This window comes from Meles meles, chromosome 3 (assembly GCF_922984935.1).
Source record: "Meles meles chromosome 3, mMelMel3.1 paternal haplotype, whole genome shotgun sequence".
Classification (NCBI taxonomy): Eukaryota; Metazoa; Chordata; class Mammalia; order Carnivora; family Mustelidae; genus Meles; species Meles meles.
In genome coordinates, this window is record NC_060068.1 from 37,506,508 (window position 1) to 37,578,596 (window position 72,089).

The 72,089-nt window shown below is 45.8% G+C and overlaps 1 long non-coding RNA gene and 1 pseudogene across 1 annotated transcript; one reads left to right on the forward strand and one right to left on the reverse strand.

The window, feature by feature from the left end:
• Nucleotides 1-1,008: 1,008 nt before the first annotated feature.
• LOC123938726 lies at nt 1,009-40,892 on the reverse strand. Its single transcript, XR_006817765.1, has 3 exons — nt 40,782-40,892; nt 6,676-6,790; nt 1,009-1,240 (listed from the first exon to the last, which is right to left on the reverse strand). It is a non-coding gene; the product is annotated as an uncharacterized LOC123938726 (long non-coding RNA).
• Nucleotides 40,893-63,721: 22,829 nt separating this feature from the next.
• LOC123939212 lies at nt 63,722-64,423 on the forward strand (annotated as a pseudogene).
• The last annotated feature ends 7,666 nt before the right edge of the window (nt 64,424-72,089 follow it).

Here is a 72,089-nt window from a genome sequence, read left to right on the forward strand (position 1 = left end):
TCTACTTAGAAACTTGTCACATAGAAATGCATTTTTTTTTCTTTAAAGTCAATGAATTCCCTTCAATTCTGCCTTTCACTTGTGAAGTTCATCTAGAGCTTTCCACAGGTATGGACCTATGCATTTTATGTTGTATGTTAATTTAAATACTTTCAATGTGATATCTGTTGTCCAGTGCACTGGACATGCTTGGTCCTCAGAGCAGATCTGGAAGGGCCACATGCTTGTTTTCACTGCAGCCTTCGTTTGCCCTGGTGCAGGTAACTGAAGGGGCTGTTTCCAGCTCTCATTCTGTGTGGAATGTTTATTTAATTTTTTAAAAAGATTTTATTTATTTATTTGACAGACAGAGAGCACAAGTAGGCAGAGAGGCAGGCAGAGGGGGAGAGAGGGGGAAGCAGACTCCCTACTGAGCAGAGAGCCTGATGTGGGGCTCGATCCCAGGACCGTGGGATCATGACCTGAGCCGAAGGCAGAGGCTTTAACCCACTGAGCCACCCAGGCATCCCTGTTTATTTAATTTTAGTACTACTGAAAAAGAACCCTGGGGGTGCCTGGCTGGCTCTGTCTGCTACTCTTGATTTCAGGGTCGTGACTGTGAGTTCAAGTCCCACGCTAGGTGTAGAGAGAAGTTAAACAAAACTTAAAAAAGAAACAGAACTCTCTTAGAGGGGCTTTCCAAAGGCTAAGGATGTCATTTCTTCCCTACAACAATTCTACTTTTAGTTTTTGTGAAAATATTGAAGAACTACTGTCAGGTGCAAGGGCATTTTCCTTAACGGTCTTTTCTATATGTTAATAACTTTACATATATTTTCAAAAGATTTTATTTATTTATTTATTTATTTATTTGACAGCAAGAGAGAGAGGGAGAGAGGGAGATAGTGCACAAGCAGGGGCAGAGGGAGAGGGAGAAGCAGACTCCCTGCTGAGCAGGGAGCCCAATGCAGGACTCCATCCCAGGACCCCAGGATCATGACCTGAGCTGAAGGCAGACATTCAACCAACTGAGCCACCCAAGTGCCCCAACTTTACATATTTTTTTAAAATATAGGAAATGGAGCCACAAACAAAAAGCTCAAAGAACGTTCTTGAGTCATTTGTGTTTTCTTCTGAAGAAGGGACTTGACTTTTGGAGCATGCGTGATCCCAGAGACACTGAAGAGGATGGCGACCTGCTGGCATTCAGGGGACTCAGTGCTCAGGTCAGTTACAACCGTTTGCTCAGTTTCCCAGCAGTCTGAGGAAGATTAACAAGGAGGAGTATAATTGCTGGTTAAAACACATTTCCACAGACTTTCCAAGTCCTTTGCCTAACTAGCAGGAGAGAGGATGCATGTATCAAAAGGCATTTTGGAAAGCACATTCCAAATAGTTTTGCAGACACGTTCTTCTGTCCCTTGACTGCACTCCAACCACATACTGCTCCTTCCCCTAAATGAATGTTCCCTGAAGCGTTCTTATCTTCTACCTCGGCCAGTTTTTTTTTGTTTGTTTGTTTTGTTTCTTTCTTTTTAAAGTTGTGGGGTTAAAAACCTCGCCAGCTCATTCGTTCACTGAACAACTATTTATCAAGTACCAATTTTGTAAGAGAGATTCCAGGCTCTCCCAGAGCTTATGTGCTAGTGCAGGAAGACAGACCATCTCCGAGTCAGCAAGCAAATCAACAAGATCCTTTCAGCTGGTGATGAGGGTGATGAATGACCTCAAACGGAAGGAGGGCTGGAAAATGTGAGGGGTGGTCTCCAGAGAAAGTTGGTTGGGGCTGAGACATGAGCAGGAACCAGGGACAAGAGGGAGCCAAGCAGGCACAAGGGTTGGCAACCAAAGAAGGCCTCCATGGTCAGCCCAGGGGAGCGAGGGGGAGAGAGGCAGGGCAGACTAAGGTCAGAGAAGGAGATGGAGCAGGGTCAAGGAATTTGGATGGTATGCTGAAATGAGAAGTCGGTGGGTGACTCTAGAGGTTTACTCAAGGGAGGGAAATAATCTGACTTGTGGTTTCATAGCTCACCCTGCAGGCCGTGGGAAGAGTAGATCTGTTTCGGCCTTCTGAATGGGGCTGAGACAAATTCAGCCAGGAGATCTACCTGGGCCAGTGACAGGATTCCGAATTTCATTTCCCACCTGTTGCAAATCCAGATGAGTTTGTGATCTCTCCCCTTTGTTCTTCCTCAGCTTTAGACCCGTCCCCCAGAAAGAGCAGGGCCTTTTAGGTAATGATGCTTCCCTTCCCCAGAGGACATGACCATGGGGACCCAGCAGGTGGCCGGAAGTTTGGTTGGGGGGAAGCAGTCCACTGTCTCATGCTCTCTTGCAAACACGTTGGTTGATGTGTCCCGGAAAAATCATGCTGCAACTTTGCCCCAAACCAAGATTTTTTGACAAAAAATACCCCCAAAGATTAACCTAAAGTGACTGCAGTTTTCTCAGTAAGGAGAGACCTGTTCTACCAGGAGGATTCCCCCCAACACAGGCCTAAGGCATGGCCGAGTGCACGGGATGTTTAAGTGAATTATGATCGAAACACGTATTACTTGAGGTATGAATGGTGTTGGACCCTCAGTGATGGGGGAGTCTGTTCTCCAAGCCTTCGGTGTGAACATTAACAGCAACAGGGACAACGGCACTTAGCTTCTGCCACGTACTCAACTAAATCAGGTGATGGCAAACTTTTCTGGAAAGGACCAGCTGGCAAATGTTCTGGGCTCTGTGGGCCATGATCTCGGTTTTACCTGCTCAGTGTCTCTGTTAGAGTGAGAAAGGAGCCACAGATAACACGTACGGAATGAGTGTGGGTCTATTCCAATAAAGCTTAATTTCCCAAAACAGGCAGTGGGCTGTTGCTTATCCGTAGCTCCTGACTAAGGGGTTTATATCCATGAAGTTCTTTGATCCTCAGGATCTGCTGGTTGTTACTACTGCCCTTAATTTACAGATGAGGGGCCTGTGGCACAGAGAAGTCATGTAACCGGCCCGGAAGGCACAGCTCATACGTGGCGGAGCTGAGATTCACACCCCATAGCATGGCTCCAGAAGCTGACAGCCGAGTCAGTGTGAGCATGGCTGGGCCAGGACAAGCCCCAGACTCAGTCACCTCTAGACTTCCTTTGCAAATTTACGGGTGATGTGCTTTCTTTATCTATAAGATGCCTACCTCGCAGGATAACGAGCAGAATGAAATGTTGCAGAATGGAATGGACCAAACAGTACAATGTTTACATCGGCATAGTTCTTTGGGGGAGTTGTCAAGTCATGTCACATTTTTGTGTCCCTTTAGTGTAATATGTGAGCGATATGGGGGCGGGGAGAGGGGAGGGTGGTCTCTGAATTACTGGAGACACCTGTGTCTGGCGACGTGTGATCGTCTCAGCAATTCATAGAAGAATGATCAAATTAGCAGCCTGGGATTTCTGCTCCTGTTCTTTCCTCTACCCACCTCATGCAGTCATTAAAAGGATCAAACAGAAGAGAAAGACATACAGAGAACTGTGGAGAATAAGGAATTTTAAATCTGTAGTATGCAGCAGGCAAGCAGGGAGAAACTTGACGCTTCATTTTCTTTCTCTGAAAATAGGGACAAGTGTGTGCATTCTTGAACAGCTATGCTGGGAGCGCTCTTGGATTTTTTTTTTTTTTTTAAGATTTTATTTATTTATTTGACAGAGAGAGATCACAAGTAGGCAGAGAGAGAGAAGGAAGCAGGCTCCCTGCTGAGCAGAGAGCCCCATGAGGGGCTTGATCCCAGGACCCTGAGATCATGACCTGAGCCGAAGGCAGAGGCTTAACCCACTGAGCCACCCAGGTGCCCCTCTCTTGAATGTTTAAGAGATTAATCAAAATCCTTGGGAGTTCAAATGTAATCGTTATTTCGGAGAGCAAAGTTTTTATGGTCAAATCGACTCCATCTGTGTTAAGTGCTAAGTGCGGATGGAGAGAAAGACAAATCAAAGAGAAAGTTTGTTGGGTTACATTTTTGAGCCCCAAAGCTTACCTTTTTTTTTTTTTTTTAAATTTTGTGTTTATTTATTTGTGAGAGAGAGTGAGCACATGAGTTGGGGGAGGAGCAGAAGAAGAGAGAGAGACTTTCAAGCAGACTGTGTGCTGAGTGTAGAGCCGTCCCTGGGGCTCAATCTCACAATCCTGAGATCATGACCTGAACCAAAATCAAAAGTCAGAAGCTTACCCGACTGAGCCACCAAGGCTCATGTTCTGTATATCATTTCTAATACCATAAGACTCCCTTGCTAGATAGGTCTATTGAGGAAAAGCTAACATCTGCAGTGGAAATTGATCTTGCACAGGACTCCTGTATTTCCTTTTCGTAATTTTGTTTTAAGTTTTTATCTTGGGAAGAATTAGAGCATTACCAGCAGTTGCAAAATATCTATGCAGGGAGGTCCTGCATGCCTTTCTCCCAGCTTGCTCCAATGGCACCAACTTGCAGAGCTCGAGTTCAGCAACAAAACCAGGACACTGATGTTGGCAGAGGACAAAGAGCTTCACCAGGCATCACCAGTTATATGCTGGTGTGTGTGTGTGTGTGTGTGTGTGTGTGTGTGTGCAATTCTATGCAATTTTATCACCAGAATCAGAACACAGAACGGCTTCATCAACCCAAGCTTCCTTTGTGCTACCCTTTTATAGCTAAGACCTCTCTCCTTCACAGTTTTTTCAGCCAGTGATTTGTTCTCCATCTCTGTAATTTTGTTACACTTCAAGAGTGTTACATAAATATTGTCAGAGGGAATGTAACCTTTTGAGACTGGCTTCTTTCCTTCACAGAATTCCTGATGCATGTATCTGGAATTCATCCTTTTTATGGCTGAGTAGTGGTCCACGGTATGGACATAGCATGAATCGTTCAACCGTGCCCCAGGTAAGGACACTGGGGTCATTTCCAGCTTGGGACAATAGATGGTGAATAAAGCTACGATGAGTATGCGTGGGCAAATTTTTGTGTGAACGTTAATTTTCATTTTTTCTGGAATAAACACGCATAAGTACAGCTGCTAGATGATACCATTTTTAGGAAACTGACACAGTGTATTCCCAAGTGACTGTACTATTTCATTTTTATTTGTATTTAAAGTATAAGTTAAAGTGGGGCTCCTGGGGGGCTCAGTCAGTTGAGTGTCCGACTGTTGGTTTCAGCTCAGGTGGTGATCTCAGGGTCGTGACACCAAGCCCCACGTCAAGCTCCACGCACAGCAGGGAGTCTGCTTAAGTTTCTTTTTCTCCCCTTCCCTCTGCTCGTCCCAGCTCAAATAAATAAATGAATATTTTCTAAAAAGTAAAGTATATGCTAAACATAAAAACTCCTTTGTGGGGGCGCCTGGGTGGCTCAGTGGTTTAAGTCTCTGCCTTCGGCTCAGGTCATGATCTCAGGGTTCTGGGATCGAGCCCCGCATCGGGCTCTCTGCTCGGTGGGGAGCCTGTTTCTCTCTCTCTCTCTGCCTGCCTCTCTGCCTACTTGTGATCTCTCTCTCTGTCAAATAAATAAATAAAATATTAAAAAAAACTCCTTTGTGAGTTCAACATTAACTGTAATACCTATCATGCATATTTGAAGGTTTAACTCACTGATTTCTTTTGCTATCTGATAAAGTACAAAATTCATCATATATCAGATCCACTTTTAACTTAAAATTCACTCAGTGGTGGAGAAAAATGCAATCCTCTTCACGTCCCTACTATTGAATACACTTTATGGGATGCCTCTTTATTGACATCGTCTTATAAAAACACAACAATCACCACTGCATTCAAAAACCCATTTTTCTCCTCTTTTTCCAAGTGGAGAATATAAAGCAAAGTGAAACCACATTTTTTATTTCTCCCAACATCCTATAGTTTAAGAGCAGGAAAAAACCAAGTTCTTACTGGGTTGACTCAAAAGGTACACTTAAAAAAACTTGATTTTTTTCTCCTTTCTTTTCCTCGACCTCATGTAGGTAGACCAAAAGATCAAATCGCTGAAATTTCTTTTTCTAAAAAAATTTTTAAAAAAGTCAGAATGTGCCTAGACACAGGTGGCATTCTCTATAAAAGAGCAAACAGAAACAAGGCCAGGTAGAGCCACAGGATCTCGGGGGCTGCAGGAGAAAAGGGGGTGTCTGAGCTCAGCTGCAGAACTTAGGAGGCAACGGACAAGAACCCGTTCAGAACTCACCGTACGCCCGACACGGTGCCAGGTGGGGAGATGGGAGGACACAGGACACAGGCTGAGAAGAACAATGGTATCCAGCACCTCCTGTCCAGCTGGGTGCCATGTGGTTCCCCCCGAGGGACAGGACAGGGACTCGGGCCAGCATATGCTTAGTGACAATGGCCCACGTGTGCGTTGACCGCGGGCCAAACACTGGACAGAGAGCTTAGCATGTATTACATGTTCAATTGTCCCCACTGCCCTGTGAGGCACCTGCCATCATTCCCATTTGACAGATGAGGACACTGAGGCTTGGAGAGTTGGTTAAAATACATGTTCTTTGCCACAGCCTGATTTTCCTTGGTCACCGAAAATGTCTCTCATCTACGTTACCTTTCCTGTGCCAAGGGTGGAAGGCACAGGCCCCCTGCTGTAGGCCACCACAATCGCCCTTGGCCTGATGTGATTTTTGGCCAAAGCCTTCTTTGACCCAGACTTATTTCATCATAGCATCTGCACACTGAACTCACCTGAGCTCGGAGAAGAAGGGAGCAGAGCCTTTTCCATTCCAGAAAACATGATTACCTTCTCTTTCCATCTTTATTGGGACATCTTTATTGGGACTCCCCTTTTCAACATTTTACACTGGAAAAAAAAAGGGGGGGACAAACAAGGAATTGTTTTGGTTGAAGAAGAAGGTAGAGGAGGGGACGCCTGGATGGCTCAGTGGGTTAATCCTCTGCCTTCGGCTCAGGTCATGATCTCAGGGTCCTGGGATCGAGCCTTGCATCGGGATCCCTGCTTCTCCCTCTCCCTCCTCTCCTTCCCCGCTCATGCTCTCTCTCTCTCTCTCAAATAAATAAATAAAATTTTTTAAAAAGGAAGGTAGAGGAGGGCCCAAGGTCTTACCCATTCTCACAACTTTCCTCCCCTGGAGGCCTCTGAGAGGCTCATCTCTGAGAGGTTAACTGCTCAGGGCCTGGCTGACTCCTACCTAACTCATCTCTGAACCTAAAAGGCACAAAAGCAACACCCTGTTTTGGCCCCAACTGGATGGAAGCCCCAGGGAGACTCTGGAAGTGGCACCCAGGTGTGTGGCTGAGGGGAGCACTTTTTTTTTTTTTTTTTGACAGAGAGAGAGATCACAAGTAGGCAGAGAGGCAGGCGGGGGGTGGGGGGAGGAAGCAGGCTCCCTGCGGAGCAGAGAGCCCGATGCGGGGCTCGATCCCAGGACCCTGAGATCATGACCTGAGCCGAAGGCAGCGGCTTAATCCACTGAGCCACCCAGGCGCCCCGAGGGGAGCACTTTTTAACCTAAACCTCATGCGCTTGAATGTCCGGGCGCCCACACCGTCCCCCGGCACCTGCTCCACACCTGCTAGCTCACCCCAGCCTTCCGTAATTCCAGCACATATGTTAACAAGCAGGCATTTTCCAAGCAGCGGAAAGCTGAAGCTAAAGCCATTCATTTGCTCCTAAATTTAATAAAAAATATGAACATTCTTAAGGGCTGGGAGACAGAAGAAAACACAAGAAGAAAAAGACTGCCCAAAGTGGGGAACCAGGGTGCTTAAAAAAAGACAAAAAAAAAAAAACCCCAAAAAACAAAAAACCGCAACAACTCTGCTTTGTGGCATTGCTGAGATCCAGCCTTGAGGCTGGACTTTGTGGCCAGAATCCTTCCTTCCGATCTGAGCAGGTGAAATCCCACGGTAGCTCAAGGTAGGGCACCAGCGGGACAAATCGTTTGCTTGGACTCTTTTTTTTTTTTTTTTTAAGATTTTATTTATTTATTTGACAGAGATCACAAGTAGGCAGAGAGGCAGGCAGAGAGAGAGAGAGGAGGAAGCAGGCTCCCTGCTGAGCAGAGAGCCGGATGCAGGGCTCGATCCCAGGACCCTGGGACCATGACCTGAGCCGAAGGCAGAGGCTTTAACCCGCTGAGCCACCCAGGTGCCCCTTGCTTGGACTCTTGTACGGGACTTGAAACAGAAAACAGAATGCCTGTGTCCAGATTTAAGAGTTTCGTATGGGACATGAGGTCATTTTGCTGCTCTTTAAAACAAGCAAAGCAGGGGTGCCTAGGTGGCTCAGTGGGTTAAACCTCTGGCTTCGCCTCGGGTCGTGATCTCAGGGTCCTGGGATCCAGCCCCGCATGGGGCTCTCTGCTCAGCGGGGAGCCTGCTGCTCCCTCTCTCTCTCTGCCTGCCTCTCTGCCTACTTGTGATCTCTGTCTGTCAAATAAATAAATAAAATCTTTAAAAAATAAAAAAAAATTAAATAAAAAAATAAAATAAAACAAGCAAAGCTTTTAAAGGAGGTTTTATTGCTTTCCCCAATTTATTCTTTATTCTTTGGAGGCTTTCTTTCTCTGGCACCATGGGTTTTCTTTCGGGTTGTTAGATTAAAAGTCTATGATAAATATACTCAGCATTTAAAAAAAAAAAAACAAGCTCAATGTTCTACCTTTTCAAGAGAGAGAACTTTTACCCTTGCGTTTGGGATGTGAGTCTTTGATACTCTGCCAGGATTTGATTTCAAGCCATTCATCATTAGGGTGATATAAAAATGTCCATCCTCTGCTCCATGACCCACAGCTAGAGGCATTCACCGGAAAAACTAACAGTACCCATGATGTTTCACAGAGCCCACGGGCGGGTTTCAGGGTCAGAGATTTCCAAAAGAGGAAAATTTCCTAGAGAGTTTCTATGTAAAGATTCGGAGCCAGTGTTTCTCTTTTGACGGTTCTGAGAACGTGATGTCAGCCTGAGCCCAGAGGCCCACCTCCCCAAATCCTTTCAATTAACAGCATATATATTTTTAAAAATAAGTAATGCTTGGGGCACCTGGGTGGCTCAGTTGGTTGAGCAGCTGCCTTCGGGCTCAGGTCATGATCCTGGAGTCCCGGCATCGAGTCCCGCATCAGGCTCCCCGCTCAGCGAGGAGTCTGCTTCTCCCTCTGCACCACCCACTCATGCTCTCTCTCTCTGAAATAAATAAAATCTTAAAAAAAAAAAAGTACTACAGCAATGCTAGAAGACGAGAGCTGCCATTACATGGAGGACGTGTTGCAGATTCCCCGGAAGGCAGAAAGAAGACAGGATTGGACTGACAGAGGACAATGCTGGAGAAGGTTGGCGCAGAGGTGGGGAGCTATTCTGCCCGAGGCTCTCAGCTCAGAGATGGAAGGTTCCAGATGTGGGGCAGACACTTAACCGACTGAGCCTCCCCGGTCCCCCCAGGACTGACACTTTACATGTGCATGATTTTCAGTTAGGAAATTCCAATTATAATTTATTGCCTCCAGAAAAATACATGTACACATGTATAAAGAGTAAGAACAATATGTCCCCTAAGAGAGTGATTGATTTGTGAATAATTGTGTGGTATGTCCATAACAGTGTGTGTGTGGGGGGGAAGCCTGTACTGACTGTAAATATCATGTATGAGCATGTAGTATCATGATACTCTTTTTAAAAAGGCTTTAAGGGGCGCCTGGGTGGCTCAGTGGGTTTTCAGCTCAGGTCATGATCTCAGGGTCGTGGGATCGAGCCCCATGTCGGGCTCTTGGCTCAGTGGGGAGCCTGCTTCTCCCTCTTCCTCTGCCTCTCTGCCTGGTTGTGTGCCCTCTCTCTCTCTCTCTCTCTCAAATAAATACATAAACAAAATCTTTTTAAAAATGTACTAGAACGATGCCACTTACATTTAAAAAAATTTCAATGACTAGATTTCTAAATGTAGATCTGTAAATATGTATGTATGTATATAAATGGACATAAAGTTGTCTGAAAGGGTGTACATCAAACTAAGAGGTGTTGGCCACGATTGCCTTCTCCTCCGGATGTTTATAGAGTTTGAACATTGTTTTAAAGATTTTATTTATTTATTTGACAGACAGATCACAAGTAGGCAGAGAGGCAGGCAGAGAGAGAGAGAGGAGGAAGCAGGCTCCCTGCTGAGCAGAGAGCCCGATGCGGGACTCGATCCCAGGACCCCAGGATCACGAACCGAACCGAAGCCCAAGCTGAAGGCAGAGGCTTTAACCCACTGAGCCACCCAGACGCCCCTAGAGTTTGAATTTTTAAAACAGATTAGAATCTGGGGGTTCCTGGGTTAAAGCCTCTGCCTTCAGCTCGGGTCATGATCCCGGGGTCCTGGGATCGAGCCCCACATCTGGGATCAAGCCCCACATCGGGCTCTCTGCTCAGCAGGAGGCCTGCTTTCTTCTCTCTCTCTGCCTGCCTCTCTGCTTACTTTTGATGTCTGTCTGTCAAATAAATAAACAAATAAAATAAAAAACAGATTAGAATCTACTCATGTATTGTGCACACTTTTTTCCCACACTTTTTTAAAAATTAAAGTTTTTAATAATATGGAGTATCCTCAGAAAGTTAAAAATGAAACTACCCAACAATCCAGTAATTGCACTACTGGGTATTTGCCCCCAAAATATAAGAACACTGATTCAAAAGGATACATGTCACCGCCCCCCCCATGTTTATTGCAGGATTATCTACAATAGCCAAATTATGGAAGCAGCCCGTGTCTACTGACTGATGAATGGGTAAAGAAGAGACAGTACAGATCTACAATGGAATATTACTCAGCCATAAAAAAGAAAGAAAACTCACCATTTCAGTTTGCAAATTTCTGGAAGCATTATGATTACAAACACCATGGAGAGCAGTCTCCACCGCCTTCTTATAGCACAGGGAGGGCGGACACCCCACTCAACATTTGCTGGGCTGGGACCCCAGTTTTCTCCATGGTGTGCAGCTGGGATAGAATGGCAAAGTTATGTCAAAATTCTCTGCCTTACTAGGCTGTCCTTTTTCCCGTCCTTTGGCTACAGGGTATAGGCTTTGCCTGGACCTCTGTGTGTCTGTCCCTGCTGGCTTTTCCTGGCCAGATGGCATCTTCAGCGCCAAGGCAGGGATACAGGAGGGCAGAAAGAAAACCCAGGAAATCAAATGCCAAGTTGTTCTGGAGATCCCTGCTGCTCAGAGACTACCAACCTCCTCTCGCCATCCTTCAGAGTCTTTTATTTTTTATATACAATGTCTAGAGTTTTTGGTTGTATTTACTGGGAAGGATAGGGAAAAGCATGTCTGTTCCAGCTTCCTAGAAACGGAAGTCCACTTAGTCCTTTTAAAATGTTCTCTATTTGGGGGCGCCTGGGTGGCTCCCTCTGCTGGGCTCAGGTCATGATCCCAGGGTCCTGGGATAGAGTCCCATGTCGAATGCCCAGGGTCCTGGGATCAAATATATATATATATATATATATATATATATATATATATATACATACATACATATATATGTGTGTGTGTGTGTGTATACATATATACGTGTAAAATATATAAATATATTTTATATATATATAAATAAAATATAAAATATATAAATATATAAATAATATATAAATATACATATTTTATATATATATTATATATATAATAAATAATGAATATATATAAATAGAAATGTATTTATAGAAATATAAATATAAATAATAAAAATTATAATAATATAATATTATATTATATATTATACCCTGCTCAGCGGGGAGCCTGCTTCCCTCTCTGCCTCTGTCCCTCCCCCTGGCTTCTGCACATGCACGTGCTCTCTCTCTCTCTGACAAATAAATAAATAAATAATCTTTACTTAAAAAAAAAAAAAGAAACACAGGCCTGATGCATGGGTCAAATATACATTAGGACAAGGCTGGGCACAGGACGAGCACTCCTACCTTATCAGCTGGAGCGAGATCTCGGAAGAGCAAGGCTGAGCGGGGGTGGGGAGGAGATGGACAGACAGCTGGACAGCTGGATCTGAGGAAGGACGAGGGCAAAATAGTATGTAGGCAAAGTCAAGGTTGTTTTAGATTGAAAATGCCTGGCTGACAGCCTTCCGTTTCCAGCCCCGCACACACACACAGTGTGTCCTCTGTGATGCAATTTGGGAAGGTGCTGGAGGAAGGCGTTTCTCCCCTCGGAAGGCGGAGGGGGTGTGAGACTGTCTACTTCAGGAGCCTAGCAGGAATGCTCTTCTCCCCTCTGCGCTGCACGAAATCAGTCCCTCCGCATCACCACGTCCACGTTCGCTCTCAAATGTAGGCTGGCCCGGAGAGGTAGTGCTTCTCCCCAGGTCCACCACCCCTCTCAAAAGCTGACTTCATCAACATTGTTTTGTGTTTCTGTTTTTGTGCCTTCTTCATTGACTGGATCATTTCCACGCCTCCCTCCTTTAAATAAAGCCAGGTTAATCGGGCATACAGTTGGAAGCCAGGCTCAAAACAGGAGCAGTTGAATTCATTAGCTCTTGGAGGGATGAATTAGTTCAAGTCATTTTTGTTTTCCCCCAAGAAATGGTCCAACAGCGTGAAACCTGTTTCACAGCTACATTCCAATGCCTTCAATATTATGAGACAATACAGGCATTCACTCCTACGGAACTATTTATACCTTGCCATCCTAAAGCAAAGGATCTTCTGTTGCTGAACTCCCAGGGATGCCGATGGATTGAAATAATGAACAGGGAACTTCCTTTAGGAACAGAGTCTCTGTCGTGGAAAGACTTCATTTCTTAGAAATAGCCAGCTGGGACTAGGCCACGATACCCCATCTATCCCAAGGCCCGTGTTGTCGGGAAGGGACGACAGACATTCCCCATTAGGTACTTGCTTGCGCAATATTATACCTTGAAAGGGGGTGGAGCATTTATTACCAATTTTACCTGCATATGATTTTTCCCAAGTACGGGACATATCAGTGTTGTGGAGGAACACAGTACGAAGCTGAGGCTCTAGATTCATTCCTGAAAAATTATAAACACCGCTCTGAATTTATATGTCCTGAATTCATCTGTTATTATAAATAATAATTTATTATTAATAACCTGAATACTCACGGATCACATTACTGGACTGTGTTCTGTTTTTTCTTATCTTTTTATATGTTTTATTTATTTATGAGAGAGAGAGAGAGAGAGAGAACAAGCAGGCAGAGGGAGAGAGAGAAACAGACTCACTTCTGAGCCCGGAGCCTGATGTGGGGCTTGATCCCGGGATCCTGGGATCATGACCTGAGCCAAAACCAAGAGTCAGACACGCCAGGGACAGCATCACCCGGCCGCCCTCATCAGTAAAGGTTTTTAAGCAAGCACGTCTTGCACCATTTACTGGTGAATCAGAGAAACAAAGTTCGCCTTTGGCCATGATACTCGAGTGGAGGTCCGGCGCTGCTGTATGTTTACAGAAAACCTTCTATCTCTTTGTTCATGGTTAAGTATTGGCTTTGAGTAGCTATGGATCTCTCTGGCTGAACACTCTCTATCTTGCTGTCTTTTCCCAGGTAAGCCAATCCTCCTTCCTCCGGATTCATCCACCCTCTTCAGTGTCCATTTAATTTAAGGGGAGGAGATGTTATCTGGTTGTGGATGAGTGTTGTGTTAGATTTTCCACGTTTGGGCTTGAGTTTCTGCTTGCCTGGGTCATTTGTCAGACATGCCAGTGAGAGCTGCCCCAGGGACTGGTGAACACTTCACTGTGAGTCGTCCTCATGGACACTGATCACACATAATAAGTTCACCTCATCTATCAAGACTTCTGGGGGGCGCCTGGGTGGCTCAGTTGGTTGGGTGTCTGCCTTTAGTTCAGGTCATGATCTCAAGGTTCTGGGATCGGGTCCCCGTGTCAGGCTCCCTCCTCAGTGGGGAGTCTCCTTCTCCCTCTGCCATTCCCCCTGCTCATGCTCTCTTTCTCTCTCTCTCTCATGTAAATAAATAAAATCTAAAAAAAAAAAAAAAGACTTCTGATGTATGGGCCCAGGAATATTTGGTCCCTCACCAACATACCATACACAGTACAGTTCTTACTCTAACAGAGGACTAGTCAAATGCCCCAAGTAAGAAACATTACACTTTCTGGCTATGGAAAACTAGTTCAATTTCTCTACTTACCACCCAACAGCAACTGCCGAGAGATAATTCTCCCTAGGGTCTCTCAAAATGCTGCCTGCCTTGTGAAAAGAGGCACTGGCTGCCTTTGTTCTGAAATAGCTTCTCAAGGAGGTTTGTACGGAGAACAGCCTTCGAGAACAGAGATCCTGCCTCCCTCCGGAGCAAAGTACAGGTGTGTTTCCTGCACGGCGTAGAAAACATTGGGCTTTCTTACGCTCTGGGTTCCTCTCTTGAAAAGCAACTCGCTGCATATGGGGTCATGGGGTCTTCCTGGAATGGCCCTGTGGAGCTCGGGCCTCAAGGACCTGACGCAAGAAAATGCTGATACCCTGGCTACGGCTCCCAGTACTGAGGTTCCATGTCTCTGCCCCACGAGCGCGGTGTCCTTCGCCAAGATCGGCTGAATGACGGCAGGCTAACTCGTGAAGCCTGCAAGTGGTGTGAAATCTCACCAGTTCCTGACAAGAGCGATGCCACCATGACCACTTTGAATGTGGCTAACCGCCATCTGTCGAGGACCTCTCGGGAGCCAGTGAATCAGACTCGGTTCTAGAAATGCACCACCCGATGTCATCGGGTCCTCACCGGATTGTGGTCTGGGAGAGAATGCCGACAACGAGCATATTCTGACTTTTGTTCTAATATCCATCCCTTTCTGACCCAGCGGGGAAGTCCTCCCTCCCACTCACCTTAGGGGTAACCCGATCCCCTTTGCAGTGACCAGATCTGAACTTTATTCTAAAACTAACAAGGTCACGGGGTGCCTGGGTGGCTTGGTCAGTGAAGTGTCTGCCTTTAGCTCAGGCCATGATCCCAGGGTTCTGGGATCGAGTCCTGCATTGGGCTTCTTGCTCTGCAGGGAGCCTGCTTCTCCCTCTCCCTCTGCCTCTCCCCCGCTTCTGTTCTCTGAAAAATAAGTAAAAGAAGTAATAAAGCCATAGGGAAAGACAGGCTGTCCTCCTGTAAATGTTAACATATGTTGAATCGATTCCTACTTATTGTGATGGACATTAGATATAGCCAAAGCAGGGTCTAGAGTTCCACGGTTTGCCGTACATCACCCTGTTAGTGCTGGACCGGGGCGAGGTTCTGGGGGTCGGGGAGCTCTAGCAGCTGATGTTGGGAGGACTTAGCGGGTTCAGAGCAATAGTTACTCATAAACGGGTACCGAAGTATTTTACTACGCAAATAACGGGTACGGCTATCATCGGGTTGGCAGGTGTGATCCCTGGCAACCGACCCACCCATCTCATTGCAGTCGGAGAAGGACACTCATGCACAGAGGAGGGCCCAGGCAGAACCATCACAGAGGGATGTCGAGACAGCCAATGGACTGAGAGGACCCCGACAGCCGTCCTCCCTCGAGTCTCTTTTCCAATGAGTAGACTACAGATTCCCTGTTTACGGGAACCAGGCTGGGTTAGGCTCTCAGTTACCTGCAGCTGAAAGCACCCATCGAAGTATGAAGGAACAGGTCCAGGAACTCAGCACACAGAGACGGCCACACTAGAATGGAAGGTCAAGTCCCTCTGGCTTCACACCCCCCGCACCACGTGCTCCCAAACTTCAGGCGGATATGAAAACATTATTTGCAAAACCGTGGAGGCCATATTCAAATTTTAGTCACAGAGACTAAGAACTCCCGGAAAAATACAAAGAGGATGCTGTTACCTTCCTGTATCTCACTGAAAGTTCTCCCCACCCCTACTAGAAACATCTAGCTTAATAACAATGCTATCACAGAGAGGAAGATTTATTAGAATATATCTGATGTTCGGATTATTTTCTGAGCTGACTGGTGATGATTTTTTTCATCCGACAGCTGAAGTCAGACCAGATGACCAGAAACCGTTTCCAGGAAAGGCCTCTCACACTATCGCCGTCTTGAGAGCACCCAGGAGCAAGTTCTGGATTCGTCCCAGGAATATTTTGAACACTGTCATCAGCATGTCCCCATGGTCCTAACACCTCCGAGAGGACTGCACAGGGAGGATTTGCTTCTTTTTCATCTCACAGTCATGCCAAAGTCCAAAAAATTAACCACTCCTCCATTCTTCGCACAATCAGGAATCCATGTGAACAAAGGCTATACACGTGCGTCTAGTTTAATTGATGGCCCCTAACCATGTTTTCTGGTAACCAAATCTATATGCCTTGAAAAAAACCAAATTGTTCCTTTTTTGGTAGGTGACATCAAGTAAGAGTTTGGTTTCAAAATGAGGAAAGCCTTGGCTACTGACGTCTACCAATTTAGATTCGTTTTTTGTATGTGTTACCAGAAAATAAAAATGACTGGAAATCTGGCTGTGGTGTAATTAGAAATACAGCTCCAGAAAGTGTAATTAGAAATACAACCTTGGTAAATTCCTTCCTGGCTGAACATTTTACCACTTGGACAATGAAGCCCGTTCATAAATGCAGGTAACACACAGATATCTCTTGGGTATGCCTCAATATTTGAACTTATGGGGTTACAGCCCTTTAATTTTCAAAACAGTATGCTTGGAATGACCATCCCAGCCTTCCCCAGATATTTCCAAGGATTCTCAAAAGCTGACACATCCCCGGCCATCTCTGGTCCAGTTGTTTCCTTCTGCTGAATTTTTAATTTCTGCTTCAGTCTCATCTGGGACAGATAAAGACCCTTTCCAGGTTAACACTGCCTCATGCTGACCTTTATGAAACCCTCCGAGGCACCGCGAACAAAGGTAGGCATCTGAGTTTACTAACCGTCTCCACACTTTAGAATACAACAATGTCCACCACTACCTTCAACCTGAAAAATCACTGTTTCTGGAACCTAAGGCAAACAACTCAAACCCTTTGCAGGTGTGCCAGCTTCCCAGCCTTTCTGCCTGCATCAAGGTCCACCTTGCTCTCATTTGTGGGAGAGGACACCCTTTTATAAATATTCCACCCTACTTTAAGAATGTTCCACTCAGGGCACCTGGGTGGCTCACTTGGTTAAGCATTTGCCTTCAGCTCAGGTCATGATCTCAGGGTCCTGGGTTCAAGCCCCGTAGTGGGCTCCCTGCTCAGCGGGGAGCCTGCTTCTCCCTCTTCCTCTGCCTGCTGCTCCCCCTGCTTGTGCTCTCTCTCTGTCAAATAAATAAATAACAATCTTTAAAAATAAATAAATAAAAGAATGTTCCACTACCTACAGGAGTCGGTTTTCCTCTGGGACTTATTAGACACCCTCAGAACACACTTCCAAAGTCAACATTGTGGCAGAAGCAGGGAGCAAGTGGTTTGTACCTAGAGCGGAACAGTACAGGACGGCTGTTGGCATGATAAGTACAGTCTACGTGGAAGTTTCTGGGCCTCAACCTAAGGATGACTATAAAGTATAAGGAAGCTCTAGATGGTACCCGACAGTTGAGAGAGTTCTCAGAGGGGGAAAGACAAACATGAAAGCAGTTCAGACCTCACTGGAGAAGGTGTAGTTCAGCCCAGTTGATTGAAGAGAAGTTGACTGGTTTGCCCCAGCAGGAGCTGGGTTGGAGTCACTGGGTAAGCAGGAAGCAGAGTGAGGCTTCGATGGCAGCTCTCCAGACCGAAGGTGAGTTGGAGTCGGGAGGTCTGCAGAGGGAGTCAGGGTGCTGTTGTGGGAGGAGGCCCATGCCATGTTGAGAGGTAGAAGTTCACTACCTACATTTCTGTGCATCTGACTGCAACAATTTTCCCGTGGCCTGAAAAACTTCATTTAGCATTTCTTAATTCAGGTCCATGGGTAGCAGATTTTTCTCAGAATTATCAGGAAATTACAATTCCGCCTTCATCTTTGAAGAATATGCTCACCTGTATAGATTTCTACTTTGGCAACTGTTTCCTTGTAGTGCTTTAAAGATGCTATTACATTGTCTTCTGACTTCCAGCGTTATCTCTTGGGAACCAATTTGTCATTCTTCTTGATCTTCTGAGGATAGTGACTACTTTTCCAGATTCCTTTACTCCATTTTTCTTTCTTTCTTTCCCCTCCTTCTGTTTTCAAAGATTCCCACTTTGTCATTTTTAGCAGCATGACTACGATGGGCCCAACTGTGGTTTTCTTTGTAGGTATCTCCATCTGGGGATTGGAGAGTCTACTGAATTTGTGGCTGAATGTACTTTATCATTTTTGGAAAATTCTTAGCCAGTATCTCTTCAAACACCCCATGTCTTCTCTGCCTTGAGCTCATCTTGAACTCTCTTCAAACACCCCATGTCTTCTCTGCCTTGAACTCATCTCATGTTAGGCCTTTTTAAATTTTTATTTTTATTTTCAGCGTAACAGTATCCATTGTTTTTGCACCACACCCAGTGCTCCATGCAGTACGTGCCCTCCCTATTACCCACCACCTGGTTCCTCAACCTCCCCCCCGCCCCCTTCAAAACCCTCTGGTTGTTTTTCAGAGTCCATAGTCTCTCGTGGTTCATCTCCCCTTCCAGTTTCCCTCAACTCCCTTCTCCTCTCCATCTCCCCATGTCCTCCATGTTCTTTGTTATGCTCCACAAATAAGTGAGACCATATGATACTTGACTCTCTCTGCTTGACTTATTTCACTCAGCATAATCTCTTCCAGTCCCATCCATGTTGCTACAAAAGTTGGGAATTCTTCCTTTCTGATGGAAGCATAATACTCCATCGTGTATATGGACCACATCTTCCTTATCCATTCGTCCGCTGAAGGGCATCTTGGTTCTTTCCACAGTTTGGCGACTGTGGCCATTGCTGCAATAAACATTGGGGTACAGATGGCCCTTCTTTTCACTACATCTGTATCTTTGGGGTAAATACCCAGCAGTGCAATTGCAGGGTCATAGGGAAGCTCTATTTTTAATTTATTGAGGAATCTCCACACTGTTCTCCAAAGTGGCTGCACCAACTTGCATTCCCACCAACAGTGTAAGAGGGTTCCCCTTTCTCCACAACCTCTCCAACACACGTTGTTTCCTGTCTTGCTAATTTTGGCCATTCTAACTGGTGTGAAGTGGTATCTCAATGTGGTTTTAATTTGAATCTCCCTGATGGCTAGTGATGATGAACATTTTTTCATGTGTCTGATAGCCATTTGTATGTCTTCATTGGAGAAGTGTCTGTTCATATCTTCTGCCCATTTTTTGATATGATTATCTGTTTTGTGTGTGTTGAGTTTGAGAAGTTCTTTATAGATCCTGGATATCAACCTTTTGTCTGTACTGTCATTTGCAAATATCTTCTCCCATTCTGTGGGTTGCCTTTTTGTTTTGTTGACTGTTTCCTTTGCTGTGCAGAAGCTTTTGATCTTGATGAAGTCCCAAAAGTTCATTTTTGCTTTTGTTTCCTTTGCCTTTGGAGACATATCTTGAAAGAAGTTGCTGTGGCTGATATCGAAAATGTTACTGCCTATGTTCTCCTCTAGGATTCTGATGGATTCCTGTCTCACGTTAAGGTCTTTTATCCATTTCGAGTTTATCTTTGTGTACAGTATAAGAGAATGGTCGAGTTTCATTCTTCTACATATAGCTGTCCAGTTTTCCCAGCACCATTTATTGAAGAGACTGTCTTTTTTCCATTGTATATTTTTTCCTGTTTTGTCAAAGATTATTTGACCATAGAGTTGAGGGTCCATATCTAGGCTCTCCACTCTGTCATGTTAGGCCTTTTTACCATACTTCATCTGTACCTTCATCATGTCCCATATGTCCAGTCCATTTCCTTAAACATATTAATTACACTTACCACAGAGTTTGTGCCTCATAATTTCAATAACAGGGTCATCCATGTGTCTCTTTCTGTTGTCTGTTTTTTCTCCTTCTGGTCTTGTTTCTTGATACACTTGGAATGATTTCTTAAATCAAATGCTAGACATCGGGTCTAAAAATTGTGGAGGCTTTGGAAGACATCATTTTTCTCCGGAGAAGGATTTACAGTATTCTCCGTGGCAGGTAGTGGGTTAGACTTTAGGAAAACAGAAGCAAATAAAGCATGCAGAATCCCTGCCTTCACGGAGTTTACATCCAGTGCGGGCACTATATGACAGCAAATGAATAAATAATAATAAAGCACACAGTGATAATGGGATATCAAGTAAATAAAGTAAGGGGATAGAGGTTAAAAGGTGGTGCATTTAGAGAGAGTCATCAGAGGCAACATTTGAGCTAAGGCTGAATAAAGTGAGGGAGACAAACATGAAAATATTTAGGGAAAAAGTGGTCCAGGCAGAAGGAGAAACAAATAGAAAGACCTCAAGGCAGTGAGCTGTTAGACTTGGTATAGGAATGGCTACAATGGAGTGATGAGTGGGGACAGTGGCAGACGTGAGCAGGGGCTGTATACAAGGACCCCAGAGCCTACAGGAAGGACTTGGATTTCTGTGCGGGATGGATAGCCATGAATGGGAGGAAAGGGATGATGTAATTGGATTTCTATTTAAAAGGATCATTGTGCCTGACATGTTTGGAACATAGGGCAGCAGAGCAAGGAGTGGGGGGAGTTGCTAGGGAGAGAGTTAAGGGCCAGAAGCATAGGCAACTATGCCATTGCTGGTGGTGGGTTGGTTTGGAGAGGGAGTGGTTGATGTCAGGAAGAGCAGTTGAACTTGGGACATATTTTTTTTTTTTTAGATTTTTATTTATTTATTTGACAGACAGAGATCACAAGTAGGCAGAGAGGCAGGCAGAGAGAGAGAGGAGGAAGCAGGCTCCCTGCTGAGCAGAGAGCCCGATGTGAGGCTCGATCCCAGGACTCTGGGATCATGACCTGAGTCGAAGGCAGAGGCTTTAACCCACTGAGCCACCCAGGTGCCCCGGGACATATTTTTGAAGACAGAGGCCATAGATGCCAAGGATGGCTATGGTAGAGGGTTTGCAGAGGGGGGCACCCTGTCCCGTGCACAAGCCCACCCAAAATCAATATTCACTTGTGAACTCAGCTTTATAGTCTTTTTCTTAAAGAGAACCTTGCTCTCCACCAGTGTGTGAGATTCATTTCCATAACACCTGACCCTGTCCCTGGGGTCTGAGAGAAAAACAAAGTGAAAGGTGATGACTCCTAGGTTTGGGCCAGAGGGCAGGAAGGATGGGAGGGTCATTTGGGAGCCACAGGACCCTGGGAAAAGAAGAGTCTGGAGGCGATCTGGATTTCTATTCTGGACATACTCCTCCCACCGGTACTCAAGACCTCATCCAACTCACAGAAGTTCCTCTCCTAGAGCAACTTGGGTTTCTGTTGGCAAGAATTTTTGGGTGACAATGTCTTTTCCTGCTCTTACTCATTTTTATTCTTCTGTTTTGGAAACCTTACCCCCTCTTCAAGGTTTATTTCAAACAAAACTTCCAGAAGGGTTGACTTCTTCCTCATGTTGCAGGGATGGAAGCATGGAAGCCCACAATAGGCCATGGGCTTTTTTTTTTTTGTTTTTTTTCAATTAAATGTGAGTGTTTTAGAAGAGCAAGCATCCTCCTGTTTGTCTGCTCCTCCCTCCTGCCTTGATCACAGCCACACATCTGCATTAGCTGCTTTGGTCCTGTAGCCTTCTGAGTTTGTGACACATGACCGTCTCAAGTCACCTTGCTTGTGTCTCTTGCCGAGGAGTTACCCATGAGTACTTTATAAATATCTCCTAAACCAACGGAAGGCAAAAATGCTGCGTTTTCCACACAGATACACTTTTCAACCAACAGCGATTTCGCCAAGGCCTATTTTACATATTTTCATTGTATTCCGCGTTTCTTATTTTTTCCCCTCTTTTGTTCTTTGTCTCTGCTGTTACATTTTTTCCCCCTGATGGAAAATTTAAGGCTGGTGGGAAAGGAGGCAACCTGACTGCTGATTTTTATCTGACCTGATTTCAAACTCCTCTCTGAGTTTATTTTGTGATGGAGCAAACAGTTCCTACTCCTGCCACTGAGGCCAGAAGGTAAATTTTATCTTTTACGAGGCTGGGGCTATGTGAAATAGGTCAGTTTATTTTGCATTAGAAATGCAGAAGAACGAAATAAATATTCTGACCGTGAAGCCTTTGAAGCGTTTTTACGAATAAAATCCACTCCCAGGGCACCCGGCTGGCTCTGTCGGAGGAGCACGTGACTCTCGATCTCGGGGTCGTGGGCTTGAGCCCCACGTTTGGGTGTAGAGATTACTATAAAATCTCAAAAAAAAAAAAAAAAAAGGAAAAGAAAATCCGAAGTGCACCTCTTAGGTCAGCCCTTGAGGGGGGGACAAGAATGAAATCAATCCACCTTTTATCAGAATAATGTCTTTGAACCTATTTGCAGTTGACAAACACAGGCAGGTGGTCAAGTCCATGGACGGCTTTCACAGAGAAGGGCTTGGTGAAGCCGGATGACTCAGTGTTTGTCTGATTTAGCAGTTGGAACACATACCCATTGCCAGTTTGTTCTGTTCCCACTTAATTCCCAACTTCCCATGTCCTTTCTAATGAAAAATCAAGTCTGAAACACAGCTCACCAAACCACCTTCGGCGTGTCAAAATCTCCTAAGTCAGCCCTGATTGATGAAGTCCCTGGAATGCTGGCTATTTGCTAAGTTACCTCTGGGAATCAGTCGGTGGGGGGAGCGATGGGGGGAAATGAGCTGACAGGACAGACCCTTTCTTTTCACCATGTTCTAGAACCAGAGTGGGATTGTAACAGTGATTGCTTTGATTTTTCTTCCATCTCTTTTCAGAGATTTCTTTTCAGAAATTCTCTCTGAGGAAGTGTCTTGAGGTGTCCGGATGAAGAGCATTATGTAAACTCAAGGTGTCCAGCGCGTCTCTGGTCTGTGCCTTGGGGAGAAGGAAGGTTATTCTGTAGGCTCCACAGACAAGAGAAGAAGGACCTCCTAACCCTACCTATCCCGGCCACAGAGCTGACTGTGGGGGGATGGCTGCCCTTTCACATGGTCTCTGGGCTCTCTGCTGCTTGCAGCCATGGCCAAGTGCACACAAGGCACCATCTGCCCCTGCCCAGTAGCTCTGACACCTCCTGTAACTTAGTCAGAAGACTCATGGGTCTGTCTCTATGCTTCTCCAGAGTTCTCATTCCAGGCGCTGACGATAGATACATGGAGGGAATCTTTTCAGTTCCTCCATGGCCAAAACACAATATAGTGTCAGTGGCAAAGCCATTAGTCACATTTAACCTCGTGCAAAATGCAGGGAGCCTCTTCCTAGCTCCGAAGACCGCCATTTTGGGCAGGAAGATGGCAGCAGGTAGGGTCCTTCTCCATGCGATTCACCTGGCTTTCTTCCCTGAGGTGCGGAGAACCCGCCACAGCCACCAAGTCACGGGCACCCCCCCTCCCCAGGAGGCTGTTGTTGACGGGGAAAACACCTCCCCCTCTCAATGCAGACCTAATGAGCCCAATGATGGGGTCAGGGCTCGAGGGTGAAGCTGCCTATAACCATTTTTCTGCTCACACTGGGGTGGGATGCTTTCCAGCAGCAATACCCAACATTTCCAATGGGGAGCTATGAGCACTGAGGGAGGGGTTTTCTCTCCTTCTCACTCAGGAGGCTGCACTCAATTCTGCATTTCTTCCTTCCCGAAGTTAAAAAAACGATGTGTGTATACACACCGTATGTACATGCACACACATACATATCAAAGTATATACTCTATATTGGACGTCAGAGACACGATGTATATTAAACACAATGTGTCTTGTACAAATACACGTCTTCTGCATATAGAGACAAGGGCATCTGTGGGTGTATTGGGAAGATCTCAATTTGCATTCCTGTCCGTGGTCAGGCACAGGCTGGACCTTCTTTTCTTCAACGGACAATAGGGTACTTGAATCAAACAAGACACTGATGCGTCAGGATCCCGCTCAGCCCCTCGCAACTGTTAATTCTATTGGGAGAATTACTCCCTACCACCTTAAGACATGCATCACAGGCCATGCATGAACTCTGCTCTAGGCATTCATGGCAGTGCTTGCGATGGCTTATCTGGCCTCCACACGTCTAGAATGGTACGTGCCATTCTGACCACCCCCCATTACTGTCCTCTCCGGAAAGTCTGGACCCTGGAGAGGGATGAGCGGCTTTTTGCCTCGCTTAGATGGCAGAAGCAGACAGCAGGGTGGGAGAGACGCAACAGAAAGCATACGTCCCCTGTGCAGTGCGGGAGCTGTCTTCACACTTTCTTCCCTGAGCTCCCCCTACCCTCCCCCGCACCGTCCCCCCCACCCCCCACTTCCAACCAGGGCTGCGGGAAGACTCCGCTCAGACAGTAAGGCACCTGTAACATGTGAAAGTGCATTCTGGAAGCATTCCAATCAGGCTAAGAGTAACGTGTGTCCGATGCGCTGGCTCGCCGAGGGAGAGACTTAAGACCCATTTATACAATAATATAAGATGCCGATGTGTTAATATAAGACGCCGATGTGTTATTAATGCTTCAAGGGGGTGACGTTTTCTTCGTCTCACGCACCTGACGCTCTGCAGCCCCGCTCGGCAGTTGCGAGGACGGAACTCGCGTTCGCCCTAAGTAAGAAACTTGCTCCTTCAACCTGCATCATGCAGCTACTATGTGTCAAGCGCTATAGATTAAATAGCATCATATAAATAACAGCAGCTTAAAAAGAACTAGGATGGTCGAAAGCGCACTCGTTGTTCAACTCTCAAAGCGGTTTCTTGTCATGCACTCAGTGCGTGTGGTTCACTCTCTGAGCCAAATGGAATTCCTCTTGGCCTCCAGCATGGTGGGCGTGGGGTGTGGGGGATTGGTGATGGTCCATGAACCAAAAAGGATCCACATGACCCTAGACCCCTGAGGCTCCAGAAGAGCAAGACCCTTTTCTGGACAAGTATGGAAGAGCTCCAAATTTTTCATTTGTTCATTCACTCATCCATTTTTATTTTATTTTATTTTTAAGATTTTATTTATTTATTTGACAGACAGAGATCACAAGTAGGCAGAGAGGCAGCCAGAGAGAGAGAGGGAAGCAGGCTCCCCGCCGAGCAGAGAGCCCGATGTGGGGCTCGATCCCAGGACCCTGGGATCATGACCTGAGCTGAAGGCAGAGGCTTTAACCCACTGAGCCACCCAAGCACCCCATACTCATCCATTTTTAAAGATTTTATTTATTTATCTGAGAGAGAGCACGAATGGTGGGGAGGGGCAAAGATGGAGGGAGAAGCAGACTCCCCACCAAGCAGAAAGCCCGATGCGGGACTCGATCCCAGGACCCTGAGATCATGACCTGAGCTGAAGGCGGACGCTTAACCCACTGGGCCACCCAGGCGTCCCTGAACAGAATTTTTTTTTTTTTTTAAAGCTAGATCCAGAAACTTTGTGAAACCAGGAGAGGTCCTTCTGTCAGGTACTTGCTATCAAGACCGCAGGCAGCCCCAGGCAATAATGTCAACGTGATAAATAAGAAAAACCGTCTTTAAGAGTCCAAGGTCTTGGAGATCAGAGACAAATTACACTCCTCTGCCTCCCTGAAGGGGAGCCACAGGAAACGATTGCTTTGTGGGAAGGTAAACAGACTCTTCCTTGGGCAGACACTATGCTAAATCAAGTTGTGTTCAGACACTGTGAGTTTTAACTGCTAAAATCAAACTGAGGAATGATGTCCTGGCCCTTTACAGCATTCCTACGTCTCATGCAGCTCAGGGCAAGGCCCACAGCTCAGCAGTGCATTTACCTTTTTAATTTGCTTATTATTATTTTTGAAAACACTCGATTCCAAAGTTTTGTCAGGTAGGATCCTGCTTATCATTTTTCTTGGCTTGGTAGATTTTCACAAGTATTTAAAAAAAAACCAAATAAACAAACAAAAAAAACCCCAAAACTCCCCGGGCGAGAACTTTTCCCTGGGATTCTAAAAACTCTCAAAGAAGTCCCCAGTTGTGCTGCATTATTCCCCCCAAAGCAGAGGTGAGGACCCCAGGTAAAGGGGGCGAGGCAGGCTCTCCCATGAGAAGCTGACCCCTCCCTTTAGAAACTGTTCCACTGCATGTTCTGTGTCTGATTCCAGGGACAACTTATCTCGTCCCTATAAGGATGGACACTTTGCTTTTTAAAAACCAGACTGCTTGAATGTTTTCTGTTTTGTCTCTGGATGGGATCTATCCCCTCAAGGAGGAGTGCGGCAGACTGCATCTTCCAGAGAGGACCACAAAAATGTCTCTGGCACTGGCAACAGGATGTTGGGTCTCCCACTTCAAGGACTGGAGGTCACGCCTCCGTCCCCCCACCACCCTTGCGCTGGGGCAGGCCCTGTGACCGCTCTGACCCATGGCACACAGAACTGACTCTGTGTGGCTTCCAGTGGTGGTCCTTAAGTGCCCCATTCCTGCCTCTTCAAACCTAGCTGCCATCTATGCCCACTGTGAAGCCGGCGTGTTGTGAAAGCCACAGGGAGGGGCCTAGAGGTTGGGACATGATGAAGAAAGAGAGAGAGAGAGAGAGAGAGAAGACAAGGAGCCAGACGGGTCAGGGAAGGAACCATCCTGGTTCCAGAAGATTCCAGCCAGCAACTGTGGAACGGCAACTGCATGAGACACCTGTCAACCCCTGGAACCAGGATAATAATAAATTGCTGTCCTAAGCTACTAATATTTGGGGGTGGCTTGGTAGATGCGGCCATAGCTACCCAGAACAGTAGTTTCGGGGATCCCTTAAAGTGGAGTGGATGAGGTAGACGTTTAGAAAGAAAAGAATGGGGCGCCTGGGTGGCTCAGTGGGTTAAAGCCTCTGCCTTCGGCTCAGATCATGATCCCGGGGTCCTGGGATCGAGCCCCACATCGGGCTCTCTGCTCAGCAGGGAGCCTGCTTCCCCCCTCTCTCTCTGCCTCTCTCTCTGCCTACTTGTGATCTCTGTCTGTCAAATAAATTTAAAAAAATTTTTTTAAGAAAAAAGAAAGAGAGGGCGCCTGGGTGGCTCAGTGGGTTAAGCCGCTGCCTTCGGCTCAGGTCATGATCTCAGGGTCCTGGGATCGAGTCCCACATCAGGCTCTCTGCTTGGCGGGGAGCCTGCTTCCCTCTCTCTCTCTCTCTGCCTGCCTCTCTGCCTACTTGTGATCTCTCTCTCGCGCTGTCAAATAAATAAATAAATAAAATCTTTAAAAAAAAAAAGAAAGAGAAAAGAATGAATTTAGGATAATAATGACTCCTGGATTAGCTGGAGTTCTTTATAACAAGCCACAGAAAGCTAATTCCAGTGGAGTTAAGCAGATGAGTTTTTTGGAAGGAGGAACCATAGGAAGACCAACAAATGCTACATTCAGGAGGTACAGGAAGGAAGCACAAGGGAGCTATGGCTCGAAATCACGCTGGGAAGTTCACCATGGCAATGACAGAGATCCTGGCCCTTGGGTTTAGGGTCACTAGCTCCCATAGCAGTCTTGGCATGGGTTGCTCTGGGGGGCAGAGCGAGTGCACAGACCTCTGCCCTTGCTGCAAGGGGGTGGGTGGGCAAATGGGTATCTAGCCTTTCTAGACTCTGTATCAAGAGGTAATCTTTGTCCCCATGGAAGTCATAAGGGCATGGATGACACCTCCAAGGACAGAAGTTTAGGAGCTGGGAGATCAAGGTGAATGACAAGTGTCTACCACTGCTACCAAGACTCAAAACATACATATGGGGAGATACACATATGTATGCACATGTATAAATGTGTGAATGTGTGTATATGCATGTGTGTATACATATCCGTGTATATGTATGTGTCTACACGTGTGTATATTGTGCATGTGTGCACATGCTTATGGACATGTGTGTGTGTGCAGTTTTTTTGCATCATGCAATTTCTGCTTTACTACAATCTCCATCTTCCCGATCAGTCCAGCACTCTGCAAGATTCAGACTAAAATGAGCATTCACCCTTAAACCAGCAGGGCTTCTGTGAAAATATCAGTAGGAGTGTGTTTCTTAAAATCTACAAAAATTCATAGCCAGGGCATCAACAGAAATCATTATCTTAATAAAACCATGAGTATAGTAAAAAACAAACAAACAAAAAACACATTCCTAACAAAGAGATAGATGCTACAGTAAACCTGATATTTTTACTTAAAAAAATTAGGACGTGAATGCATCTTGACAGGAAGGGGTGTAAAAAGGCATGTCGGGCTGCTGAGTTAGGGTGACAACAGCAACACGCCCCAAGAGTAGGGGCAATCACGCGGTGAGCACTTTCTGAGAGCAGTGGGTTGAACTGAGCCAAAAATGTGACAGGCAACCCGTCATCACCGACAGTGCTGTGCTCCTTACACTTGCCGTATTGAAGCTCTGCAGACAGACGTGGTCAACTGCCGCTACCCCAGCGGGAAGAGTTAGTGGACTGGGGAAACTCATCAGGACCTCCATGTAATACTGCCATTATTCCAGGATTTAGCAATCAGATATGAGCTAAGTCATGCTTACAGAAGCACGCAGAATGTTCTGTATGCGTGTGTGCGTGTGCATGCACACCTGTGTGCTTGCGTGTGTGTGTGTCAGTTCAGATAACCTTTGCAAGCTAGCTGTTACTCTCATTCCAGAAGTGAGAACATGGAGGCTCACTGAAGAAGGACTCTGACCTAGTTCAGACAGATGTTAAGTGTTCGGCTGAGATTTGAACCTCGTACTGTTAGGTTTTCAGATCAATGCTCTTTACACCCTGTCTTGTCACTTAGGAGGAAAACAGCTTCCCCCTTTATTTTAGTGTATTTTAAATGCCAGTATAGTTAACCGACAGGTGTATGAGGTTCAGGTGTGGAGTACAGCGATTCAATATTTCTATATGTTACTTAGTGCTCATCATTGTAAGTATGCTCTTATCCCCATCGCCTATTTCACCTGTCCCCCCACCCACATCCCCTTCAGTAACCACCAGTTTTTTCTCTAGAGTTAAGAGTATTTCTTAGTTTGGCTATGTCTCTCTCTCTCTTTTTTCCCCTCTGCTCACTTTGCTTCTTAAATGCCGCATATGAGAGAGGTATGGCATTTGTCTTTCTCCGATTGGCTTATTTTGCTTAGCCTTATACCCTCTAGTTCCATCCATATTGTTGCAAATGGCAAGATTTCGTTCGTTCTTATGGCTGAAAGATATTCTATTGTATATACATGCAACCTCTTCTCTATCCATTCATCAACTGATGGGACACTTGGACTGTTCCAATAATTTAGTTATTGTAAATAATGCTGCTATAAGCATCGGGGTACATGTATCCCTTTGAATTAATGTTTTTGTTTTTTGAGGCAAATACCCAGAAGTGCAATTACTGGATCTTGTTAACTTTTGGAGGAACCTCCATACTGTTTTCCACAGTGGCTGCACTAGTTGCCTTCCCACCAACAATGCATGAGGATTCCTTTATTGCCATGTCCTCCTCAACACCTGTCCTTTGTTGTGTTGTTGATCTGAGCCATTTTGACAGGTGTGAGGTGATGTCTCACTGATGTTTTGATTTGCATTTCCCTGATGATGAGTGATGATGGGTGTCTTTTCATGTGACTGTTGGTCACCTGGAGTCTTTTTTGGAGAAATGTCTGTTCATGCCTTCTGCCCATTTTTAATTGGATTCAATGTTCTTTAGAGGTGTTGTTTCAGTTCTTTATATATTTTGAATACTAACCCTTCCTCAGATATGTCATTTGCAAATGTCTTCTCTCATTCGGTAGGCTGCCTATCAGTCTCCTTCACTGTGTAGAAGCTTTTTGTTTGGACATAGTCGCAATAGTTTATTTTTGCTTTTATTTCCGTTGCCTCAGGAGACATACCTAGGAAAATGTTGCTAAAGCTCATGTTAAGGAAATTACTACCTGTGCTCTCTTCTAGGATTTTTATAATTTCGAGTCTCAAATTTAGGTCTTTAATAATTTTTGAATTTATTTTTGTGTATGGTGCAAGAAAGTGGTCCAGTTTCATTCTTTTGCATGTAGCTGTTCAGCTTTCCCAGCATCATTTGTTGAAGATACTTTCTTTCACTGCATTTTCTTTCTTCCTCTGTCAAAGATTAATTGACCATATAACTGTGGGTTTATTTCTGGGTTTGCTATTATGTTCTGTTGATCTGTGTGTCTATTTTTGTACCAGTACCATACTGTTTTGATGACCATAGCTCTGTGATATAACTTCAAGTCCAGAATTGTGATGGTTTTGGTTTTCTTTTTCAAAAAGTGCCTTGTCTATTCAATGTCTTTCATGGTTCTATATACATTTAGGGATTTTTTTTGTTCTAATTCTGTGAAAACTGTTGTTGGTGTTTTGATCGGGATCACATTAAATCTGTAGAACAGCTTCCCCTTTTAGCATTACGACCTGAATCTCCAAGTTGGTAAGCAGTCATGACCCTCATGAGACTGGACTTGGATGGTCAATGGTGTCTTTCCAACTAAAGATTGTTCAAGTTGATTTTTCCCCAAAACGGAGACTTGGGTCCTTGCGCCCTCCAGCAACACAGCTTCAGCCTGTTCCAAGCTGCCTCCAGAAGTCCATGAAACTGGCAGGTGACTTTCCTTTTTTCTGTTCTCACCCAGGAGTTAGCAAGCAGGCAATTTAGAAGCACAACGATATTTTTCAAGGGAAGTTTCCTCTTTGAATAATATGACATTTTTCCTTGCAGAACGATTTCTCATTTCTCACAGAGATCAAAGGGAGAGAAAATGTTTCCAGTGTAACACAGATGTCTGCTAATTCCTTTGCCTGTTTCTAACTTTTGCATAAATTCAAAGTGCTGAGTAACTGAAAATGCCTGAGCTGGGGACCTGCCAAGGACTGGATTAAGTTCCATCCCTTAAGGCCAGAGGAGTTGGCCAAATGCCGCACAGCTGATAAAACTTCAAGGGTGCAGTTCATCTAATTGAGCATGAGAGGTGAAAAAGACACAAGCTGGCAACCGCCTTCCAAATCCTTCCAGAACAATCCTTCCAGAACATAGCCTCCTGGCCAGGCCTGTAATTCAAGAGTACTGTCAACCCATACTCCTGTGAATAGCTATATGAGCTGAGATGTTCATAGGAGAGGATGTGGGACCTTAGCACTGGATAAACCCCCACCACTTAGCAAATAGGAGGGACGAATCATTTAATGCGTTACTTCCACACTGCCCAAGCCTCTCAGGGGTTCCCAGAATTGATAGCACCTTCTTGACACTTAAAACTTGCTGGCTCTCAGAGCCCTGGTTCTCATCATGATCATCCCAAGGGCTTGTTAAAAGCAAGATCTTGGCCCCACCCCACAGCCTTGGGGGTAGATCCACAGACCTTTGATTCCCTGGATGGGGAACACCTGGAGAATTTGCATTTCTAAAAGTTCCCAGGTGCTACTTTGAAGACTACTGTCCTAGAGAAAGCCTGGGCCCCCCAGGAAGAATGCAGTCTCACCTTGTTCCAAATGGCAATGGTAAGATTATTATTTTTTTTAAAAGATTTTATTTATTTATTTGACAGACAGCGATCACAAGTAGGCAGAGAGAGAAGGGAAGCAGGCTCCCTGCTGAGCAGGGAGCCCAATGTGGGGCTCCATCCCAGGACCCTGAGATCATTACCTGAGCCGAAGGTAGAGGCTTCAACCCACCGAGCCACCAGGTGCCCAGGTTATTATTTTTTTAAACTTCTTAGAAATCAGTGGATTTTCAAAGAAATTATATTTTTCAAATGTCATCCATATTTCTTTGTATGTGAGCTGTCTCTGCGCTAAAGTTCGTTTGATTTTGGTTATTTCAACAGAGGGAGAAAGAACAAACTATTTTCAGAGACTCAGAAACACATTTTTTTCTGCTGAAGTGTGTGCTAATAGGCCTAACGTGTTTTCAATGGTGTGTGTGTATTTCACAGAGTAAATGTGTTATACCAGTGCACACTGTATGTTCACGTACATAAAACCATGAATACAAGCATCTCATAAGAATTCTAAAAAGGACTTTTGCTTTATCGATCCTTTTTTTCCTCAAGTATTTTATTTTTTTAAGATTTATTTATTAGAGAGAGATCCAGGGTGAACACATGAGCAGGGGGAGGGGCAGAAGGAGAGGAAAAGAATCTCAAGCAGACCTTTCCTGCTCAGGAGGGAGCCCGACATGGGGCTGGATCTCAGGATGCTGAGATCATGACCTGAGCCAAAATCAAGAGGCAGAAGCTTACTGCCCTTCAAGTATATTAAGGAAAGTATCAATGGCAGCTTATCATTTCACCCCTACAAACTTCAGCATACATCTTTAAAAACTATGGGAACTTTCTTACTGCGGTGCCAATATCATAACCAACAGAATTAAGGATAATTCCTTGGCATCATGCAGCCCATATACAAGATTTCCTAATTGCCTCAATCCCCGCCCAAAACACACACACACACACACACACACACACACACACATACACACACACACAGTTGTAATTAGGATCCAAATAAGGACCATATATTGCATTTGCTTATTATGTCCCTGAAGCAACTTGTTTGTTTAAGATTTTATTTATTTACTTGACAGAGAGAGACACAGTGAGAGAGGGAACAGAAGCTGGGGAGAGGGAGAGGGAGAAGCAGGTCTCCTGCTGAGCAGGGAGCCCAATGCAGGGCTCGATCCAAGGACCCTGGGATCATGACCTGAGCAGAAGGCAGACACTTGACGACTGAGCCACCCAGGCACTCCCTGAAGCATCTTTTAACATAGAGCAGAGGCTTCTCCCTCATCTTTTGCTTCTTGTCCTTCTTCTTTCTTCTTTTTACTTTTAAATCCCAGTGGAGTGTTGAAAAAAACAAAAACAAAAACAACAAAAAAAACAAGGTCCAGTATCTCAGAGAACAATCCAGTACCTGTTCCTGAAAGGATCATCTAACTTTGTTCCTCTATCTATGTATTTCCTATAAATTAGAAATCAGACTTTTAGTACTGATTCAACATAGGTTAAGATCTGAGGGCAAGAAGGGTGCCTGGGTGGCTTAGTTGTTACGCCTCTGCCTTCGGCTCAGGCCATGATCTCGGGGTCCTGGGATCGAGTCCTACATGGGGCTCCCTGCTCAGTGGGGAGTCTGCTTCTCCCTCTGTACTCCACCCCACTCATGCTCTCTCTCTCTCTCTCAAATAAAATTTTTCTAAAAAGCAGGGGGCAGATCAGGGAGATTCAAATTAAAACCACATTGAGATACCACCTCACACCAGTTAGAATGGCCAAAATTAGCAAGACAGGAAACAACATGTGTTGGAGAGGATGTGGAGAAAGGGGAACCCTCTTACACTGTTGGTGGGAATGCAAGTTGGTGCAGCCACTTTGGAGAACAGTGTGGAGATTCCTCAAGAAATTAAAAATAGAGCTTCCCTATGACCCTGCAATTGCACTACTGGGCATTTACCCCAAAGATACAGATGTAGTGCAGAGAAGGGCCATCTGTACCCCAACGTTTATAGCAGCAATGGCCACAGTTGCCAAACTGTGGAAAGAACCAAGATGCCCTTCAACGGACGAATGGATAAGGAAGATGTGGTCCATATACACGATGGAGTATTATGCCTCCATCAGAAAGGATGAATACCCAACTTTTGTAGCAACATGGACGGGACTGGAAGAGATTATGCTGAGTGAAATAAGTCAAACAGAGAGAGTCAGTATCATATGGTTTCACTTATTTGTGGAGCATAACAAAAAACATGGAGGACAAGGGGAGATGGAGAGGAGAAGGGAGTTGAGGGAAACTGGAAGGAGAGGTGAACCATAAGAGACTATGGACTCTGAAAAACAACCTGAGGGTCTTGAAGGGGTGGGGGGTGGGAGGTTGGGGGAACAAGGTGGTGGGTATTAGGAAGGGCACATGTTGCATGGAGCACTGGGTGTGGTGCAAAAACAATGAATACTGTTATGCTGAAAAGAAATTTAAAAAAATTTTTTTTAAATTAAAAAAAAAGCAGGGGGCGGGGGCAAGAACACCTGCCAGGTGATGCTACAGATCACCTAGGGTACCACCAGGAGACCCAAGTCCAACTGTTCTGCTCTAAGAAACACTGAGCTTCCTCATGTAGGGCCTGATGTGTTCAAGTAGGGCCATATAGATCCCTTCTCCATCGAACTTTTGTTCTGTGGTTTTCTCTACTGACGACCATTCAGACAGGGCTCCTGCCTCCCTGGGTAGATACCCAAGGGCTGAAATCAGAGTTTCTTTCAGGGCTGCTGCCTGGGACCCCCGTCCTCCCTGTCCTCACCCCTGCCTCGGCAGTAAGCAGTGGAGAGGAGCTGAGAGCAATAAGCTCAGGGCGGTGGGACCCCTCCCATTTGGAAGGCAACTTTCCAGGTCATTCTAACATCCCCACAGGCACTGCTCTAAATGTTCCAAGATGGTGGGCCGTGTCCACGGAGGGAGAATGTTTAAGCTTGGAATGTGATCTCACAGTGTTTACTAGAATAGTGGAAATTGGGAGAGGTCTCCATGGCTGTCCGTTGACAGCTTTGCATGCCCAGAAAGTATTTCTGTGCGGAGACTCCTAGGGCCACATTCTTGTACAATTAGGCACAGTATTTCACGTTTCTCGGGGAGTCCTTGGAGCACCGACACTTCCCTCTTCAAAGCACGTCCTCAACAAAAAACGCGCTAGTATTTCTGTTGGTACTTTTTTATTTTATGAAATTCCAGACTACTGTATGTCAATGTATCAATTTTATGTCTGGTGTCAATTCTCATTCTTTTTTAAAAAATATATATGTGATAGGTCCCCCAATAATGGGTCCGTGATCAAAGGAGCGAGACTGATACAAAGCGAAGGTCAACCAAAGCTTTATTTCGCACCAAGCATCGAGAATCAAATCGACCGGTCGGGGCCCTCTCTTACAAAGAGGCGACCCCTCCCTGCTTTACAGACTAACTTTTATAGAGCAAAGGCCATGTGGTTGGGCCTGGCCACACACAGGTGGCCAATGAGATTGCAACACACAGAGAAATCTGCATAGTCATGCTAAGTCACACATGGGTGGCCAATTGAATTTCAATTTACCCTAGTAGATATTTGAACTAGCCTATCTCCTTGGTCAGAATTGGTGCCCAAAAGGCGGGGCCCACTCTTCTTGGTAGCTAGGGAGACAGTATGCACGCCCCACTGATTGGATGGCTCCACCTGGCCTGACCCGCCCTTGTATCTGGGCTTTGCTACCTGGGACTGGTTTCCCAAACTTGCTTTTAAGTAAGTTCCTCTGGGAGGGGCAGGGTCAATCTAAGTTTACTGCATAAACAACAAAATGGCTCCCTCTGGCTAAGTAGGCCCTTACATATGGTTTCTCTAGAGGTTGCTCTGTGATGGGCCTGCAAAGATAATCCGACAAATCATCAAAGGTTTCTAGAAGTTCCCCACTTGCTCAGAGTGGGTTTTTGTTTTTTTTTTAATGGGTCACTGCACCTATTTCTGGAGGACAGAATTGGGTGTACAGAGAGATGGTCAGGCCAAATGCCGAATAGAGGAAATGCATCTTGGCCGTGACCTTCAGCCCTGCCCCCCTCCCTCCTTCACCTCCTCCTTCAACACGAAATGCTTCTTAGTTGCTTTTACTCTTGCTCTCCATTTTCTGCTCTTAACACCAAGGCAGAGGACTGGATCTTTTGTTGTTGTCTTTCCTTCCGTCCGCACCGCAGACACAGAAGCAACATAGTTCCCAGCAAGCCAACTGGGCACAAATATAGTGTCGTGCAGATGAGTGGTTGGCGGTTGCCTGATGATGTGTAGGTGGTTTGTCACAAAGGAAAGTACTATCCTGCAGAGCAGGAGTCCATCTGCAAGCAGGGGGAATGAGGAAGGAGAACCCTTGTCATTCTAGATGGATGGGACCATTCCGATGGTCTCTGGGTCCAAGGGCATTGTCTCCTCAATTTCTTTTTTCTTCTCTCTCTCTCCCTTTAATTTATTTATTTAAACTGAGGGCCAACGGACAGTGAAATTAGGTCATTTGCGACAACATGGATCGACCTGGAGGGTGTCACACTATGTGACATAAGTCAGACAGAGAGGGGCGCCTGGGAGGCTCGGTGGGTTAAAGCCTCTGCCTTCGGCTTGGGTCATGATCCCAGGGTCCTGGGATGGAGCTCCACATCCGGTTCACTGCTCAGTGGGGAGCCTGCTTCCTCCTCTCTCTCTGCCTGCCTCTCTGCCTGCTTGTGATCTCTGTCTGTCAAATAAATAAATAAAATCTTTAAAAAAAAAAAAGTCAGACAGAGAACAACAAATACTGCATGACGGTGCTTAGATGTGGAATCTAAAAACCTAACAAAATAAAACAGAACTCATAGACACAGAGACCAGACAGGTGGCTGCCAGAGAGGAGGGGCTGAGTGAAATGGGAGGGGGCAGTCACGAGGCACGTAAATAACTTCCATTCCATGTCCCCTCCTCCCCTCGCAAAGAGCCTGAACCTTCCAGTGCCGCGGACATGGCCTCAGCCTAGGATGGTAGGGAGAAAGAGGGTGGGGGCTCGTGTGAGAAGACCTTGCTTTCAGGATCTGGGACCCCCAGCCCCAGCCTCCTGCCTGTCGTTGAAGGGCTGACCTCCCACATGAACTGGACTGTTGTTCTACGGGCCTTGGGAGGATCAGGCTGGACCCAAACCATGCTGCAAGGCCTGCCTGTCCTCTTCATGCCTGGGCTAAGGGCCACCAAGTCCTTACAGATGTTTATTTCGCTGCTCTTTCTCTTCAGGAACAGCAGCCATCCCTTTACCCAAGACCAATGGGCCACTCTACCATTGGGGGAGATGGGAGCACATAAACCCAAGGCCTTAGAGAAGGAGGTGAGAGCCTGAGGTCAGGCTGCAGGCAGCGAGGTGTTTTCCTTCCCCCAGACCGTCATGCAGGTTGGTGGGTGCAAGGGGCCTGTGATCTGGAGAAGCTGAGAGCCTGGCTCCTTCCAAGGCCTCTGAGGCTCCAGTCCTCTTCTACTCACCTGGAACTCCTCCATTTCTTGTCCCTGTTTTGGATCTTTTCACCCTTCCTCGTTCCATGAAAGACACAGATCTCCTCCAAGGAGTACTGATGAATCCATCCTCCGTGAGGGATAAGGAGAGACCCTCTGCCTACTCAGTGAATTCCGTGGGACAGGAATGGGCCTTGGGCCCATCTGATCAGCCTGGAGCCCGGAGGACACAAAGGAGCTGGGTGGGCCTAAATCTGGAGTTGCAAGGGACACCGGACACAGCTCACAGCCTGAAGGCCAAGTGCACACTGAGCAGGGAGGACCGCTAATAACCATGCCAGGGCCTACCTCACCAGAGGAAATGGATTTGTTGCTATGGAGAAGGTGACCTGTCTTTTTAAAAAGGCTACGAATCGTTACAGGAACCTAACAAGAAATGTCAGGCTGTTTGCAGATGACCAAGCTTTCCTCTTCTGCCTTGAAACCTGAAGGAGATAAAAAGACCCCAGCTTCTCTATAGCTTATTCGTTATAAATCGTTACACACAACTTGCTCTCAAGCAGCAGCTACAAGATTCTCTGCGGGCACAGGACTCAAACACGTAGAAAGGGAGAACTCTGGGCGAGGATCACAGACACTGTCTCGTGTCTACATGGGTGGACTGCTTTACTAGGAAAATGTTTAATTTGGGGGCGCCTGGGTGGCTCAGTGGGTTAAGCGTCTGCCTTCGGCTCAGGTCATGATCTCAGGGTCTTGGGACCGAGCTCTGTGTTTGGTTCCCTGCTCAGTGGGGAGCCTGCTTCTCCCTCACTTTCTGCCTGCTGCACCCCCACTGGTGCTCTCTCACTGTCAAATAAATAAATAAAATCTTTTAAAAAATGGTTCGTTTTCTTTTAAAAAAAGAATATATATATATATATACACACACACATGCACACTGATATATATTGTCCCCTAAGGCAGTCCTAGGCTGCTTTAATATCCAGTTATGAGAAGAAATTTCCACTAGACTTTCTACTGCTCCCACCGTGGTTGCAGACATGGGGGCAGGGAGGGGCAGCACGGGTAATAGGCTGGAAACTTCTTGAAAGGATATTATATAGAAGAGAGGAAGGTTCATCTTGTGTTGTTCCAGAAGCCAAAACCAAGGAAGGGAAGTTTCAAAGTAGGTCATTTAGCCTTAGTATAAATAAATTCAAAAAAACTTTTTTTATTTCAGTAAAATGTACATGAAATTAAAGTTTACCGTGTTAACCTCTTTGAAGTGCATTAACCACATTCGAGTTCTTGCGCAAACATCACCTCCAACCCATCTCCAGAAACTTCTCATCTTCCTGAACAGTGACTTGGTACTAATTCCCACTCTCTTCCCCCCAAACCCCCGGCAACCACCACTCTGCCTTCTGTCTCTAAGAATCTGGTGGAATTATACAGTACGTGACCTTCTATGTCTGGCCTCCTTCACTGGGGAACGTCAAAGATTATGCTGCTTTGTGTCCATGGTGCAGTGTGAGAGAGAGAGAAAATGGGTGCAGGGTGGGGCAAGGGGAGGGGCAGGAGGGAGGGGCAGGGGGAGTGAGAGAATCTCAAGGAGACTCCATTCCCAGTGTGGAGCCCAACGCAGGGGCTCGATCCCACGACCCTGAGACGACGACCTGAGTGGTCCACAGAGCTACCCAGTGGACTCATCCTTGAGTCCCTGCTTTTATTTTTTTGCTTTCGGGCGTGAAAAATGTAATGAGCTATGCCAGATGGAGGAGCAGTCTGCCATTGAAGACTCTAAGTTCCCTTTTACCGTAGCCAAAAAAATTCTTCCAAATGCCTCACCTTCAGAGACCCCCTGCCCCCTCAAGAAGAGACAACCCCCCACCCCCGCCAATCTCTGAACAGTGTAGTTGACTGGTGAGTCCCAAACGGGACTCTGCATCAGAATCACACGGGAGCAACTAAAAATATCCGAGGGCTAGAAATCTGTGGGGTACCACATCCACCGAGCAGTTAAATCTAACATCCCGGACAATGAGACAAATGGACATGGTGTGTCTGCTAACGTGACACTCATCATCTATGCAGCGTTGCTGCCAGAAAGGTTCTGACTGTATCTAACCATGAAGAAACAGATGTCCCCGCTGAAGGCCATTCTGCAACACAGCGAAAATGTCAAGGTAACCGAAGAACAAGTTGGAAACTGTCCTGAGGAGGCTAAAGGGCTGTGAAAGCCAAAGGCATTGAGGGCTCTTGATAGGATCAGGGATGAAAAACAAAACAAGGGAGGGCACGTATGGCATGCTGCATAAACAATGAATTTTGGAACACTGAAAAAATAAAATAACATTAAAACAAAACAAAAACAATAACAACTATGAAGGACATCATATGGGACAACGGAAAGTGTGAAAATGGATGGTTAGATAATAGTCTTCTTAGCAATGGTAAAAACTCCTGAGGGCGACCATTATATGGTGGCAATGGAGGTAGATATCTCGGTTTTCAGGATAAAAATGTGGAAATATAAAAAGGTGAAGAGAAATTTATGTTTGTAAGTAACTGTCAATGGGCTCCAAGAAGAAAGTGTGTGTGTGTGTGTGTGTGTGTGTGTGTGCACGTGTGTGTGTATGTGTGCACGTGTGTACATAAATACATGGAAAGATAAAGTAAATGTGGGGAAAATGTTAAGAATGGTGAATGAACCTAGGGGAAGTATGCGTAGCAATTACTGAACTACTCATGAAATATTTATATGCAGTTGAACAATTTCAAATAAACAGGGGAAAAAGACAATAATCTAACCCTGAACCACCTGAGGCCCTCAGAATCGGAAGGGCCAGGGGCAGGGACCTGTATTTTTAGGGAGCCCCCCGCCTTGAGACGGTCAAGTGACCGGTGTAAGACCAATCTGCATGCCAACATTCATGAACCACAGAGCGAGATGTGTCCCTAGGAACCTTTCCACTGGAAACTCTGGGATTTTCTTGAGAGCAGTGTTTCCAAGCAGTGGGGAGAAGAAGGATCGTTGAATGTTCAACAGGCTAACCATGAGGACAAAAGGGAAACGATGCCTACCTTACTCTGAAGTAAGTAGCAGGTGAGTCAAATGTTTAGATATAAAAAATATAAATATAAAATATAAATATATATTTATAAATATATAAATATAAAAAAAGAAACAATGAGGTGCTGGCTCAATAGGAAGAGTGCAGGACTCTTGATCTCAGGGTCATGAGTTCAAGCCCCACATTGGGTGTGGAGATTATTTAAATAAATAAAAACTTAAAAAGGAAAAAAGAAACCATGAAAGCCCCTGAAGACAATATGAGATAATTTGAAAATTCAATCTTGGCATGAAGAAGATCTTTGTAAGGAAGACCCAAAACCTAGAAGCATAAACTATTAATAAATCTGCCTGTATAAAAGTAAAAAAAAAAAATTTGGCCATCTTCATGGCCAAAAATACTTCAAAGAACAACAAAGGACAAACTACAAATGGGAATTACTTTAACAAGACAGATGGCTGAGGCTAATTTACTCAATATATCAATAAGTTTACAAACCACAAAGAAATAGTCCTTACCAAAAACCCAACTGAAATATGGGTAAAGGACATGAAAAAGTTCACAGAAGAAGACACACTGAAATACAAATGCCTCGTAGACATACTAAAAACTCTGTCAACTGTTACCATAAATAAGAGAGCCGGACATTAAAATTAAACTGAGATATCATTTTTCACTTTCCAGATTTCTAGGCAGTGTTTCAAAAGGCTAATGCCAACCTATTTTGCAAAGGCTGTGGGCAACCGGGCAGGTCCATGCACCATTGGTGGAGTTCCAAAATGTGTAACCTCTTTAGAGGCTATCTTGGCAAAATCAATCAAAATATTAAATGCACATACCTTTCCACCCCGAAGCTTCACTTCCAGGAATCAACATTCATCCGTGTGTTCAAAGATGTGGGTGTAAGATATCAACAGCGACATTTTTTGAAGCAAGAGTCCAGAACTACCTAAGAGACCATCAACAGAACATTACGTAAATATTGGAATGTCTCCTTGATGGTCATTGATCTGTTGGAACATCTATACATTGCACCACTCCTAAAAGTTAGATGGTATGTGTCGCTATAGAATTTTCTGTAATGGGGGGAAAAAGCAAGATGAAGGGTGTGTTTATGTTAAAAAAGACTGTCAGTGCATACATTCTATGTTTCCATATCAGCAAAGAGTTGTGGAAAATATACAGTGCACTGTTAATAGTCACTATCTCTGACTTGAGTTCCAGGGTAGGATACCATTTTCAATCCTTCATACAAGCAAAATCTGGGTGGTAATATTCAGGGAGGTAAGGGCATAAAAATAGATATTCTTATAGGGGCGCCTGGGTGGCTCAGTGGGTTAAGCCTCTGCCTTCAGCTCAGGTCATGATCTCAGAGTCCTGGGATCGAGCCCCACATGGGGCTCTCTGCTCAGCAGGGAGCCTACTTCCTCCTGTCTCTCTGCCTGCCTCTCTGCCTACTTGTGATCTCTCTCTCTCTGTGTCAAATAAATACATAAAATCTTTTAAAAAAAATAGATATTCTTATAGACTATAGGAGATTGTGGAAATTGGTCCAGCCTTTTTAGAGGCCAATTTGACAATGCCTACAATATTTTAATATCCTTATACTGTGTTATCAAATGATTCCCACTTTTGAGACTCTTATCTCACAAAGATACTTGAACCACGTCATAATATTACAGGTACCCAATGACAATTCGGGGCCAAATTAAAAAGTTAACCAATGAATAATGGAGAGGCCATGATATAAGGTCTGGTGGTCTATTTAATGTGGGATTAAGGCTAAGTAACTGTGGGAATTACAATCCCAATAAAGTATAAATTCTATTATAAATCTTGATGATGTAAAAAATACTAATAAACAATCAGAAGATAGAAGAGATGTGAGACAATAGGTGATAATTCTTTTTTTTTATGATTTTTCATTTATTCATTTGAGAGAGAGAGCAACAGTGTGAGTGAGTGCAAGAGCAGGGGAGAGGATCACTGGGAGAGGGAGAAGCAGACTCCCTGCTAAGCAGGAAGCCCTCTGTGGGCCTCGGATCTTAGGACCCTGAGATCATGACCTGAGCTGAAGGTAGATGCTTAGTTGACTGCACCACCTGGGCAACCTGGTAAGAGATTATTCTAATAACCACATCTCTCATGGCAAAGTGAGTTAACTCAGTCTGTCAATCTGGAGCATATATTAAACATATTTGCCAATTACTTAAAGATTTACATAATCTCTTTCCTTCCTCTTCTTTTCTTTTTCTTTCTTTCTTTTTTTTTTTTTTAAGTAGTTTCCAGGCCCAATGTGGGGCTTGAACTCACAACCCTGAGATCAAGTCACGTGCTGTACTGACTGAGCCAACTAGGTGCTCCTGCTTTTCTTTTTCCATAATCAACTTTCCTTACTTTACTAGGATCATTTAGGAAATAATATTTCTTTTGGTGAAGAAGCATTTACCCAAAGTTCATCAATCCTTCAGACTACTCAGGGCCATGGCACCCACCTGTGGATACTGTGTCCTCCCCAGCTTCAATAGGTGTCCTATAGGGGCTGTAACATAAACACATGCCCCTCTAGGGTTGGGCAGTGCTCACCTGTACAACTGTACATGGCAGCCCAGGTTTATGACAGTTTTTTTTTTAGTTCTAATATTTAAGTATAAAGTGAATGATTTTCCATTAAATGTAGCTTCTATAACAAGAGCCCAAGTACTTTTCTTTAGAATACAACATGGTGGTTAGCATGCTGGTTTGAGAGTTAGACTGCTTGTGTTAGACTCCTGATTAGCTAGCTGTGTGATTTGGGGAAAATGACGCAGCCTTTCTGTGTCCCAGCTTCTTCATCCATAAAACACAATAATTACAGCCTAACTGGCAGTTGAGGTGATTTTGCAAAATAATCCATTTACACTGTTTAAACAGTGAAACTAAGACAGTCAATCTTTGGAAGGAGAGAAAACAAAGGACTCTGGTCTCTCACACTCTTCTGTGGTCTGAAAAGGGGTGGCTCACGTGACTGTAGTCTAGGAGAGAATTCTGCTCCCCTCAGGCATGTGCTTATTTCCCAATTTCTCATGGTTTAGGGTGGCAATATGAATAGTATGGTATGAACTTTTTAAATGTCCATCAAATGCAAATATAATGGAACAAATCTTGTGCATGTCTTCCTTTTCTAAACCAAAAAAACCCCACAAAACAACAACAAAACACCCCTGAAGTTTAAAGACTGTGCAGAGAAACTATGACAGAATCTTCATTCAGTATGCTTATTTTTTTGTTTACTTTATATTTATTTATTTATTTATTTTAAATGAACATATTATGTATTATTAGCCCCAAGGGCATTCGGTATGCTCATTAAGTACATCCTAGTTTTTGCCATTGGCGAATTGCTCTCAAGACTTTTCTTTCTTTCTTTTTTTTTTAAAGATTTATTTATTTATTTGACAGACAGAGATCACAAGTAGGCAGAGAGGCAGGCACAGAGAGAGGAGGAAGCAGGTTCCCCGCTGAGCAGAGAGCCTGATGCGGGGCTCGATCCCAGGACTCTGGGATCATGACCTGAGCCAAAGGCAGACGCTTTAACCCATTGAGCCACCCAGGCGCCCCTGCTTTGAAGACTTTTCCTGCTGGTGGCTTGCTGTGGTTGACCTGCACATTTGCAAACCTGCTAGCTTTCTGGTGAACAGTAACCTCCTCTCTGGGGGCTGTGCTGGGAGGGCTCTGTGGTAGCTTCCCACTGTAGTAAGCTCATCTGTCATCGAGAAAAAGTGACAGGTGTGCACACAGCAGATTACAGAAACAGCCTTAACCAATACTGTGACGCGATCTCCGTATACATTATTTATTGTTTCTGCCAGGGAAGACAAATTTATTCTGTTTTGAGGAGAACAGAGGTTCATTAAAGGAGACGCTGTGACAGGGAATCATCGACACCCAGCACCTTCCTGCCCAGGACGTAAACAGGCCTCACAAAAGTAAACACTTGGTGCGTTTTCTGATCCCTAATTGATGGTGGGCCCCCACGGAAATGCACACATGCATTTATGCGGACTTGAGCACAACTGGCAGGCTCCGCTGGAGAGACCACTCCGACTCACGAGGGCTTTCTAGATGTTTACCTCCAGCATCTCGTGTTGGCCTGCCATTGGCCCGCCCGTCTGCTTCCCAGTCACGGGTCAAGGGAACCCAGCACACACACACATACACATTCCTGAGGCATGCCTTAATACGTATTTCAGAAAAATTTAAAAAACCACCACGAACAAAGAAACCCAACCCTAATTCTGCACAGTTGAATCTTCTTCCTACTCCCGTGATTTCCTGAGAGACTCGCGTTGTCTGTACTTGCATACTCCTCTCATCGCTTTGCTCCATTTCCGGTTACCACTAGGGATGGTACCTCCTCGAGTCACAACACTCCCTCACCCCCTTTTGGAAGACTTCATAATTAAAAATTGGATTTTGGGGGCGCCTGGGTGGCTCCGTGGGTTAAAGCCTCTGCCTTTGGCTCAGGTCATGATCCCAGGGTCCTGGGATCGAGCCCCGCATCGGGATCTCCACTTGGCGGAGAACCTGCTTCCCCCCACCTCTCTCTCTGCCTGCTTCTCTGCCTACTTGTGATCTCTCTCTCTCTCTGTGTCAAATAAATGAAAAAATCTTAAAAAAAAAATTGGATTTTGTTTATTTTTTTTAAATGGCTATTATAGTCACTCAGTTTTTTTTTAAAAGGATTTTATTTACTTATTTGAGAGAGAGAGATCACAAGTAGGCAGAGAAGCAGGCAGAGGGGGAGGAGGAAGCAGACTCCCCGCTGAGCAAGGAGCCCGATGTGGGGCTCGATCCCAGGACCCTGAAACCATGACCTTAAGGCAGAGGCTTAACCCATTGAGCCACCCAGGCGCCCCAATAGTCATTCAGTTTAAAATTCAAAAGGATAAACAGACAAAAGGATAAACAGGGAAAACCTTCTCTTCTCCCACCTTAGCTCTCAAACACTCAGCTCCCTTACCCAGAGATGACCAATGTTCATACTTTCTCCATACTTTTATGAGAAAGTAGTGGAAGTCCAGAATCAGATGCTAGGGACATAGTCACACGAGGACTTCAGGGACTATGGTGGGCCCCACTGCCTACATTTTCCAAAACCCATGGAAGCACATGGTGATAGTGCCAGCAACAAAGTCCTCAGAGATCCTAAAGCTCTTCTAAATTGGTGGCGAAAGGGTCCACTAATTTAAACAGCATCAGTGTTCAAGCATTTCATTGAATTCTGATTCTTTGAAAGTTGATAACCTGAGTATGACCACAGTGGATGGCTCAGTAAGACACAGTGATGAATCAGAACACACCAGATGCCTATGATGCCAACGAAGGAAGTCTTCCAAATCAAGAAACACATTACTAAGTCATCCACTGAAGACAGAGAATCTTCTTTTCCACTGTAGACTATTAGGTTCATACTGAAACCACACTTGCAAAATAAATGTCTTTATATCAATAGTTTGCAGATTCAGCAATGTAACCTCTCTGCAAATACCTGTGGTGACCTGAGGCCAAGCAAAAGGAAACCACCTTCTTGTGAAATCTTGTTCCAGAGTGGACAGAGGTTAAAGCTTATTATAGGACAGCTGGGGTTTCACAGCCAATGTCAAAAGTCCATATATTTAGAAATCTTACTCAGTTTGCTTTGTGCCTTGTCTGCCCTGGCAGTCACTGCTGGCTAGCCACTGGTGGACCTGACAATGAGAAGCTTGTGGCTTTGTGTGCCTCCCACGTGTCCACAAACCACAGCCCCTTGTTTTGCCTGCTACTCTCCATCCCGGTCCCCTGATCCTGCACCCGAGTGTTCACTCCTGTGGTGCCACCACCCCATAAGTGCACCCCTGCTCTGTTCCCTTAGGTGCCTCATCGCAGGCACCACTAAATCCGCCAAAGCTACTTATTTTTATGTAATTCTTAGAACTTACTCATGTTGTGCTATCTTGCTATCTTGAAGTTGAATCTGTATTTTAGAAATTTGTCGAAAATATATTTTTCCCTGGCATTCATTCATATCTACCCACGACCTATGACTTTCGGGAACCTGCAGCAAAACAATTAAGAACTGGAAGATGAAGTTAACCATCAAGAGGAGTGAGTGTGGGAATTTGACAGAAAGCAAAGACCAAATGCCTCACTGTTTTTATCATCATCATCACCATTATCACCATCACCATCATCACCATCAACAGCATCGTCATCACCATCATCATGAGCATCATCTCCACACCATCACCATTATCATCACCATCACCACCACCACCATGATCATTACCCCATCATCACCAACATCATCATCTCCATCACCACTATCATCACCACCATCATGATCACCGCCATCATGATCATCATCACCATCAGCACCACCACCATCATCTGAAAGAAGAGAAGCTCACACTTTTGATGCCAGGGCCTATGCCAGGCTCTTCATGGGCATCACCTCACCAAATCTTCCTTATAAGTAGTGTCTGGAAGAAGCAGCTATTGTAATCTCCATTGTACAGATGAGAAAGCTGAGGCTTTGAGACAATGACTTCTCTAAGAACACACACCTAGAAGCCCCAGAGTCAGAACAGCCTGACTCTGGAAACTGGGCTCTTCACCACTAGGCAATACTGCCTCCTCTTGGGGCTGGTTGAACTCTTGCAAAGACCACTTAAGGCCTTTAAAAGGGCAATTCCATATTGAGACGGAAAATCCAAGGAGGGCTTTCCTAATCTGCTGTAAATGAAGCAGATGATAGCTGTATGTAAATCAGTTTTTTGGAAATGAAATCCTATTCTAAATCCACCAGGGAAGCTAACTTCATTCCTTCACCAAGCAAAGAAAACTAGGATGGCAACACAATTTGTTCCAGTAGATCTATTTGGTAAAGTCATTTTTTTTTTTATATCTATGACTACCTTAGAGTTGGGTTGGAGTGCTGAGCCCTGACCCTCCCCTTAGCCCAAATGCACTCCCTGCTAGCACTGAGGATACCTTCAGACAAAAGAGTGAGAAAAGTCCACATCCCCATCTGCCATGCCAGGAATTGCTGGCTAAAAGCTAGGGTGGCAGGAATCAGGGCTCTTTTGGGAGGAAGAGGAGGAGGAAGGGGAGGAGGAGGAGGAGGAGGCATAAAATATGCATGAAGCAGACTTGCACGGATGGCTAAGCGGGTTCCTCAGTGAGCCCACCACTTCCAGCTCAGCTCCAGCAGCAAAAGAAAGGTAGCAGTCCTTTGAGTTAGAAACCCTTCACGAAGCTACTTGCAAGCTTCTGAGGAAAAAAACAGAGTCAATAAATATCTCGCATTATGTGTCCATGCAGCTTCTCCTGCAGACTAGACCGGCTATAGGTTGGTTAGAATCTCCCTGTGATTCCATGAACATTCTGTTGGATCCAGAAGGAAGGGCCTTCAGCCCCAGAACTGTAATCAGCAGACAGCCTTCATGTGTTGGCACCATCGGGGATTGTCTCATCTATGCCCAAGGTCATGTCCTTCCCCAAAGACTCCCATAGATGGGTGGTAACGAAGGGCCCAGGCCTATCGGCCCAATCTGGGACAGCCCTCTGACAGGATCCCGACAAGGGAGAGCTCTCCACAGCTTGTCTGAGGCTGTGGGCCTGCAGGTCTCCTCTACCCTCCCTCCACTGCTGGTGTTGGTCCCAGGCGTACACCTTGGCACAGACCTTTTACCCGACCTTCTGTCTCCAAGTCGACCTCCCAGAAACCTCAGCCTGCAACAAGCATCCACACAAACATTTGCAAAACAGAAATGGTTGTAGCGTGAAGGGAAAGGGCCTCACATTTATTGGATATAAAATCTAGGACGCCAGACTACAGTTCATGGAGAATTTGCCCCGTGTTCCCTGTTTTCATGGTGTCAGTATCAGCAAGAACGACTGCTCACAACCACTTCAAATAAGGTACAGATCTATACAGTTTTTTTGTCAGCCCACTTCTCTTCCATGGAAAAATTTCCCTGCAATCAAATTATTTGGATATACTTTCCCTTTTTTGGTAGGCATCACAGATTGCCAAAAAATGGCTCCAGTTCTTCATCCTGCATCTGTTGCCTTCGGCAACGCAACCCTTTGCACCCTTCCCATCAAGACACAGACGAAACCTTGAATCAGGGATGGCCTTGGGTCTTGCCTTGGCAAGTGGAAGGTGATGGAAATGATGCCATGCCAGTTCCAAGGTAGGCCTTGAACACTCCTGCTCTCTCTCTCAGAAGCTTATGTGGACAGCTACGTGGAAAAGCCTGGGTAAGCCCCCCAGGAGGGTGAGGAGGTTATATGAAGCAGAACGAGCTGAACAAGTTGAGACCATCCCACAGCTCTCAGCCAACCTAGTCAACCCGTGGCCGAGCCCAGCCAAGACCAGCACTGCCCAGAAAAGCTCAGCCACAAAATTGTCAGCTACAGAAATTGCTCCTGTCTGAACCCACAAGTTTTTGGGTAGTCAGTTACGCAGCAAACACCATCTGCTGAAAGAACAGTGGTGATTTCCAAGACGGATTCTGAGGACTACGTTCTGGGGCACACTGGTCCATTTCCAAAAACCTATTAAGATCTGAGTCAAGGATATCAAGTAGATGGGAAGGAATACAGAAAACACTCTCTAGAGGTAGTGTTAAAATTGCAATTTTAAAAATGGCTCAAGACAAAACAGCTTAGTCCAAGAAATGGAGATCTGTGGTCAAGTTGGGAGTTTGAGAACCGTGACCTTGAAACTTGTGAGTCCCCATGTGACCTGCTATTCCCTTCTCCGTCCCATGGATACAGAAGTGGAGAACTCCAGCAGGAACTCAGAGAAACTTTAGGAACCCAGCACTCTTCCCTTGCCTGCCGTGGATCACAGCAAATGAAGAAAAGAATACCTCCATTTGTCCAGGAACATTAATAAACAGTCTTTGGCTTTTTAAAATAAAATTATTTCCTAGCTTGACGCTAATACTTGTTACAGTATCTGGTGCAAAAAGGTCATTGTCCCTGCAGCCATTTCCTAGAGGGAGAAAAAAAAAAAAGCCTCCTCAGTCCCTGGCCCAGATTCTGACATAATCCCAGTTCCTTTTCTGCTGCTCTGCTCCCCCAGATAGATGTGCATAGAGCAAGTGTTCCCACCCATCACCTTGACTCAGGGAGAGGCGTGCATTCCTCTGATGATCTGGAGCTTGTGGTGGTGGTTTGCTGAGTCATAGTCAGACTTCAGAAATGAGATGCCTTCACCTCAATCTCCAACACAAGATTTCCTGCAAATTCGACATTGGTTCACCCAGGGTTTTGAACCTCTTGAGAACCCTAGGACTTCCAGTAGTTTGCATTTCTCCCCCTCTTGACACCTTGGAGGCACCTGCATTAATGGGGCTACTTCCTGCTACCCTGCTGCTGGAGGAAGCCTCAAGAGGCAGAGTGTTTACTGGCCTCCAGGGGTGGGATTCACCTACTAACTCACCGTGTAGCCCCGGAGAACCTTCCACGTGGGCAGCTGGCCCTTGGCCGAATACCTAACTAGTGTGCAGGCTTTAGCAAGGTACCCAGAAGGTCGTTACTAGGTCCCATTAAATCTTCCTAAATTAGAGCCTCGACCTCTCAAAAACTTCCTTATAGCTGCGGGAGTCCCTCTGCCAGGTCACAATGTCATCGGAAAGGACGGGGTTTGCACTCAGAGGATGACAAGACACCGACGACGGCGGTGGCATCCCCTGCTGTCCACCAGCATCGACGGTGAGGAAGACCTGAAACATGCCATTCTTCTTCACAGACTCCCCGGGGGTATTTTCTATCTGAGCCAGCTCAAGCGAGTGCGCTCATGTACAAGTGTAGGTTCGGCAAGGTGGCGGGCGCGGTTGGGGGGGTGGCATGGGCACACTAGTCTACTCCTGGGACACAGTCCCTCTCCCCTCGCTGTGTAGAGATAAAATCTGATCAAGATGAACATCAGGTTCATATGAGTATGTAGGTGTCTAAGGAGGAACATGAAGCCCTTCAGCTCTACGCATGGGCTGTACCCGTGGGCTCACACAACAGTAGGGAAAGCAGACATGCGTCCTGCTGACTCATCGGAAGGGTGTTCTTCCTGGTACCCCTCCAACTAATGAATGGACAAGGACCAGGTGATCGCATATGTATCTGTTAATTAACAAACTGCCAACAATGTCAGGGGACATATCGTCATGACGTTAGGCATTTCTCAGCTCTGCTGGTGGCAGAATTTTTTTTTTATTTGTGTATATATATATACATTTTTAAAGATTTGTTTATGTGAGAGCGAGAATGCGCACGGGAGTGAGAGCATCGGGGGAGGGGCAGAGGGCAAGAGAACCTCAAGGAGACTCCGTGCTGAGCGTGGAGCCCGACGAGGGGCTCAATCTCACAACCCTCAGGTCATGACTGGAGCCAAATCCAAGAGTTGGACGCTTAACTGACTGAGCATGCCCGGCACCCTCGGTTGCAGATTTTTAAATAAAACCTTGAGTTTCTACCATTAGAACTTTAAAACAGGTGCTCAGTACTTCAAAGCTAATAAATATGGACAAGTATTCGTAAGAATTGCATGCGCTTCTCTGTGTTTACAGTAAGGATACTTTCTTGTGCACTTTGAGCATTTATGTAAAGGTTTTTAAGTTTAAGAAATATATATATATACACATAAAACAATCAAACAGATGAGCTGTAGGTAGGAAATGTTAATGCAGCATTAGAGAAAAGGTCACATAGATATGAAATGAATAAAATGCTACAAACGAAGAGAGAAAAAGTAAGAAGAATTCAGTAAGAAGCAAGTTAGAAAATCTGAAAAGTAGATATAGGCTAACGCAATCTCTGGATGTGAATAAATCAATGAGCTGTAATGAAAAAGAGAAACCCAAGAGCCACCCGGTATAAAGAGGCCTGGAGAGCAAGGCTTTGGGGACAAAAGTTAAATGCAATATTTAATTAGTAAAGATGAACATCTCAGACACAAGATGGCAGGGTGTTTCAGCACCCATGTAGATGTGTGAGTTTTAATTTTTTTCTTTAAGGATTTTATCTATTCATTTGAGTGAGTGAGTGAGAAAAAGAGAGAAGGAGCAGGGGAAGGAGGAGAGGGGGAAGAAAGTTCCCTGCTGAGCAGGGAACCCCGACCTGGGGCCCCAATCCTGGGACTCCAGGATCATGACCTGAGCCAAAGGCAGACACCTTACCGACTAACCACCGTGCCCAGCACACACAACTGCTGGAGTCACCAACTTCTCCTACTGATTTTGAGTCACCGGCCAGTCAGGCACCACGAGACCCAGGGCCTTGTCACGACTTAATCGGCTGTGGTTCTGTTTCAACACTTTGTTTTCAAGTTATAAGCACAGCAATAACTCAGGTAACAGTAACAACTTAAATGTATTATTCACACGGAAGCTTTACCGAGAGCTCATGGTATATGAGGCTCTGTTTCAATCCTCAGCATGTCATGTGGTCTGGGTCCTTTGTACAGTGATTAAGACCCTCACAGTACAGACAGGGGTCTGAGATGAGGTTACTAGTCACAAGCTCGGGTCCATGTTTACTGCTTTTCCAGTGTCAGAATGTTCTGGGCTGACGTGAGGTGGAAACCTACGCTCAAGGCCTGGCACACACACAGCCCAGGAGCTTTTTGGCTTCCTCTAGCACCACGTTGCACCCTGACCCACCTCAGTCTTGCCTCCATTGGCCAGTGGTTCCCAAGGCAGCCTGTCTTGGTGACAATGGCTGACGGGGGGCCCAGGACAGAGAGCTAGAGACATACACACGGGTTTGTGGCCAATCGTGGGCACAACCTCTAACCTGAACTCGCTAAGGGACTGAATTATCTCATCAGCTGAACAATCCCCCTAACTAGGCAAGGCAGGCTCATGGGTCAAAGAACAAAAGAGAAGGCGGTTTAGTATTGGACAGGCCGGGGTCCAGATCTCAGGCCTACCACTTATGGGGCGTGATTATATAATTTAACCTCTGGTAAGCCTCTGGTTTCCTTCTACAGCAAAAAGATGAAAGGAATTGCATTTTACCTGCAGCATGAAAAACTTAAGTGAAAAAAAAAAAAATCAATAGACTCAAGTTTCCCAGAGTCAGCATTCCTAACAGCTAGAAGGTTTTGCCAGAGAGGTTATGGAATCCTCTTTTTTATAAACCTTTAAAACAATGACAGAGATTCATTAATTAGAGAGGGGTTTTAGATGAGACCTTCCTCTCTCTGGAGTGCAGTTCTGGTGGTCTGGGAAGGGCTTGACAGGTCTCTGGTCTCTCAGTATCAATACTGGTGACACTCTTCTGCTCCTAATCTATTTAACAAAAGTTAATTTGGGGGCAAAAAAAAAGTTAATTTGGGGGCACCTGGGTGGCTCAGTAGGTTAAGCATCTGCCTTCGGCTCAGGTCATGATCTCAGGGTCCTGGGATTGAGCCCCGCAATGGGCTCCCTGCTCTTCAAGAGAAGAAAAAGAGATTTGGAGGTTATTATGGTTTAGGAATTAAGGATTAACTGTCAAGTCAGATGCAGGCTTCGTGGTCCAGTGTACATATTCAAGCCATATTATCTTTAAAAGTTTGTTAACTGAGGGTGGGGGGGAGGCACGTGCCTAGGTGGTTCAGTGTTAATCTACCCCATGTCGGAAACTCCCTACAAGGAAACACTTAAGAACTATCCTTTCTGGGGGCGCCTGGGTGGCTCAGTCTATTAAGCGTCTGCCTTTGGCTCAGGTCATGATCTCAGGGTCCTGGGATTGACCCCACATCGGGCTCCCTGTTCAGTGGGGAGCCTGCTTCTCCCTCCCTCTGCCCCTTGCCCTGATCATGCTCAGTCTATCAAATAAATAGATAAAATCTTTTTTTTAAAGGTAACTGTGACATAATCATTTTCTTGTTTGCCTCTACCCATATTCCAAACGTCATCGAAATGTATGAAAAATCAAGATATTTTGGTTCAAAAATTATCGGCCACCTCTCATTTCCAGATTCAGAATGCCCGCCCCATTCAAACCCAAGATGTATCCGAGAGTCTCTACTAGTATGCCAAAAGGTAGCAAAATCAGTCGATTACTTCCACGCATCAGTGAAATGAATAAGCAGAGACAGACTCAGGACGAGTAATGGTTACCTTAAACCAACAACTTAGCGATTCCCTTCCTGTGCCCGAGCCCCACATCTCATTAATTGAGGTCTTGTCTACTTTTCATGCCAGAAAGTGGGGAGCAAGACAGGTGGGTCATCAGGTAGACAGGTGGACAGAAGGGGCGAGCGTGAGTTTTAGGCACTTGTGGAGGAAGAGAGCGAGCCTGAGTACGTGAATGAACAAGGCAGGGGCCGGTTCTCTCCGGGGAGGCCTCGCTGGAGAAAATCAGCTCATGGCTTCAGCTCGAGGGAAGACCAGACCCAGGAAGGGCTTTGGGCTGAGCGTCGCTCAACAGTCTGAAAGTACAGACAGATTCATCGCACCCACGGTGCCGGCCTACCACACCACCTTCTGAGGATGCCTCCACTACCTAAAACTGCCTATCTCAGAGCCAAGTGTCTACAGGCAAGTGAGCAACCCGGAGAATTCATTCCATGACGTCACAAATACTGAGTGTGTCCTACACGTGCCGAGCTTTGGGATGTGCTGGGAGATACAGGGGAACCAAGACCTAATCCTTCCCTCAGGAGACATGAAATTCAGTAAGAAAACAACAGAGTTGTAGAAGGAGTTATAGGAAAGCACGACAATCCCGATGGGGGAAACTGAAGTGACCTCGTCTGCAGTGGGGGGTGGTTGGGGTGTTGTTAAAGAGAAACCAAGCTGGATCCTAGGTCAAGGTGGTCAAGGCAGACATTACTCAGTAATGACTGGAGAAAGAGATTTCAAGATGGACTGAGCTCGATTCCGAATACAGCAGTGACAACTGCGGATGGAGAGCCAGTAAGAAGAACCAGGGGGTCAGCGGATAGAAAATCACAAAGAAGAGACATCCAGGGTTGCGGATTCTTGCTGCGGTGGCCAAACAGGAATTTTGCTGGAGACAGGCCAGGGAGTTAGGTGTCAAGGGTGGGGGATGAGGAGGGTGATCAGATACCCAGGTTGGGGAGGGCTCACTAAACAGACTGAGCAAGATTCTTGCTAAAATCGCACGTCAGTAGGCCAAGGAAGGGCCCAAGGTCAAGATCAACAAGAGGGCTCCCAGGAGACTTTGGTCAGGAGAGAGACTTGGTCAGAGTGCTTCCTGCAGAAAAGGCTTATTTAGGCTGCAGACTGATCGCTGGCAGAAGTTGCACGGCGGCAGATTTCCAAGCAGAGAGAAGGGTGAGTGAGAACGCCCCAGATGGGAGGGGAACACCACATATTTCACAAAGAAGACAAAGCTGGTCATGTTGGCAGACGAAGTCTGGGGCAAAGAGGATGGGAAGGGAGGCTAGAGACAATAAGTGAAAGAGAGATTTTGCAGGCTTTGCAAACTGTATCAGAAGACTGGATATGTCCTGAGGTCCAGTGGGGAAGGTTTCCCTGGGGAACTAAGAGAGTCTGATTTCTCCAGCCTCCAGGCCATAGTAACCGGTGTGAGATCATGCACGTGATGAGGGTGACAGCCTAGGGCTGGAGAGAAATGGAAGGACTAAAGTATTTTACAAGTATGAATAGTAGCACTTTGAGGGGCAACTGGGGTCAGTCAGTGAAGCGTCTGCCTTCGCCCCCGGTCATCATCTTGGAGTCCTGGGATGGAGCCCCACATCAGGCTCCCTGCTCAAGAGAGTCTGCTTCTCCCTCTCCCTCTGCCCCTCCCCCGCTGCTCGTGCACACATGCTCTCTCTCCCTCTCAAATAACATCTTTTTTTTTTTTTTAAAGGAATAATAGCATTTGATTTAGTGGCAGGATTCAGTGACGGGGAGAGAAAGGCAGGAGTCAAGAACAGCTCCCAGGAAGCTGTGGCCACCAGAGAGATGTTAAGGTTGGCAACTTTGACGCCAGAAGAGCTTGCAGGGGAAGACCAGGACTGGCTTGACACACACTGAGTCTGAGTTTTAAGATGTCCAGGTTTGGAGCCCAGGCACTGAAACCCTGTTCTCGTCAGTCCTGATGGTGCCTTGCATTGCCTCTGGAGGGCTGACATGGCGGCCTCCCGTCATGCCTCACCGATGACCAGGGACTTGCTCTAAGGGCACACATACAGCAGGGGAGGTGAGTAGCCAGGACAGAAAGAAGAGTGGAAGAGGCAGCCAGTGTTTAGAGAATGTAGGAAGCAGCAAAAAGGATAGAAAAAAAAAGTTCCTCTTTTCCCTCTTCTCTTTCTAGAACCCTCCCCAGTCCCGCTTCTAAGAACAAAGTCCAGGAGGTGTCGTGTGCGTCTCACCAATTCACATACCAAAGGTACGATTAATAGCCTACAGGAAACGGGGTGCCTGCACGGTTCAGTTCGCTAAGCGTCCGACTCTTGATTTCAACTCAGGTCCTGATCTCAGGGTCATGAGATCAAGCCACACATGGCGTTCTGCGCTGGGTGTAGAGCCTGCTTCAGATTCTTTCTCTCCCTCTCCCTCTGCCCCTCCCCAACGCCTCCCTCTCAACAAAACAAAACACCTGTATAAATAAATTAAATAGCTGACAGGGAAACTTTCTACCAAAAAACCCAACTCATAAAGCAATTTGGGGGCCATTTACCGGGAAGATTAAGATGCCATCCCACATACTTTCTTCAACCTGAGTAGAAGCATAATGCTGCATGGAGAAAGCAAGTTGCATAATGCAACAGAAATACTGGAAGTCCTCTTACAGAGATAAGATGGAGATAGCTAGCTGTTACCCGAAGGGAAGGAGAAAGGAGAATGGGATAATGGAGAAATAGGAGGGATACATCAAGCATTTCTGTTATGATGTGTCAAAGTTTATTTAAAACAAAGACTTGGAACACCTGAGTGGCTCACTAGGTTGAGCGTCTGATTCTTGGTTTGGATTCAGGTCGTGACTTCAGGGTCATGAGATCGAGCCCCGTGTTGGGCTCCATGTTCAGCGGGGAGTCTGCTTGAGATTCTCTCTCTCTCTGTCCCTCCCTCTGCTTGCACTCTCCCTCTCTCTCTCTAATAAATAGGTCTTTAAAATAAATAAAAATAAAGAGCCGATGCATCTTTGGGAAAAGGTTAACATTTGTTAAATCTGGGAGCTTGGCAGATGTATTTATTTAAAATTTTCATTATAATGACTGCATGGGGTATCTTTCTTACAGAAAAATTCCAAGTTAAGTAGACACCGCCCACCCCTCCAGGAGGTGGCGCTAAACCCCATCCGTCCCAAGGGTGGGACTTCGTGACCCACTTCCAGAGACTTGACAGAATGGGGAAAGAAATAAGCAGTAACCTTTCCGGGGAACAAGCTGGCAGACAGATGCCACCTTCAGTAGGTGACAAATTTTAACCTCATCAGAGATGTCGTGGGGTATCACATACCCTTGACACGATGGGACCAGACACTTTGCTTCTGTGGCATCCTTCCCCCAAACCCATAACCCCTGTTACTCGTGGGAAAACAGGAAGCAGACCCATCCTACAGGACACCTGGCCAGCACCCCTCCAGACTGTCCGTCATTAAAAAGAAGGAAAGGGTGAGAGGCTGTCACAGACCAGAGGACACAAGGGAGACATGGCCACGCAATGCGGTCGTGTGGACTGGAATGTGGAACAGAGAGAGGACATTGATCCGAAAGGGGGTGAAATCCAAATTTAGTCTGGAGTTGAGTTAATAGTGATGGAGGTACTTTAGTTTCTCAGCTGGGACAGATGTACCTTGGTTGTCATGTAAGATATTAACCAGAGGGGGGAACCAGACGATGGGGACATATGAAAACTCTCGGTCCTGTCAATGCAACTTTTCTGTACTTGTGATATTATTCCAACAGAAAAGTTTGTTTGTTTGTTTTTTAAAGATTTTTTTCTTTGAAAGAGAGAGAAAGAGAGAGCACGACAAGCGGAGCGGGAGAGGGATTAGCAGGCTCCCCGCGGAGCAGGGAGCAGACATGGGGGTTCGATCCCAGGACCCTGAGATCACGACCTAAGCTGAAGGCAGATGCTTGACTGTGCCACCCAGGCGTCCCCAGAAGAGTTTTTTTTTTTTTTTTTTAAAGGACTCTATGCCATCAAGAACCCTGCAACTCAAATGGAAACCGACAAGGGGTCACCTGCGCCTTTGGGACTCATGACACATGATGGAAACACAGCGGTCCCTCATTTCCCAGTGCAGATGAAAAAGGAAGCAAGCCACGGACCTCTGTTTTTCAGAAAACCAAACTAACCCTAACGTGGCAAAAAAAAAAAAAGAAGAAGAAGAAGCAGAAGCAGTAGCAACAGCTTACTTTTTCCGCTCTTTTTGGATGGCAAGCTTTCAAACGTGGATGATCCAATCCCCTGCCCTTTCAACAGAGGACAGCATGTGTAATGGAATCCTTTCTGGGTGATTTGGGGTCACTGGTGAGAACATCGGCTAGTTCCTGATGCCAGGGCAAGAATGGGTCCGCCTTCGGTTCTTGTCACCGTGGTAGGGAGCTGGGGACAAAGACACCACCCATCAAAGCTAAGAAATGGCTCAGAAAAGGCCCCAAAGGATGGATGTGGATGAAGATGTCCTAACCTCAGGTGAGCTAGCCCCGGGTGGAGTGCACCTTGCACCTTAAACAAGCAAGTTAGGTGAGGAGGGCAGCCGGCTGCTGAGTTTCCCGTGTGTCTGTTAGTTTCCCCTTTCACGGTTAGTAACAGCCTCTCCTGTCGTCAGCTGAATTTGCAGAGTATGTCCTCTGGACACGGCCAGAAGTTCTGACCTGAAATTAATTGTCAGCTAACTCATCTGAAGCAGAAGTCTGACTGAGGAAAAGATACCTTACCGTCCAGACTGGGTCCCCCTTCCCCTCAGACAGCATGTAAATAAACATCTATACTTCATTTAGGGCGGGGTTTTGCAACTTGAGTACCATTCAGACTTGGGGGCTGATAATCCTTCCCCGTGGAGGACTGTCCTGCGCGCTGCAGAAATATTTAAGCCGCTAGGGTGGCTAGAGTTAGCAAATCAGGATACAAAAGTCTCCGTTAAATGTGAATTTCTGATAAATGACAAGTCATAGGTATGTCCCCTGCAATATTCATAGCATCCCTGGTCTCCACCCACAGTATGCCACGCACCAGACCCACCCTGACCCAAAGTTCTGACAACTGAAAATGTCACCAGACATTGCCCAACGTCCCCCGGGAGAGGGGTGGGCAAAGCTACCTCCGCTGGAGAGTCATTGATTCAGGATGACCCAACAGAAGGCCGCCAGTTCCAATCTCTTTATCTTCACTTTCAGAGCTCATCTGAATCCATCTGGTAAAAGCACCAGCCAAAAAATGGAGCGAACTCTTCTGCACATCTCACTTAAACATTCTGAACGTATTATGTATTCTGCTTTGCTTTTTAAACGATTTATTTATTTATCTGGGTGCAAGCGGGGGGGGGGGCAGAGGGAGAGGGAGAATCTCAAGCAGACTCAAGCAACCAGCCAGGCGTGGGGCTCGATCTCACGACCCTGAGACCATGACCTGAGGCGAAATGGAGAGTTGGACACCCCGCCGACTGAACCACCCAGGCCAGGAGCCCGTTCTTTATTTTGCTTTTTAATGTCCCTTGGGATGGATTCCCTCTAGGTTTTCACGCCACATAAATTCTTGGCTCTCCTTCAGGATTAACAGGCTCATTTCAATCAGATTATAGAAATTACGAAGCCTGCCATGTTTTATTTTTCCTTCACAGCTAGAAAGCTTCGAGGTAAAATTAACACGTGAGGTTGCAGAAATCACCTAAGCTCACGTGGCCGGTGTTCCAGTCTTTTAATCAAACGTCTACATCGCAGCTTCTGTAAGCACCTATGTTTTAAACGCTTTACAGATCTTAACTCCTTGAATTCCTCTAACTTCTTAATTACTTATGGGTCCGTACTACTATTATCCTCCTTTTCAGGATAAAAAACTGAGTACCTTTTTCAGGTGTTTTTATGGATTACTTCCTCTTTCATCGCTGTCCTTGTTTTCCAAGTCGGCCCCCTCCAATTCAGTTTGGCAGCTGGCCGGGCCGAGCTACGGGATGGCACACAGAGACCGCTTCTGACCCTCAGCCTCACCTGTCTCTCATTCCCAAGGCCACCATAGCCACCAGCACCTGTAACGTCTCCCGGGTGCCCCCTCCCTGAGCCCAGCCTCACACCCATGCACATGCCTCTCGTCTCCCACCTTGGCTTCCGTGGGAGCCCCTAGATGTGGGACAGTAGGGGACCTTGCTTCAGAGCCCAGAACCGCACGACCCCTAATTGCAGAGGAATTAACATGACACCCCATGGTCCAAATATTGCACCATGGGAGATGGAGACTGGTAGATAAATTCACTCTCTTTTCTTTTTACTCCAGACTGTCCAGAGATGCAGCTTTTCAGAGGTGGTGCTATGAAATAAAGCTGTCGGCGAGTACTTTGTGGCAACCAGCCCAGCTGTGTCTGCTCAGGTGCCCTTCCTCCTTCTCTGTCTCCTTCTTTTTCTCTGGCTTCTGCTTCCGGGGACTGCTCCTGACAAAGCAGCAGCAACCTGCTATTGTCAGGTTCTGCTTTCTAAGGACTGCAGACTATGATAATTACAATTACCAACCGAGAGCACACTGGACGGAAGATGATCTGTCTCTTTTCATTAACTTCAGAGTCAGGACTATTTACCCTGGCCCAATCCTGGAATCCAATTCTGGAACGTTCTCTCTAGTGGGCCTCTTGGGGTCAACCCCATGATCTTGACAGCTGAGGACACCAAGACCCAAAGAGGGAAGAGGATTGCTTGAAATCGCATATGCCCTGTCTGTGGTGTGTGAATACGGCACACAGACTTAGTGCCTCCAGCGTCGGATTCCTGTAACCCATTATTTCATCCTGTGCTTGCAAATTGGGTCATTAGCACCACTGTCCCCGGTGGATGCCTAAGACCAGAGGCTCAGAAAAAGCGCACTGAGATGTTCAAGGTCACCATGCTAGCAAATGGAAGAGTCGGGTTGACACTGGGCCTCCCAGCGAGGTCTTTCCCTAGCTGCTTCTGGTGGTCTTGGGAGCCAGGCAGAAAACCAAACCTGACTTTTGGAGGAACGCAGGCTTTCAGTTCAAGCCCCAGTCCAGCCACTGAAGAGCTCTGTAACCTTGAGTTGCTTAATTTCTCCAAGACGATTTTTTAATCCCAAAACTGGGGATCCTATCATGTACTGCTGGTGGGGCTATGAAGAGGAAGTGAGGTATTTTAATCTCCAAAAACAGTGTCTGTACACAGTAAGTGTTTAATAAATACTAGCTAGCATCGGTTTCTGGAATCAAAGATGCCTTCCTAAAACAATACTAGCTTCTCTTCTTGAGGTGTTTACTAAGCGCCAGGCATGGTGCTAAAGGTTTTCCATAGAAGGAATCTCTCTGACCGTCGTAACCTCACCGAGGAAGGGAAGATGAGGGGAACGTCTGCTACCCCCTCTTCATTTCTTGTTGCCTCTGCCAATAGTTCATAAACTTCCGTCACTTATGTACCCTTGTTGGACTTTGCCGTATCTGCGTACCAGTTTCCATTGTTTTTTAAAGCAAACTCTACCCACAACGTGGGGCTCAAACTCACAGCCCCAAGATCAGGAGTCGCACACTCTACGGACTGAGCCAGCCGGGTGACACGCCCCCCATGTGCACCAGTTTTAAAACTTAAATTTCTGGTGTAGTTTTGTCCCAGGCAAGAATGCTACCAGATATTAGGTCTGAGTGCTAGTTAAATATTTCCTTATATGTATTAAAACATACACATCCACCATTAAAATGGAAAATGCTATTATTTAAAATATCCCGGAGCGGGGAAGATAGGACAAGACAGGAAAACACTCCAGGAAGAAAGAAGATAGAACAGCATTGGGAAAGCATCAATCATTCTGATTCTAATTCTAACATCAGTCTAATTTTCCACGTATTTGACATTTTCATAATAAAATAGTTTCTTAAAAATGAAGTAAAACACAGATGTCAAACCCAGAGGTGGAGAGGAGAATGTTCTTTTGTGGAGACCTAAAACCACGTCACACTCCCCAGTGGGAAACACTAGACCATGATACCTACTAGAAGGTCAGAGTCATGGGGACAGATGCTCAGGCTTCATTCTTTCACATGGGCTCTACCCCGTGTGCTTCGATCAACCAGTCAGAGATAAACCCCCATGAAAGTCTGCTGAATGGATGAGTGAAGGACTGTCAAGCCTCTTATCTTCCTCATGGTCTCCTTGGATGTCCTGACCTGCTAACTCTCTCCAGAAAGGGGGCAATCAATTAACTTGGAAATTTGTACCCCAACATGACTAGCACAGCAAAAAGAAGCCTTGTGGGAGGAGCTCCAGCTGTTTTCTCATTCAAGACCACACCATTTGGCATCTGTGACCACGGAAAACATCCAGGAATTCTCAGTAACTGTCCACAATCACACTCAGCGGGCACAAGACATTGTCTGCTAAATGCGGCAAAATGGATTCCGTGATGGGACTAGGCTATTGGGCTTTATGTATTTGGTCAAAAAGTCTCCTAAACAGATGCTGTGAAGTTGTACAACCAGTGTCCCAAGTGCCTTTAAGTGCCACCAGCCTGGGAAAAGAGGAGGGACCGAGGTGGTCTTGGGAGCTAGAAATGACCCGCGCTTTAGTAGGAATCCAACGTCTACCTGTAGCCCAGCATCCTCTGTGTCTGTTCTAAGCTGCTGGGAAACACATCCTCACCCACTCACACCTGCAGCTGAGCAAAACGCCACCTTCTCTCCGAAGCTACTCTCTGGGATATTCTGGGATCGCATCCGGGTACCAAATTAGGTGTCTCAATTAACGGTTGAATAGACTCCAAGTCTAAATCTATCCGGGAAGATAGAAAGACCTCGGTGGGATCGCTTTTTGTGTATATAATTAAAAGACAGTAAGAGTATGCTGCTTTATCACGCAAAGCAATTACAACATCATTTCTCTTTTCCTTTGCTGGAGGATATGGGCCAAATTTCTATTAAATATCTGTACACCTTTTGAATCTTCTTATGTATTCAATGTAACTTTTTTGAATATGGTAACAGTAGGAGATTATACAACTAACTTAAAGACCCAAAGTAACAGAAACAATTTTTTAAAAGTCTGAGCGATTAGAACGGCCGTTCTATCGGCTCCCACAAAACATAAATACAGAAATTGGGTTTCTACGCCCCTAACTCTTTATTCTGGAAATAGCTTTCTCTCTTGCTTATCGGAGGAGAACAGCCCATCACCTCATTTCTGTGGATCTTCTTGAGAAATGAAGTGGACGATGGGGTCGTGTGTCAGCAGTCTTTCCTGAGCTAATGTTCCCGACGATCCAGGGTCCCACGCTGTACTGAGCCAACTGGACCACCCCAGGCCAAGCTAAGGACAGATCTGTCCCACGGCTTGCGCAATAAATGAAACCTAAAGCATCCTTCCAAGGAAGTGATCAGCAGATAATTATCAGTTTAAAAATTCTACATGGAGGGCGCTTGGGTGGCTCAGTTGGTTGAGCGTCTGCCTTCTGGTCAGGTCATGATCTCAGGGTCCTGGGATCGAGCCCTGCATTGGCCGGTGGGGGAGGGGGGAAATCCCTGCTCAGCGGGGAGTCTGCTTCTCTCTCTCCCTCTGGCCCTCCCCACTGCTCATGCTCTCTCTCTCTCTCACACACACAGACTTGCTCTCTCAAATAAATAAATCCAATCTTAAAAAGAAAAAAAATCCTACACAGAAATAAAGTAGAAATGGCCCACAGTCAAACGAAAAGGTGCTCACTCTCACTCCTGTCGAGGCAAGTAAAGTGTCTGCTGGTCTGCCGAAGTAGCCTCCTCCCAGCACCCTTTCACTCCATTGTCTCAGACGGAGCAATCTGTTAAATACGAAATCAAACTGTTTTTCTGCTGCTTGCAGCCTGGCTTCCCAGTTCACTCCACAGATATACTTAAATACGAATTGTAACATACCTTAGCATCAACCGAAGGTACATTATACCGTGCTGTAACTCTGCATTTACTTTCATGTGAGCACACAGGGATCTGTCTTTGTAGCTGCTATGAAGGGCCAGCCAGGCTAAGGCTCATTTCTTTCTTCTTTCATTAGTGAGCACTTAGGTAATGAGCAATTTTGCATTGTTGCAATATAGCCGAATCCAACATCCCATGTGTGCCTTCTTGTTTTACTTGGAGAGTTTGTCTTAAGGAAGATACTGAGAAGTTATTTTATAAAACCTCCAAAGCCATGGCCAGGGCTGCCCTTCCAAACCAGCTGTGGGGGTGAGGACCCCCCCCCCCATGGAGTGCGAGAACCCTGCTTACTCACACCTCGGCCAGGGCTTGCTTCTCCAGGTCCTGGACTGTCTATGCCTGTGACTCCCATCATTCCTTCAGCTGGTGAAAGAAAGGCTCGTGTGCTCTTGAATTGTTTCTTTAGAGCCCGTCTCTCTCCATGCTCCCCATTTTCTGCGTGTGAAGGGTGGAACTCTGGAGCAACAGTTCCGGTGTCTGGGTTGCTCTGCTGCTTACCATCTTTCCCACTGCGAGCTGCAGGGAGGTGGCCGCTCTGTCTTGCAAGTCACAAAGCTGTCTGGCGGTGTCCGACACCTGCTTGCACCTGCTCGCAGGTAGGTGGGAGGGGGCAGGGAGGCTGGGTCCTGACTGCACGCGTCGCAGGGAGCACGGAGGCCCAACCGTCCGCAGTCCCCCGCCGGGCCCAGCAGCCATGGAGGCGCTGGGGCGGCTCCTACATGCGGTGCTCGTGGGCGACCTGGGCTCCGGCAAGTGCACCCTGGCGTCACGCACCCAGACACTTCCCGCTGCAGAAGTTCTCCAGCGGAGACCTGCTCCCGGACAACCTGCTGAGGGACACAGAGTTCGGCGTGCTGGCCAAGATCTTCATGGACCAGGGGAGGCTCATCTCAGACGACATCATGACCCGGCTGACCCTTCAGGAGCTGAAAAACTCCCCCCGGGGGAGCTGGCTGCTGTGCGGGTTCCCCAGGACGCTGCGGCAAGCTGAGGCCCTGGACAGGGTTTATCACATACACCTGGTGATGAACCTGGACGTGCCCGTCAAGGGCATGTCATCAGACGATGCCTCTTGGCTTGCTGGATCCATCCGAGCAGTGGGCGCGCCTACAACCTCGAATTTAACCCGCCCGGAGCGGTCGGCGTGGATGATCCGACTGGCGAGCCCCTGGTTCAGCGTGAGGATGACAGACCCGAGACACTCACCAAGAGGCTGGAGGCTTACGAAGACCAAACCAAACATGTCCTGGACTATTACCGGGGAAAGCGGGTGCTGGAAACCTTCTCCAGATCGGAAACCGACAAGATCTGGCCCTGCGTGCATGCTTTCCTGCAGACAAAGTTTGCAGAAATGGACCCCAATCTTCGGTGGCTCCGTGAGGGCCGATGCTTGTAAATAGCCGAGATGAGCAGAATCGCTTCCTCCTTTCTTTCAGAAGTTCCTTGTTCTAAGGCTCCATCGCCTGTGAATTCCTTGAGACTCAACAGTAGTTTCCTTTCCCTGAGTTTTATTTTGGATACTTAATAATGCCAGATGAGTTTCATGCTGAGATTTGTCTTTGGAAGCTGCTGAGTGTGGTTTTTTGTTTGTTTGTTTAAAGATTTTATTTATTTATTTGACAGGCAGAGATCATGAGTAGGCAGAGAGGCAGGCAGAGAGAGAGGAAGGGAAGCAGGCTCCCTGTGGAGCAGAGAGCCCGATGCAATGCGGGGCTGATCCCAGGACCCTGGGATCATGACCTGAGCCGAAGGCAGAGGCTTTAACCCACTGAGCCACCCAGGTGCCCCTGCCTAGTGTGTTTTATCCAACTACGGCAAAATTAAAAGAGCAAGGGGTAGTAATCTGACTTTTCCTTAGGAGGGAAAAGCAATCGGTTTCATATTTTTCTGGAAAAGTAGCAGGGGAAAAATGACACTAATTTGGAGAGAATATCTCATCAGAGGCTTTTGTGCAGCCAGATGCCAAAAGAGACATTTCTGGCACATGGGGCATGGTTTTGTGAGAGGCCGTACCTCTAAAATTCCAGATTAAAATAACTGGATTTTCAGATTCCAGGCAGGAGGCAAATTCACTGCTGCCTTTAAACTAAGAAACCTATCAGGTGGCTGGCTACGTTACATTTATTTTGTTGCTAAACATACTTTCAGTTTACTCAGGATCTTCAAGTTGCTATAAAAATGTATCAAGTTACATTTAGGAAAATATTACTTTGATGGGACTTGTCTTCTTCTGAGGGATATAACTGATATTAGAAATTGACATGATGATACAAGCTCTTGGATTAGCACCAAAGTTGAAAGGATGTTCTTTAATGGAAAATGTAATTGCCATCTTAACATTTTCAGAGGTTAAGAAGTATGTGCTTTAGGATCTACTTGATAGTTCTTTTTGATCATTATGCCTTGAAGGGTAACAAGTCTTTTTTTTTTTTTTTTTAACAAAGAAGAAAAACTGGTGACACGACATAAAACACACATGCTTTGTCATTAGGAGATAGAAATAGATTTGGGTTACCTGGTGGGAAATCTCCTCGATAAATACAGCAGTCATCATTAATAAACAGGGGTAGCAACAAATAAGCTTTCTATGAGAGGTAAAAAGGACCAGGAAAGTGAGTTTGCTGAAGGCGGAGTTCTTTATTTCTGATGGAAGAAGGTGATACCTGGGAGCATTCACTGACGTCCTCTCTCAAGGGGAGAAGTCCTGGCAGAGTGTGCAATCTGACCAGCGATTTTTTTTTTAATATTTTATTTTATTTATTTGACAGAGAGAGAGCACAAGTAGGCAGAGAGGCAGGTAGAGAGAAAGGGGGAAGCAGGCTCCCTGCCAAGCAGAGACCCTGACTCGGGGATCAATCCCAGGACCCTGAGACCATGACCTGAGCCAAAGGCAGAGGCTCAACCCACTGAAGCACCCAGGTGCCGCTGACCAGAGATTTTTAAATCCTTATTTTAGATTACTTCGTGGGGTTGGGAGGACACATGCATACCTACTGTGGCCTAATAGGATTTGGGGAGGTAGAGGAGAAACACACTATTATCTTCAACGACATATCTTTATTTCAGTTGGTTCTACATCAAAGGAAACAAGTTCTTGTACATGTTGGTATTAACTGCCTTAGAAAAAGGGCCGTTTCATTCAGGGCACTTAAAAGACAAAACCCAGCAAAGATCTCTTATATATATGGGAGAAAAAACTGACTTTTCTTTCATTTGATTGTATTTTAATTCCTTGTCAATTTTTCAAAACGGACCGAGTCTTTTTAAAAGGGTTACAGAAAACATTTCATCCTTCAAAATACTTTCTGTAACGACCTGCTTGGATACTATGTGCTTTCTAGAAAAGTGAACTATTCAGCTTATGAGCAATCACGAGTCTCTAGGTTATAAGACACAAGTTAGTCTCCATTACAATAAAATTACACTTTAGAAAAAAGAATAGCTTCATCTGCTTATTAGGGTTACTTTAAGGATCAAATCGTTAATCTCTACGACACCTAGTTGGTTTGTTTGTGACTGCTTTATCCTCACACAGCAGAGAAATTTACTTATGCTTCTTTTTCTTTTTTTTTTTTTAAGATTTTATTTATTCATTTGACAGAGAGAGATCACAAGTAGGCAGAGAGGCAGGCAGAGAGAGAGAGCGAGAGGGAAGCAGGCTCCCTGCCGAGCAGAGAGCCCGATGAGGGACTTGATCCCAGGACCCTGAAATCATGACCTGAGCCAAAGGCAGCGGCTTAAACCACTGAGCCACCCAGGCACTCTATGCTTATTTTTCTAACTGAAGCCTAGTCAGATACCCGACACAGAGATCTGACCATTCTGGACAAGACACAGCGCTCACCACAATAAGTGTAAGTCACTGTGCCCTATTGACTATATTCACTATGCTGTACTTTTAATTTCTGTACGTTATCATTTTATAACCGGAAGTTTGTACCTCTGCATCCCCTTTCCCCATTTTGCCCACCCTTCCCCTCCTTTCTCCTCCCCTCCCCTCTAGCAATCATCAGTTATTTCCCTGTATTTATGAGTCTGTCCCTATTTTTGTTTGTTTGTTTGTTTGTTTATTGTGTTTTTGAGATGCCACATATAAGTGAAGCCATATGGTACCTGTCTATGTGAAATCATAAGGGAGTTGTCTTTGTCTGGCTTATTCTTAATTCCTCTTCTGCTTGCTGTGTGCTTTATCTTGCTTGGGTGTTGATTTGCCTATTTTGTTCAGTTGTCTTTTGCACTGTTGGGTCTTCCTCCAGCGTGTGGTGATCCTGACCCTGGGATCTTCTAGATGGGCTGAGACTCTCCATCAGTCTGTATTCCCTGCCAGTGGGCGTCATCTGCTTGGGGAGATTGCTGGTCTGAATTGGATGACTCTCAGGGACAGTGAAGAAGGATAAGCCACTGAGTGAGATTTTTCTGGGGTGTTCAGGTCTACCCCATTCCCCTGGCAATGGACAGCCTCAAGACACATGGCCATGCCCACATAATTTGGGCTCCCTGGCCATGACTCTGACCTGAAGGCTGATAATCTGTCACTGCTATTCAGGTCAAGAGCAGACAGAAGGGCACCAGTGAAGGATGAATCGTTGGCCCCTCCTGCAGCAATGGCCCAAGGGCCTACATGTTGATTGTCCTTGAAACCCTTCTGCTTCTGGTGCCTGCCACCTTTGGGGATGGAGCAGACTTGGTGCTCCCTGCACCTTTCCAACAATAGTCTTCTGTGTGCATTTTAGGTTGGGTTTTCTGTCCTTGCATCAGCCAGCTCTACATGCCACATTTCAGGATCTATCCTGATTTCTGGTTCATGGGAAGAGAAGAATCTATAGGACTCAGTAGGCTCCTTAATCCACCATCCTGAAATGGAACCAGATTTCCTTGTCCAGCCTCAAAATCTCAATGCCACCACACCTACAGCTGCAGCTTTCAACTCCGGCTACACACTAGAATCATCTGGGGAGCTTTAAGAGAACACTGACACCCCCGACAATGTGACTGAACGGTCAGGTGTAGTGGGATAGGGAACAGAATCACGCTTGTTGCTATGTTTGCCGTATTTTAAGAGCTCTCTAGCTTTCATAAGTCACTATAGTAAAGTAACACGTTGATTAACTGAAAGCACCAGTCGACAAATCCATGTTCAGCAGAGACTCAAGACCACCAGGCCCTCTCACCAGCTGGAACTTACATTACAAAAGGCTCTGAGCCCCTACCCCTTTCCCCTGTCACACAGGGATATTTAAGCAGTGGGTGTTTCCTCATTATTCTATCCTGAGTCGTTAACACGGCTACCGTTTTTTCATTTGCCACTTCATCTGTGTTGCTCTTGATCAAATGTCACCCTAGTTAGCTGGGTTCCCTGGCTTGTTTAAATAAACACCTTTTCCGGGGGACGGGGCGGGGGGCAGTTGGTCAAGTTCTCTGATGACTCTACGGCATTTCAGTGTGGCTAGAGTGATGCTTATTTTCCAGTGTGCGGGTTGTGAAGCCAACTTGCAATGAAATCATAATATATGGGTTTAATGTTGTCTAATCTTCAACATAGCTTTTGTTCAGTTCCAACGAAAAACCTGACTTTAAAAAAGCCAATTAAGTGAACTCTAAAGATTAAGTAGCCCTAAAACACAATTTGCTTCTTGGAAAACAGCTACGTTTTATATTAGTAACTGACATACACTTAGATCAGCTGAAATGGCAATTGTGGGATATCCTTATTCTCCAGTTCGGCCCACGACGGAGGTCGAGGTCCCTGGTCTCGTGAGGTCCTTGCACACTTTTGGTGCTTGACCATCTAGACAAGCTTATGGTAGTGTCTTCTCCAACAAGGGGCAGGGAAACTCCGGGTATTCGGAACAAATGCTGAGTTTGAACAGAGGACGGCTGGGGAGTAGGTATGAGGAAGAAGGAAGGCACACTAAGGACACGTGGAAGAGGACTTTGAATAGGACACAGTGGTACCACCCTCCCTTCAGCAAGCTGACAAAATCTGCAAAGTATTGAGAGACTAGAAAGCGTATTCAAAATTGGTGGTGGTAGCCGGGATTTTCTGTAGGTAATCCAAATGTATGTTTAATGACGTGGACAGACGTCCGGCCAAATGGATACCAAATGTGGCAATGGTCAAAGTGTAAAGCTTTGGGGCGCCTGGGTGGCTCAGTGGGTTAAAGCCTCTGCCTTCGGCTCAGGTCGTGATCCCGGGGTCCTGGGATCGAGCCCCACATCGGGCTCTCTGCTCTTCAGGGAGCCTGCTTCCTCCTCTCTCTCTGCCTGCCTCTCTGCCTAGTTGTAATTTCTCTCTGTCAAATAAATAAAAAAAAAAAAAATATTAAAAAAAAAAAAAAAAAAAAAGTGTAAAGCTTTGAGGATTGATCAAACACCCATCCAGTCGGGGCACCTGGGTGGCTCAATGGGTTAAAGCCCCTGCCTTCGGCTCAGTTCAGAGTCCTGGGACCGAGCCCCGCCTTGGGCTCTCTGCTCAGCAGGGAGCCTGCTTCCTCCTCTCTCTCTGCCTGCCTGTCTGCCTACCTGTGTCTGTCAAATAAATAAATAAAATCTTTAAACAAGCAAAACAAACAAACCAAAAAAACACCCATCCAGTCATGATTCTATGGGTAAAGGCAGAACCCACTGAGTGGGAGAAATGAAACTAGGGTTAGATGTTGACAGGAAAGATGCAGAAGAGAATGGGCAATTGCTTATTTGGTAGGGCATGGGACTTGAGGGTGCAATAGATTAGAAGGAAATCTCTAGAACTAAGAAAGAAATGAGAACAAGAGAATGGATGGCATTGCAACAGGAGTAAAGCAATAGACCCATGCTTATTGGTCATGAGTTCAAGTTCTCCTTTCTCAATGTTTTTATTTCTTATGAAAAATCACTCCTATTGGGACATTGATAAGAACGATTAACTGTGATAAGTGAAGAGAGGTCCAGGTAATTACTCTGAAGGAAACGAAGTCTTTTTTTTTTCTTAAAGATTTTATTTATTTATTTGACAGAGAGAGAGAGAGATCACAAGTAGGTAGAGAGGCAGACAGAAAGAGAGGGAGAAGCAGGCTTCCTGTTGTGGGGCTCTATCCCAGGACCCTGAGATCATGACCTGAGCCAAAGGCAGAGGCTTCACCCACTGAGCCACCCAGATGCCCCGCAAATGAAGTCTTAATGGGGTTTCCATCTAGCAACAATAGGACTTGCTTCCTGGAGTCATTACCATTTGGAATGGCCATTTCATGAGGTCCTCAAAGGTGGGAACACTGCATGCAATATGTCTTCAATGGTAATCATTTCAGAAATCTCTGGAGCACCTGTGAAAATCTTTAGCAAGCTTAACAGTCTCAGAACCTTCTTTTTCTTAGTCTCCAGGAGAGTGCTCCTAAAAGTTAACACATTTAAGCAGTAGTTTGTTGCTCTCTTGTCACTTAAAATGCCCTTGTGAAATGCAGTAGCCAGGAACTGTCAGGAGAGGAACTCTTACCAGGAAGCTATAGGGATTACAGGGCCTCAAAGAGATGTCAAGCGCTGGTCAGTGCTGTGTCTGCATTTGAGGCCCCAGGGGAAGGGAAATGTCAAGTCCTCAAAAACATAACAAAACAAAACTGAAACTGAAACAAACAACTCTACCAACAAGAAAAGCAGCAACACATAAGAACAATGCAAGTCCCTTTTGGGGACACTGTCCTTCTATGTGGGTGGCTTTAAACTCCTGGTCCCCACTGGATATATTGTTTGCTTTTTTTTTTTTTTTAAGTGCCCTAAACCATGATCTGCAGGTTCAGGAAAGTAAAAAAAGCCCTCCTGTTACAACACAGGCAGCAATCTCTTCCACCTCGGCTGCAGCAACTTCTCGCTAGACACGCCTCTGAAGGCAAGGGAAACAAAAACAAAAATGAACTAGTGGGACTTCATCAAGATCAAAAGCTTCACAGTAAAGGAAACAGTCAACAACACTAAAAGGCGACCTATGGAATGGGAGAAGGCATTAGCAAACGAATTTTCAGATGAAGGGCTAGTATCCAAGATCTATAAAGAACTTACCAAACTCCACACCCCAAAAACAATCCAGTCGAGAAATGGGCGGGAGACATGAACAGACATTTCTGCAAAGAAGACATACAAATGGCCAACAGACACATGAAAAAATGCTCCACATCCCTTGGCATCACGGAAATACAAATCAAAACTACAGTGAGCTAACACCTTACACAGTCCGAATGGCTAAAATGAGTAAGACAGGAAACAACAGATGTTGGTGAGGATACGGAGAAAGGGGAACCCTCCTACACTGTTGGTGGGAATGCAAGCTGGTGCAGCCACTCTGGAAAACAGCACGGAGGTTCCTCAAAATGTTGAAAATAGAGCTACCCTATGACCCTGCAAACGCAGTACTAGGTATTTACCCCAAAGATACAAATGTAGTGATCCGAAGGGGCACCTACAGCCCAATGTTTATAGCAGCAATATCCACAGTAGCCAAACTATAGAAAGAACCCAGATGTCCATCGACAGATGAATGGATAAAGATGTGGTTCATATATACAATCTGAAAGAATGAATACATTCCATTTACATTGACCTTGATGGAACTGGAGGGTATTATGCTGAGTGAAATAAGTCAATCAGTGAAAGACAATTATATGGTTTCACTCATTTGTGGAGTATAAGAAATAGCACCGAGGATCATAGGGGAATGGAGGGGAAATTGAATGGGAAGTCATCAGAGAGGGAGAAAAACCATTAAGAGACTCTTAACTACAGAAAACAAACTGGGGATTGCTGGAAGGGCGGTGGGTGGGGGATGTGGTAACCAGGTGATGGGCATTAAAGAGGGGACCTGATGTGATGAGCATGCAACTGACGAATTACTGAATTCTACAGCTGAAACAAAGGATGTACTAGATACTGGCTAACTGAATTAAAATAAATTTTTAAAAAGCCCTCCTATGGCCCACATGCCCTTCCTCTTCTGATAATAATTGCCAAAGGGGGACACATTGTTCTAGCCACAGTTAACAATAACACTTAGAGTCATCTCAGAAGACTTTAACACAGTGACTGATCGACAATCA